Source organism: Lathyrus oleraceus, chromosome 3 (assembly GCF_024323335.1).
Source record: "Lathyrus oleraceus cultivar Zhongwan6 chromosome 3, CAAS_Psat_ZW6_1.0, whole genome shotgun sequence".
Classification (NCBI taxonomy): Eukaryota; Viridiplantae; Streptophyta; class Magnoliopsida; order Fabales; family Fabaceae; genus Lathyrus; species Lathyrus oleraceus.
Window position 1 is genome coordinate 278,239,452 of NC_066581.1, and position 72,089 is coordinate 278,311,540.

The window sequence follows — 72,089 nt, forward strand, 5'->3', positions numbered from 1 at the left end:
CCACAGAGTGCGTTGGTGGTTTCTTCCCCAGCGAAATCCCCGAGTGGATCGGGTTCAGAGGAGGTTATCCCTAGTGAGGGTGGTCCTTTTCCCAGCAGCAGGGCTATTCCCCAGCAGGGTGGAGGTTGGAGTGTTGTCGAGTTCCTCAGCAGAGTGCCTCGGGCTCCCTAGAAGAGTCCCTTGAGGGGGATACTTTTTTATGCATTCATCATGTAGATAAGCATAGCATGTTGCATACTTAATTGCGTAGCATTTCCATGATTATGGAGCATTACGCTAAAAGATCATCATGCATAAGCATTGCAAGCATAAGCTAGTCTCAAGCCGTGGTTACCGTTTGAGAGGTGGTTTCGCCAAATGGTGAAGATGTTACTCTGAGGAGTTTGGCATCATGATTTTGAATCAACAGTATTCCCCAGTAGTGCGATATTGGAGGAAGAATTTCTGTCAGGCGGAGATGGAATGATAATCCAAGAAGTTTCGGGGTCCAAAAAGGGAAGAAAGAGAATAATCCCCAGCTGAGTGCAAATTGTTCGTTTGCTAGGATTGAATAGAGGATGGCATGCTCACGGCTTGTTACCCCCGGCATGGGTCGTTGGCACGCGTGCCGCCTCATTTATCATTGTTCCTTATCTTTGCCGATGCTGACAGGCATGACAAGTTTTTCGGGTATTCAGACCGATGTGGCATTCAGGCCAGTTTCCGATTTTCAGATCGAAGAAGTTTCTGACGTTCAGGTCAAAGAACTTGTGGCATTCAGGCCAGTTTTCCGGTGTTCAGACCGAAGCGGTATTCAGACCAGTCTCCGATTCTCAGATCGAAGAAGCTTCCGAAGTTCAGATCGATGCAGCTTGCGGTGTTCAGACCGAAGTGGTATTCAGGCCAGTTTCCGATTCTCAAATCGAAGAAGCTTCCGAAGTTCAGATCGATGCAGCTTGCGGTGTTCAGACCGAAGTGGTATTCAGACCAGTTTCCGATTCTCAGATTGAAGAAGCTTCCGAAGTTCAGATCGATTCAGCTTGCGGCATTCAGGCCAATCTCTCAGTGATCAGACCGATATTAATACTCTCATATTCCGATGCTCAGTACTCAGAATGATGAGCGGCGTTCAGGCCATGGTTATCCCTGTGTTACCATTTATTTTGGTATACAGGCCAAATTTCTATTCGGTATTCAGGCCGACTTTCTCCGTACCAGACGGATTTTTCTTTTAAGATCATTTCTTCGCCGATTCTGACAGGCATTGTTAATTATTTCCCATCGGAGTGCAAATTGTTCGTCTGTTCTTGGTATTCAATCCCTCTTCGCCTTGATCATCTGAAAGCCGAGGCTATTCATATCGACAGGTTCACAATGGATTCAATAGGGGCAGCTGTAACACCTTAAAATTTGCCCTCCTCTCTTGGGACTAGCTTAGCATATTGCATCTCATTTTTAGGACATTAGGCATTACATCTTTGCATATCATGTGAAATAAGCAAGTCATCCTCCTAGGTCTTTCTCAGAAGATAGAGAGGTTAAAAGATTCAAGCCTGAGGGTCTCATAAATTGATCACTAATCATCTGAGGTTTGTGCTTCAATTAGGGATTATTGGTTCCTCAAGGAGGATGAGTGTTATCTTATTTTCCAGAGTATATCACCATCATCATGGTTTTATCATCACCAAGAGGTTCATTGTGCCGGATCATGTGCCTTGGGATTAGGGTTTTGACCTCTAGTCAACCCTAATCAGTTGCATTCTAATAGGCAGGGTTTCTCAAGGAGATGAGGTCTTTCTTGAGAAGGAGATCATCATATGGTTATTATGTGGAGCTTGTGTAAGCTAGGGTTTTATTTTTGAGCCATTTCATCAAGTGGTTGAGGCTCAAAATCATCTGTGCATGATCAAGTCAACTGTATGTCAACTGCCAAGTCAACTGTGGATTTGGAGGTGGGAAGTGGTCAGAGATACCTCATTCATGTTCAAACAAGTCTCATTTGACATGTCAAACATCTACCTTGAAGATTTTGAAGCCAGATCAAGACTTTCCAAAAATAGCAAGTGACCTGTAATTTGAAAGTTTCCAAAAATGGAAAGGTTTTGGACCAACTTCAACTCAAGATTACATCATCAAGAAAGCTTCAAATGAAATTTTGTCCAACATTAAAGTTGAAGATCCTTCTCTCCCATTTCCAAAAAGTCCAAGGTCATGGATTTATCATGTGTGGTTGAGGAGATATGGTCCAATCATGACAAAGTGTGGTTCAAACTTCAAATGGGCATAACTTTCAAACCAAAACTCCAAATTGAGTGGTTCTTTTTGCACTTTGATCCTTGTAACATATATTTTCCAAGCATATCACTACATGGCATGAAATCTCATTGCATGATCATTGGTGCATTCATGAAGATTTTTGGGAAAAATTTCATAAACTCATTTTGATTGAACATATGCATACCAAACCAATTTAAACGTGTGCATGGAATCATTTAAGGCATTTTGGGCCAGAACATGCACTGTTCACGTGCATGGGGGTGCATGGAGTAGAAAATGCATTTTTGCACAAACACCACAAAACTCACTAATCACACTTGCATTTGGCTTAAGTTGTTGTTAAACATGATTAGCATGGAGTATATATGCTTAATCATAACTGTTTTGATCACAATTAACATTTCAGATCTAGATTCAACAAAATTCTCCAATTTCTCTCACTTTTTTTCCAAAATTCTTCAAACCTAAACACTTTTCATTGATCATTTCATCATCATGGAGCATAATTGAGCACATTTGGACGTGTAAGCAAGAGAAATCGTGGCTGTTTGAGCTAGGTGTAAAGAGTGAAGCATCCATGGCAGTTGGAGATTCAGTTGAATTCATGTGAATTTGAGCCTCACATTCATCATCATTCATCTCAAGAAGCATATTGGAAGAGATTTAAGGACTTGCCAAGCCTTGTATTACGCGATTCCGGTTGCTGTTCATCAAGAGGTTACTTTTTCGACCTCTTTAATTCACAAATTCATTATGCCTATTGTGTAGTTCATTGAATGGTGATGAATCTGAGCTTTAAATCGAGTGAAATGATGCTATAAACACAAAGTTACATGCAATTGAAGTTTTGATGATGATTCTTGATTCCTTCGATCCATGCGTGTTTGATTGTTTTTGCATGAAATATTGTTGGATTCTTGATGTATGATGCGTGGCGAGTTGATTGATATGCTTGATTTTCATTTCTGGAACTTTTGGAAAAAATCTGGAAAAGTTGGATGAAGATCTTCGTGATCTTCATCGTGTTCTTCAAGAGATTCATAGCATTTTCCAGGTTACCTACGGATTTTGCCATGAGTTCATGCGTATTACCTGCGGATTTTCAAATCCATGCACATCGTGCGTTTTAGGGTTTTATGGTTAAACGATGTCGTTATGAGGAAAGCGCGCGTTTGGCATTTTAAATGTAGCCTCGGTTCGAATCCGAGCGAAGCTTGTTTTTCAAACTGCATTGCATTTTCCTTTCCCTCCCTCATTTTCATGCCTTGGCTCCAAAATCATCTTTCAAATATTTCTCAACTTCTAAAATTCACTATAAATTGAAAATTCATCCAAATGACCTCCAATTTTTTGCATTATGTTTCTCATGTTGTCTACTTTTTTGTGATTATCAAAATGCAAGTTGTGCTTGGTTGGATACTTTTTTGATGCTAGAATGTTTGAGTACATGTCCATATTTGACCTTGCCTTGGTTATCATGTTGTGAAATGCTGGTCTTTGATCCAATGAATGTGAAATTTTGCATGCTATAACTAGACATATTGCTTGACATTTTGGTGTTGATTTGGTATTTTTATCACTTGTCATTTCTGTTTTATGAATGTGCTAAGTTGGTGTGACAATTTGTGTCACACCTTGTGATGTTCAACTTGAATGATGTGTTTACCATGCCAAATGATCTCCAATTGCCCTGATTTTTTGTGTGATGCATGTTATAGATGTTGTGATTGCTCATGAATTTTGTTGGAATTATTTGAATCATTTCTGATTTAATTGAGATTTTTCATTCTGGTTGGTCACATTTGAGCTTTAAAATTACCTTGAACTTCAATTGATCATGAAATGCTTTTGGTTAATGATATTGATATGAGACCTTTTGGAATGTTTCAAGACGTGAATGAAGATGATTCATGTTAAATTTCATGTTCTGTTTTGAATGTTTGACCCTCTTTTGACCCTAGGCTTTGACCTAGTGGTTTGGACTCACTGTTTGGATTGTGGATTTCAGGTTAAGATGCACATTGCCATGATTGGAGTGGATCATTCATTTGAGTTGATTAATTGATTGAGGATGACTAAAATTATGTTGTTTTGTAGGTTGATGTTAGCTCATTTGAGTTTGCCTTGTAGCTTGCATATTGTGAACATTGTCTGTCTGTTTGCTATTGCCTATTGATTGTTTGTCTGTACAGTTGAACTAATTAGTTTAGATTTTTCACAGGTACCTAAGTTGCTTTGAGTTCTTTTGAACTTGTTTTGATTTGCTTGGTTGCTTAACCACTGAGGTATAATTTCTCTGACTTCATGTAGTCTGGAAGATCTGTCCTGTTATGTGGGCAGGCACCTGTCTGAAGCCCTCCTTAAGAGGCAATGCTTGTGAATGTTTAAATTTGTGCCAAGCAGGTAAAGACCTCTTAAGAGGCAATTGGATGATAAAAGGGATGTGCAATCCATCCCCTGCTATTCAGTTGTGTCATTCACCTTGCTCACACCATTGTGTTGATGCATTGTGGATAATAACCCAAGATCATGTTGTGTCAGTCATGTGGAGAAGAGTTCCTACATTCTGAACTCCCACACTTTCATTTGTCTGAAGCTCTCCCAGGCCAGGGATAAGAGCTGTGAGGTCTTACCCTCACTTCTCATTTCATCTGCTTCACCCTAACTCTCAATGTTAGGGTTAAGAGCTAACCACACCCGATGCCAGTTGGCTTGTGTCTCACAGCCTAACCTTGTATGAGCCCAATTGTGTGCATATAGTGTGTGTGCTTGCTTTGTGTGCTTGTATGTATTTGCTTGTGCTGTTTAGGATAGCTTGCTTCCTGTGCAAATTAGATAGAAACCTTAACATAGGGATCGTATGCATGACAACTTCTAGGCTCGAGTCGTAGTCTCCCTAGTAGTTTGTGTCTCCCTTTGTATCTGGTTAGGATAGAAGTTCTTTCCCTGCGTAGGGGAACTACGTCGCCCTGATCCTCATACCAGATGAGGTACATAGGCAGGAGATGAGCTGATCTCTCCGGGCGCCTTTTTTCTTTTTCAACCCCTTTGTGTGTGTCGGAGTCCGACGTAAGTCCAGCGATTGGCAGTTGGTTTCCTGTGTGTGTTTGTTTGTGCGGAGTCTGACGTAAGTCCAGCGATTGGCAGTTGGTTTCCTGTGTGTGTTTGTTGGTTCGGAGTCTGATGTAAGTCCAGCGATTGGCATTCAGTTTCCAGTTTTGCCTGTTTGTGTGGAGTCTGACGTAAGTCCAGCGATTGGCAGTCGGTTTCCTGTGTGGTTTTGTTTGGCGTGCGTTAGCCGAGCTACGAGTGCTCTGATTCTTCTCCGGTCAGAGAAGATACGTATGCATAGGATGCGACATCCTAGCGAGCACGTTTCCCCTTGTCCCGAACTACGTCGACTCTGATGTCTGTGCCTGACAGACTACGTAGGCCCAGGATGCGATATCCTGCCGAGTTAGTTTCTTTTGTCTTTCTGCGTTTCCTTCCAGCCTTGTGCAGTTTGTGAGCAGTTTTTAGCAACCTTATCCTTTCTTTCTGAGCGTGGATCCCGTCGGGTACGACGGATGCGTAGGGGTGCTAATACCTTCCATTCGTATAACCGACTCCCGATCCCATCTTTCTCTGGTCGCGAGACCATGTCTTTTCCAGGTTTACTTCGAGCGTTTCCTTTCCCTCTTTTGGGATAAATAACGCACGGTGGCGGCTCTGTTTGTTTGTTTTTCCCGCCGGTTGTTTTTCGCGGATGTGACAGGAGGGTCAGATGGTTCAGTATCTGTGAAAATGTTGTAGTAGGGGGGTAATTCTGGAGAAGAAGATGAAGAGGGTGAAGTGGTTTCGTTCAACATTTCTGCTTCTGAAACGGGTAAGGTGGTGGTGGCAAGGTTGAATTTTTGAGATGGTTGGTTTGATGGTCTGGTGGTTGAGGGAGGAGTTTCTGAATTGGTGTATATGGGTGTTGTTTGAGGGATAGAGGAAGCAATATGCTGAAGTTGTACCGAAGGAGCGAGAGAAACAGACTTACCAGAAGATCCAATCAGAGGTACTGGAGGTCTTGATCCAGAGGATTCTCCCAGCTTTGCTTTCTTCGCCTGCTTTGCCTTCTCAGATGGTCCTCGTGGTCGCTTCATGAAGTTGGGAGGTTGTTCTGGCAGCTGGCTTAAGTTGAAGTCTGAGATATCTACTCCTTGTTTTCGCAGATCATCTAAGTAATACAAGATTACCTCTGGACGGTTGATCTTTGAGATCAGATAGAGTCTATTTGGGATCTTCCTCTGATCTTTGAGAGCTTCCCAGGAGGTGTCCAGAGTGGGTTTGGCACTTACTTGATCCAGAATCCCCATGCTCTTTAGATTGCGGGTGTTTAGAGCTCTTCTAGTGCCGATCATCACGTCTTCCATGAGTCTGAAAGTAATCAGATGATCTACGAGACCACTTTCAATAAGAACGTAAGAGATGAGTCTTCCCAAGGGAATGTAGTTTCTGGACTTCATGTTATTTCTGGTATCTCTCACAGAGTCTCTGAGGTACTTGAAGAGGAGTGCAGGGAGGCAGAGCTTCAGACCCTTGTGGATGCAGTACAAAATGCACTTCTGGTCTGTGTTGATGTAGTCTGAGGAGTTTGAAGTTGGGCGATGATGTATGGTGCCCAAGATGATCTTCAGCCAGACCCAGAGGTTCTGATGTAGTTCCTTGTTCTTGGAGTGATTGCCTTCAGCGTTCTGTTTGAAGATAGTTGGATTAATCTCATGGGACAAATATTTTGCCCTAGGATTAATGTTGTAAATCCTTCTTCCTCCATCTTTCTCCATGCCTAGAAGAGCAGCAATGGACTTCTCAGTGATCACCATCTTAACTCCCAGAACATAGGAGACGATGTAGTGATCGTCAGCGTTAGCGAATCTCCAGAATTCCTTCACTAGGTTTGTGTAAACTGGACCATACAGACGTTGGAAGTAGTTTCCCCAACCTTGATTCTTCAGTTCTTCAGTGAGGTCAATACCATTTCTTTGCATGTTTTCAAAGTCCACCAGTGATTCACACAACACTTCCAGTTTCTCAAAAGGTGTTGCAAGGTTGATATGAGGCTCACGATCAAGAATGTGAGGTTCTTTGTAGATGGGGGTGGAGATGGCACCGGTAACTGTTGGGTTCAGGTTGCTTGAACTTGGAGCTTGTTCGTTGGAATCCATCTGTTGAGAGAAGTTATACACTGATTGTTGTTGGGAATCCATGAATATTGTTGATGAGCTCAGTTAAAGGTGAAGAACTTGAATGCACGCTGCATGAATGCCTTGAGGGAGAAAAGAACTTGCAGAGGGTTAAGAGTGCTTGTGAGAGTGAAAAGTGTGCAATGTGTGAAAAGAAGTGTTTAAATACCCAAATTAGGGCGCATGCAAAACGACACACAAAACAGAGTTTAGCACAAAAACCAAGTATGCACGTCAGAGGGAAAATGATTACAGCTCATAAATGATGTCTAATCCCAACAGTCAGTACACTGCTCGAGGAGATCTCAAGAGATTGTTCCTTGATTACTGCTAAACAGATGTCTAGAAGTTCCAAGGTCAGACGCAAGGTGCTCCACGTGTTTGCTCTATCTGGTCTTCAGGAATACCAAAGGGTCGGTTCCTGGAGATTACTAACTCAGATGACTTCTAACTTGGTAGGAGTATCGGAGTCAGATGCAGAATCCACTTTGTTTACATCAGAATCTTATTTTGCTTACTCAGAGGCACATTTTATTCAGGACAGTTTTGAATGTTCAGATTCTTTAAGATGAAGAGGAATCTATCTTCAGCTAGTGGTTTGGTAAAGATGTCAGCCCATTGATGGTCTGTATCAATGAATTTCAATATTACTACCCCTTTATGAACATAGTCTCTAATGAAATGATGTTTTATTTCTATGTGCTTAGCTCTGGAGTTCAAAATAGGATTCTTGCTTAAGCAAATGGCAGCAGTATTGTCACAGAAGATAAGAATGTTACTCTCAAAGATTTGAAGATCCTCTAATTGATTCTTCATCCAGAGCATCTGGGTAGTGCACAGTGATGCTGAAATATATTCCGCTTCTGCAGTAGACAACGGTATGGTTGATTGTGTTTTGCTGGCCCAGGATATCAGATTCTTTCCCAAGAGCTGACAATTTCCAGATGTACTTTTTCGTTCCATTCTGTCTCCTGCGTAATCTGCATCATAAAAACCATATAGTCTATACTCTGATGTTTTCTCATACACCAGGCCCAGGTTAGGAGTTCCTTTCAGATATCTGAGAATTCTCTTAACTGCTGTTAAGTGAGATTCTCTAGGATCTGATTGGAATCTGGCACAGAGACAAACACTAAATAGAATATCAGGACGTGTAGCAGTTAGATAGAGAAGAGAGCCTATCATACCACAATAGAGCTTCTGACAAACCTTTTGACTAACTTCTTCTTTTTCAAGAATGCAAGTTGGATGCATGGGTGTCTTAGCTGGTTTGCATTCAGCCATTTCAAATTTCTTCAGAATGTCTTTTATGTATTTACTTTGATGAACGTAGGTGACTTCCGAAGCTTGATTAATCTGAATTCCTAGAAAGAACTTTAGTTCTTGCATTAAGCTCATTTCGAATTCTGCCTGCATTAGCTCAGAGAATTCTTAACATACAGAGGCGTTAGCTGAACCAAAAATGATATCATCAACGTATATCTGGCAAATCATGAGATCATTATTAATGTTTTTACAGAAGAGTGTAGAGTCAACTTTCCCTCTGATAAAATCATGTTCCAGAAGAAAATTACTTAATCTTTCATACCAAGCTCTGGGAGCTTGTTTTAGTCCATATAAAGATTTCTTAAGTTTAAAAACATGTTCTGGACAATTTGAATTTTCAAAACCTGGGGGTTGGTTGACATACACTTCTTCTAATATATAACCATTAAGGAATGCACTCTTGACATCCATTTGATACAGTTTGATAGAATGATTTATAGCGAATGAGACAAGTAGGCGAATAGATTCTGACCTGGCGACTGGGGAAAAGGTTTCATTGTAGTCAATCCCTTCTTGTTGACTGTAACCTTGAGCCACCAGCCGAGCTTTGTTTCTGACAACTTCTCCTTTCTCATTCAGCTTGTTTCTGAACACCCATCTGGTTCCGATAATGTGAGTGCCTTTAGGTTTAGGAACAAGATCCCAGACTTCGTTCTTTGTGAATTGATCTAGCTCTTCTTGCATGGCTAGAACCCATTCTCTATCTTGAAGTGCCTCATCACAGGAAGTAGGCTCGATCAGAGATACTAGTCCCAGAGGAGTTTCTTCAGGTGCCTTGTAGGTAGACCTAGTTCGGATAGGTTCATCCTTGTTTCCCAGAATCAACTCTTCAGATATGTTGAGGAAACTTTTAGCTTTCTTTGGGATTACAGGGGATTTAGTTCCTTCTGAGGTTTGAGAGGCAGTTGCTTCAGGAGCTTTGATCTTCTCGTCAGAACCTGCAAAAGTAATCTCCAGATCTGCAAGTTTCTCAACTAGCTTTGACTTTTCAGGGTCAAGCTTATCATCAAATCTGACATGAATTGATTCTTCCACAATTTTGGTTTCTGTATTATATACTCTGTAGCCTTTAGAGCGTTCTGAGTATCCTAACATAATACCTTTTTGTGCTTTAGAATCAAACTTGTTCAGATGTTCTTTAGTATTTAGAATAAAACAGGAACATCCAAAAGGATGAAAATAAGAAATGTTGGGTTTTCTTCCTTTACACATCTCATAGAGAGTCTTCTCCAGAATAGGTCTTATGGAGATTCTATTCTGAATATAACACGCTGTATTTACAGCTTCAGTCCAAAAGTGCTTAGCCACGTTTGTTTCATTGGTCATGGTTATGGCCATCTCTTGGAGTGTCATATTCTTCCTCTCTACAACTCCATTTTGTTGTGGAGTTCTAGGGCAGGAGAAATCATGGGATATTCCATTAGAATCAAATAATTCCTCAAAAAAATTATTTTCAAATTCCCCACCATGATCACTTCTGACTCTGATGATTTTAGAGTCAAATTCGTTTTGCACTTTGGAACAGAAGCTAGTGAATACAGAGTGAGACTCACTCTTGTGCTTTAAGAATTTTACCCATGTCCATATTTCTTTCCATTGACTAGTCCATATTTCTTTCCATTGACTGATGTTGTTTTCACAAGACCAAATAAATCAATGTGAAGAAGTTCCAGAGGCTTAGAGGTAGAAACAATATTTTTCTTTTTAAAAGATGATTTTGAAAATTTTCCTTTCTGACATGCTTCACATAGAGCATCTGAAGAAAACTTCAGCTTAGGTAGACCTCGGACTAACTCGAGTTTATTTAGCTGAGATAATTTTCTCAAGCTAATGTGGCCTAAGCGTCTATGCCATACCCATTGCTCTTCATGAATAGACATCAAACATTTTACATTTTGTTCTTTTAAATCCGAAAGATTTATTTTATAAATATTGTTTTTCCTCTTGCCAATGAATAGGACAGATCCATTGTTTTGATTTATGGCTTTACATGTTTTTTGATTGAAGATTACATCATACCCGTTATCACTTAATTGACTTATTGATAACAAATTATGCATTAATCCTTCTACATAGAGAACATCAGATATAGAGGGAAGAGTACCATTACCAATAGTTCTGGAGCCTCTGATCCTTCCTTTCTGATCTCCTCTGAAGCCTACGAATTCAGCGTCTTTAAGTTCCAGTTTTTGGAACATATACTTTCTTCCCGTCATGTGTCGCGAGCATCCAGAGTCCAGGTACCATGAGTGGTGTTTTAACTTTGTTGCATAAGATATCTGCAACATAAACAATATTATCCTTTGGTACCCAGAATCTTTTGGGTCCTTTGTGATTAGTTTTCCCAGAGTTTCTTAACACTTTGGGTTTTCTAGCATTATTAAATTGTTGTGCTTGTGTGTGTGTATAGTGATAGGAAAATGGAGATTTAGGTTAGTCATTAGTAGAAGTTTTATCTTCACTAGGATCATACCCAATTCCTCTTCTATTTTTCTGACTGACCCCATAGATCATGGAAGCCATTCTGCTCCTCTCTATCCCATTTTTCAGAAACTTTTGAAAAGATTTTTCATATTCATAAATTATTGTGTTTGAAGTTTGTGGAGCTTGAGATAACGCTTCTTCAAGTTTTGAGCAATTTTTCTTTGTTGAATCTCTTTCTAATATCAAGGTTTTGTTTTCATCTTTTAGTTCTAGAATTGTTATCTCAAGTTTGCCACATTCTTCTAGTGTTTCTTTAAGAACACCTTTTATAGCTTTAAATTTTTGTTTGAGTTTCTGATATGAGTTTAGAGTTTCAGATAGGCATGATTCTAGGTCAGATCGAGAAAGTTCAGAAAATACCTCTTCAGATTCAGATTCTTCGTCTGAAGTATTTCTGGAGGTGGTAGCCATGAGTGCCACATTTGCATGTTCATCAGAGTCTGATTCTGATGAGTCAGATTCACTGTCGTCCCAGGTAGCCATCAGTCCCTTTTTGGTTCTGAAGGAATTTTTCTTGAAGTTCTCTTTTCTAGAACTGTCTTTCTTCAGCTTGGGACACTCGTTTCTGTAATGACTTGTTTCCTTACACTCATAACACGTAACATCTTTGTTAGATTTACCTTTTGAGGTTGATTCTGATCGATCTCCTTTGGATCTTGGCTTTCTGAAGTTATTATTCCTTTTTCTCCAGAGTTGTTTTACTCTTCTGGTCAGAAGGGATAATTCTTCCTCATCGTCAGAATCTTCCTTTTCAGAGTCATCAATGTCTTCTGCTTCGGCCTGGAAGGCTTTGTTTCTGTCAGACTTGCGCCTTTCAGATCTGGACTTTAGTGCTACAGACTTGATCTTCTTTTGAGGCTCGTCTTCCTCCAGTTCTATCTCATGACTTCTGAGTGAACTGACAAGTTCTTCAAGGTTGATATTGTTCAAATCCTTTGATAGCTTTAAGGTTGTGACCATGGGTCTCCACTTCTTTGGCAAGCTTCTGACTATCTTTTTGACATGGTCTGTAGTTGTGTATCCTTTATCTAGCACTTTGAGACCTGCAATTAGAGTTTGAAATCTAGAAAACATTACCTCTACAGCTTCATCATCCTCCATTTTGAAGGCTTCATATTTCTGGATTAGAGCCAGAGCCTTTGTTTCTTTGACCTGAGAGTTTCCTTCATGAGTCATCCTCAGGGAGTCGAGTATTTCTTTAGTTATTTCCCTGTTGGTGATTTTTTCATACTCATTATAGGATATGGCATTGAGAAGTATCATTCTGGCTTTGTGATGATTCTTGAATTCGCGCTTCTGATCATCTGTCATTTTGCTTCTGGGAATGGCAACTCCAGCATCTGTTACAGGTGGTATGTATCCAACTGTGACAATGTCCCAGAGATCAGCGTCGTAGCCCAGAAAGAAACTTTCAATTCTATCTTTCCAGTAATCGAATTTCTCTCCATCAAAGACTGGAGGCTTAGCGTTGTAACTATCTCTTTCATTTGTGTTGGCCATAGTTTTTTCTCGTTCTGGATCTCTATACACTGTTAAGTGTTTGATTAGAAAATCAATAACAGAGCCAAAGCTCTGATACCAACTGAAGGTGAGAAAAATAAGAAAGGGGGGTTTGAATTGTTTTAGAAAATAAAAGCTTTTTCAGAAATAAGAACACACAGAATTTTATACTGGTTCGCTTAGATAACAAAGCTACTCCAATCCACCCGACCAAGGTGATTTCGCCTTCAAAAAAGACTTAATCCACTAATCTTGAAAGATTAATACAACCAAACAACTAAGAGAATGATCTCTTAGTCCTCTCAAGTATACAGACTACGCAGAGTCACTTGAGGAACAAAAACAATTTAGCAAAATAAATTTGTAATATAAAGTGCTTCTAAGAGTAAGCAAGTATTACAGCAAAAAGTTTGAGCAAGAGTTTTCACGTATGAGCAGCAGCTCGTGAAAAAGTTGAGAGAAAATATGAATGACTTTTTCTGTGCGTTGTTGTTGTGTCTCTCAAAGAGGTAGGTTGTCCTTTATATAGTAGTGAGAAGGACCGTTGGAGTGATGACAAAATATTGGTCTTTGATGAGCATTCAATGTCATTACTTCTGTGTTTCTTGCCATAACCATTTTGCCTCCCTGAATAACTTCTTTCTAAAAATACTTCCTTTCCATATTGAGAATTTCTTTTCGTTACTCTTTCTAGATTTGGTGAATCTTCATCAGAGTCTTTATGTCGGAGTCATGAGTCAAAAGGAGATTATGTTGAAGTTTCATCAGAGCTTCTCAGAGTACTAGTCTTCTAGATCATCAGAACTAAGACCAGTGGATGTTTAGAGCTTCTGGTTCTTTTTACTGTCTTGCTTTGCTCAGATTCAGAACTTCTTGGGTGCACTTCTTCCTCAGATGCGTCTGATCTACTAGTACTTTGTATCTGATAAAATGATCAGAGTCCTTTATTGTTGTTCAGAGTCCTACACACTTAGAAAAATTTCGTTAGGGTGCCATTTTTGGTTTCATCCTTTGTTATCATCAAAATCCTGGAATTCTATTGTAGAACAAATTTTGTTCTTACAATAGCGGCATGGTCGGTATAGATGATAATTTTTGCCCCTACTAGGTAGGAACGAAATTTTTCCAAAGCAAACACGACGGCTAGAAGTTCCTTTTCATTGGTGGTGTAGTTCATTTGGGCTGGATCTAGTGTTCTACTTGCATAGTAAATAGAATGAAGCTTCTTATCCTTTCTTTGTCCTAGTACTGCGCCTACTGCGTAGTCACTCGCATCACACATGATTTCGAAAGGTAATCTCCAATCAGGTGGTTGAATTATGGGTGCGGTGATTAAAGATGTTTTTAGTTGGTTGAACGCTGTTAAACATTTTTCATCAAATATAAACTCAGCGTCTTTCATTAATAATCCTGTAAGTGGCTTGGTAATTTTCGAGAAATCTTTGATAAAACGTCGGTAGAAACCGGCATGTCCTAAAAAGCTTCGTATTTCTCGAACGGTTTTCGGAGGTTGAAGGTTCTCTATGATTTCGATCTTAGCTTTGTCTACTTCAATTCCTCTGTCAGATACCACGTGACCTAACACGATTCCTTGTTGAACCATGAAATGGCATTTCTCCCAGTTTAAAACGAGGTTTACCTTTACACATCTTTCGAGTACCATTTCAAGGTTTGATAGACATCCTTCAAAACTCTGCCCACAAACAGAAAAATCATCCATAAAGACTTCCATGATGTCGTCTATAAAATCGGCGAAGATTGCCATCATGCATCTTTGAAATGTTGCGGGAGCATTGCATAATCCAAATGGCATTCGTCGGTAGGAGAATGTACCATAAGGGCATGTGAAGGTAGTCTTTTCTTGGTCGTCGGGATGGATTGGGATTTGAAAGAATCCTGAATAACCGTCTAGATAGCAGAAGTGAGAATGCTTAGCCAATCGTTCAAGCATTTGGTCAATGAAGGGTAGAGGGAAATGATCTTTCCGAGTGGCTTTGTTTAGTTTTCTATAGTCGATGCACATTCTACTTCCGGTCACAACTCTCTATGCTATAGATTCTCCCTTTTTATTCTTAACGACTGTAACACCCCCTTTTTTGGGTACTACATGAACGGGGCTAACCCATTGACTATCGGAGATCGGGTATATGATTCCAGCGTCTAGAAGTTTCTTTACTTCATCCTTGACTACCGTACTTAGGATTGGGTTGATCCTTCTCTGGTGTTCTCTAGAGGTTTTACAATCTTCCTCTAGCATAATGTGATGCATACAGATAGAAGGACTTATTCCTTTTAGATCGGCGATGTTATATCCTAACGCAGTTTGATATTTTCTTAGGACATCTAGTAACTTCTCAGTTTCCATCTGTCCCAAGTCAACGTTGACTATTACTGGTCTTTTCAGTTCAGTGTCTAGGAATTCGTATCTTATGTTCTTTGGTAGTGCTTTTAACTCCAAGTCAGGTTTCTTTGGGCATGGCATGTGGTTGGGTGTAAGTGCTAAGCATTCTCTTAGACTTTTGTTTTGGTATGGTTCATGCCAATTATCGTCTTCAAAGATTGGAGGGATTTGGATTTTCATTATATCAGAGTATGTGGTTTCTTGCATCTCCATCTCTCTCACGCACTCGTCTATGACATCAAGTAGATAACAGGTGTCGTCTATAGCTGGCGCTTGTAAGAATTGGGTCAAGATGAATTCAACCTTTTCCTCTCCAACTTTGAATGTCAGCTTAGCTCTCTTTACGTCTATTATGGCTCCGGCGGTAGCCAAGAATGGCCTTCCTAGTATGATAGGTGTACTGGCATCTTCTTTGATGTCCATGATTATGAAGTCTGTAGGAATATAGAATTGTCCTACACGTACGGGGACATTCTCTAGTATACCGACAGGATATTTGATTGAGTGGTCAGCTAATTGAACAGACATCTTGGTCGGTCTTAATTCTCCCATATTAAGCCTTTTACAGATGGTTAAGGGCATTACACTAATGCTGGCTCCTAGATCGCATAGAGCTTTGTCTATGACGAATTTTCCAATGACACAAGGTATGGAAAAACTACCTGGGTCTTTTAGTTTAGGAGGCATGTTATTTTGGATTATTGCGCTACACTCTGCAGTAAGTGTAACTGTTTCGTTATCCTCAATCTTTTTCTTATTGGATAGGATTTCCTTAAGAAATTTGGCATAGGAGGGCATTTGTGTGATGGCTTCTGTAAAGGGTATCGTAATGTTTAGTTGCTTTAGAAGTTCAACAAATTTCCTAAATTGACTCGCAGTTTTAGAACTTTTGAATCTTTGGGGATACGGAATGGGTGGTTTATAAGGAGGTGGAGGCACATAAGGTTTTTCTTTCTCTTCGGCCTCTCGGGTATTATCTTCTGTTTCCTTTAGTTCATTCACCTTCTCGATTGAGGTTTTGTCTGGTTTTTGGTACATGGCAGGGTTTTGAAGTCTTGGACCTATGGGTCCGTCTATTTCTTTTCCACTCCTCAGTATAACGGTATTTGCATGTCCTTTTGGATTCGGTTGCGGCTGTCCAGGGAATGTTCCAACTGGAGCGGTTGTAGATGCTTGATGTTGAGCCACTTGTGAAATCTGTGTTTCAAGCATTTTATTGTGGGTGGCTAAGGCGTCTACTTTGCTCGCTAGTTGTTTAAGTTGCTCGCTAGTATGTATGTTTTAGTTCAAGAAGTCTTTGTTCGTCTGAGCTTGGGTAGCTATGAAGCTTTCCATCATTAATTCGAGATTTTACTTCCTAGGCATGTTAGGAGCATTATTAGCTGGCTTTTGATATCCAGGCGGAACAGCTAGTGCTTGGCCAGGTGCATATAGGGCGTTGTTATTCTTATACGAGAAATTAGGATGGTTTTTCCAACCTGGGTTGTAGGTATTCGAATAAGGATTTCCTTATGTGTAATTCACTTGATCGGTTGGGACTCCTACTAATATTTGACATTCTTGTGCAGTGTGTCCAGGGTTTCCACATAACTCACAGTTTGGAGTTACAGGAAACATGATGGTTGTGGGTGGTATGGTCAAGTTATCTAATTTTTGAACAAGGGCATCTACCTTTGCATGAACATGGTCAAGGCTACTGATTTCGTACATTCCACCCTTTGTCTGGGACTTTTCCACTGGAGCTCTTTCACCTCCCCATTGGCAATGGTTCTGGGCCATGTTTTCAATGAGTTGATAGGCTTCGTTGTATGGCTTGTCCATAAGTGCACCGCCCGTGGCAGCGTCTATTGCCAGTCTTGTGTTATATAGAAGCCCATTGTAAAATGTGTGAATGATCACCCAGTCTTCGAGACCGTGATGTGGACATATCCTCATCATGTCCTTGTATCTCTCTCACGCTTTGTAGAGAGATTCCACATCTTTTTGCCTGAATTCGTTGACTTGAGCTCTCAACATAGCAGTTTTGCTTGGCGGAAAATATCGGGATAAGAAAACGTTCTTCAATTCTTCCCATGTTGTAACGGAGTTGGATGGTAAGGATTGCAACCAAGCCCAAGCTCTGTCCCTTAGTGAGAAAGGAAAGAGGCGCAATCTTATCGCATCTTGAGATACACCTTTCGCCTTTACAGTGTCTGCGTACTGCACAAACTTGGTCAAGTGTTCATTAGGATCGTCCGTAGGATTTCCAGCAAATTGATGTTGTTGGACGAATGATAATAGTGAAGATTTCAGCTCGAAATCGTTTCGATTGATAGCGGGGGCAACAATGTTGTTGTGAGGTTCTTGTTGGGACGGGGTAGCGTAGAATTTAAGAGGACGATTATGTGGTCCTTCTTCAGCCATGGTTGGTTTTTCTTCTGGTTTAGGAGGAGAGAAGATATCGGGAATATCGTACTTTTGTTGATATTCGTGTATTCGGCGTCTTACGTATAAGAAACGCTCTAATTCTGGGACTGGTGATGCTAAGTTATCGCCTTGTGAGCGAGTACTTGGCATACAATCGGGGGAAATAAGGGAGAGTAAATTAGTTTTTATTTTTACCTTAGTTTATACCGTGCAACGAAAGAATCGCACTATTCGACTAAAACAAATCCCCGGTAACGGCGCCAAAAACTTGATGCTTGTTGTGACTATATATAAAATATAGTCTATCGGGTACTTGACTGCAAGTGCACAGTCCAGTCGCTTTAGTTTTAAAAGATATCGATCCCACAGGGACCTATGGTCAAACTAGTGTTACTAACGTCACTATGTTTAGCTAAGGGAATGATTAGTAGAAGTTCGGGGGCAGAATAGTAAATCTAAGGGAAATTTAGTTTTAAGAAAGAATTGATGGAAGGAATCAGTATGCAACGCATTATTTGTCAGGGATTCGATAAGTCATAGGGAATAGTTTAAATGCCAAATATCTCTCAGTAGAAAATATTTATTTAAAAAGCTTTATCTCACACTCTCGTGATTGTTGATTCGGCCTATAGCTTTAAGTCAAAATGTACGCTCTCGCTGCCCATTTGAAGTTAAAATTACTTTTTGAAAATAAATAAGTTCTAATTGCTTTTAAAGTGCTCTCGCTGTTTTTAAACTCAATGCCTAATTTTTACTATCCAGCTCGAGCCTCACGCTCTTGCAATTGTTGGTTCTCACCTTAGTTAATTTCCCACTCTCGTGGCAAAACCGTATTAAATAGCTTCTCACGCTTTTGTGATAAAGTTAATTAAACTTAAATTAAAAACCTCGGCCTAAAAGATTGTTTGAGAAAAAGAGTTTCCACCGATTATTATTAAATCACATCTAATTAAATTGTTACATACCGATACCGGTAATTTAGCCGGACATGTTAAATAAAGCAAACACAGAGCATGAATAGATTAACATTGCGGCACACATAATTATAATAATAATTGGGCAATAATAATAATAATTTAATAAAAACCTGGCAATTGAAGTAACAGAGTATAGCGAATCTCTGAGTACTTGAGCAGTCCTCCATAAGTCGGTAGGTTCTGCTTCTTCAATACAAATTGCTTACTAAAATTAAATAAAGTGCAGTAGTTCCCCAGTGTAGGAAACTACTACTATGGCTAACTGGAAGACGGAAATGAAAAGGGAAAAAGGAAATTCTAAAAAGAATGGCAAATGAACTAAGGCAACGGAAACAAAGTTACTGAAAAGAAAATAACTAAAAAGCTAGAATGCTGTAAAATTTAATTGCAGAGCGTAAGTGTAGATGTCCCAATTTTTCCAACTTTGGTCCTTTATATAATGCCTTGGTAGGTCTTGGCGGTTGAGAAAATTAAGGAAGACTCGTTGAATGAGGAATCTCCGGGGGAGTCAAGCGGTTGAAGAGAATTTAGGCACGTTTTGGTGCCTCTGGTTGACTGTTTCTCAGCGTAAAACTTGGTCGTGTGACGTTCATCATGGGCCTGTGACGGTCGTCACGGGCTGGGTCATGACGGTCGTCATGAAGCTTGTGACGGTCGTCACATCAACAAATTCTGCATTCTGGTTTTCTGCTTTTTCCTGTGCTTTCTCATCTGTTTCTTCTTCTTTTTCTTCCTTTTCTTCATTTTGCTCATTAATGCTTGGAGATTTAAATACTTGCAAAAACAACTCGAATACTTGCGGAATAATCGGGATATTAATTAAAATGGTATGATCTTTGAGTGTAAATCAAGGTAAATATCTGATGTATTTTCGCGTTATCAGCAAACAGATCTAGTGGCTAAACATTTCTAAACCATGAACGAGTTTAGGTTTTAGTAAGCATCAACTTCTTCGTCTCAAATGACTCGTTGAAGTCTATTTAGAATTAAAACAAAATAGAAAAAAGAATGAATAAAAATAAAGGAAATGAAAAGAGAATGTGAGTGGGTTAATGGGCCTGGCACGGCGTGAGGTGTGAATAGCAGGTGCTGGAAGCCCACGACCCAAGTGATATTCAGCATGTGACCAAAATAAAAATGTTCATTTAAATTAAACCTATGTAACAAATATCAACCGGTCCACTTTCCACTTAAACACTAAAAGACAAAACAATGGTTGGACGGTTGTGATCATGAGCTGGACGCGCGATCGGGCAGCTTACAGAGCGCCATGCATTATGTTCTCATGCAGCATGAAAAAAAGCCTAAAAGCCATGCATAAAACGCGAAAATGCGGACAAATTTCCTCCAACTTCCAACCAGAATATCTCATGCTATGGTGCTCCAAATGAGATGATGTAAAAAGCAAAGTTTAAGTTTGAAACGAGTAAAACACAATGGTATCTTGTTTTATGAAAAATAGTGACTTTAACATAGAGAAAAGTGAACAGCAAGGGAGACTCATGCACACGGATTTAATAAAAAATAATGTCACAAACTCCAATTTAATGAACATGCTTCATGTTGAGGGCTTTACAAACAATCATGGCATGGTATTAACATGGCAAATAAGCATGGAACAAGTCATGACATAAATGAAAAATAACATGAAATATGGATGGTAAGCATGAAAGAATAGTAATGAACAATGGTAAACATTATGATAAACATGGATATATGGTCATAAAAATGGAGAAGTGAAGGTACCTAGTGGATGCAAGGTCCACTGCCCCTTGAAGATGGAGGAAAATGGAAAATGAGGTGCTTTGCAAACTTGTGAAATGGAACTGGAATGAGATGGATTTCTTGCTCCTTGCCTTGCTTGCTCTAAACTTTTGCAGCCACCACTCTTCAAGTTAGGTTTTTTTGATGTTTAAATATGTAGGGTTAAAGTGTCTTAAATGGGCTTGAGGTATTTGGTTTGGATTCATGAGCATAATATGCAAAAATGAGGTGTGAAAAGAAATGGCTAAATGTGGTAAAACTTAAGTGAGTGAGCATAAAAGTGTATGACCAAATGAGGAAAAGCATGTGGGTTGGTTTGTGCAGCATGGCATGGAAATAAGTCCAACAGGGTGACTTTGAAGCTATATATCTTGATGAATACACAATCAAATGGCAAGGCAATGCAAACAGTAGGAAGAGGGCATGGAACTTAACATTTTTCATGTTAAACACAAGTTAAAATTATGAGTGGAAAGAGGTGAAAAATGGCCATAAAGTTCAGGTTCCATAGCTGCAAAATGGTTGGGTCAGTTTGACCTAAATGCTGTCAAAAAATTCAGTCTATGATACCAACTTTAGATGAGTGTATCTTTCAAACCAATGATCCAAATGGGATGATTCCAAAAGGATGTGAAAGAGGACATAGCAAGGTACAACTGTCATGAAGAAAGTATTTTCAAAAGATGCCTTGAAGTGCAAGAAATCTGGCCCATAAGTCTTGACAAATTTTGCAAATTTTGGACTTAGAAAATTTTCTAAGTGTCTTAAAATAATGTCTCACTTTGACCAAACATAACTTTCTCAATTCTAATCCAAATGAAACAAACTTTATATCTCTATAAATCTTGGAACAAGAGGAACAACTTTCATGTTGGAGAAATTTTCAAATGGAGCTTGCATCTTGATGGAAAATGGGCTTAAAGTGGGTGCAAAAACCATAAAAACTTGCCTTAAATGGAAAGTCAACTATTTCCAAATTTAGTAACTTTTCCAACTCCTGATTAAATGATGAATCCATGATCCAACCTTGATCAAATTTCACATGTAGGCTCCCTTAGACATAAATTTTGAGATTCCACTTTCAAAATGTTAGGAGTTGACTTTTCTGGCCCCACATTTGACTTTTCCCAAACTATCTGATTCCTGATTCCATTGATCAATTGAAGCACCTCTGGCTCAAATAAAGAGCTGATTTTTTGTATGTAGACCCTTGTGGACATATGGAGGGCCATGGAAAAGAGTTTCACCCAAGGAATCAGAAATAAATCGATTTTATACCAAACCCTAGTTTTAGGGCAAAAATGATCAGAAATTGATTGCACTGATTGCCAATGGATATTTGTGAGATAATTGTGGATCTTCTTAGGCCAAGATGCCTCTCTAATAATGACATGAATGAGCCCCTTCACTTCCAACCAAACCTTGCCTGTTGCAGATAGCCATGAAACCCTGATTTCTGATTAAATGCAGATGCACACTCTGAGAGCTCTGAATCTTCCACTGATGAACTGAGAACCATAATAAGACACTTGGACCCCCTTGAAGCCCTTGAGACTTGTATACTTGGGAGATGAAGTCCAATTCTCAACCTTGATTTGTGTGGGCTCCTTCTGTTAAGGAGTGATCATCAAACCCTGATTTCCAAGTCACTAATGCAGTATGCAATGAGTATGACCTAGTATGATGCTAATGCAATGTGAAACATAATCCCAAGCTTCCATGAAAAAGTGAGGTAAATTTTGGGGTATTACAACAGTAACTTACACACTTAACCGTGTTCCATCCAAAAAGGTTGAGAAGATACCATATGAGACATGGAGTGGTAACAAACCACATATGTCTTACATGAAGATTTGGGGTTGCGAAGTTTATGTGAGACGACAAATTTCAACTATGCTTGAGCCCAAATCTGACAAATGCTTATTTATGGGGTATCCTAAATAAACAAGAGGGTATTACTTCTACAATCCTTCTGAGGGCAAAGTGTTTGTCGCTCGAACTGGAGTTTTCCTAGAAAAGGATTTTATTTCCAAAGGAATCAGTGGGAGGAAAGTAGAGCTTGAAGAAATTCAAGAATCACAAAGCATTGATACACCTATGGAGGAATTAGAGCAGGAAACACAAGTAGTTGTGGAAGAGCAACCTACTCAAGTAGAACAAGATCAGCGTAGGTCAAGTAGGATACGTCACTTACCTGAGAGATATGGATATCTCATAACTGATCAAGGTGATGTATTACTCATGGATCAACATGAGCATATGACCTACCAAGAGGCCATAACTGGTCCTGAGTCTGAGAAGTGGCTAGAAGCCATGAAATCTGAAATGGATTCCATGTACACAAACCAAGTTTGGACCTTGGTAGAGCCTCCTATAGGAGTTAACCCTATAAGATGCAAGTGGGTCTTCAAAAAGAAGACTGACATGGATGGTAAGGTTCATACCTATAAGGCAAGACTGGTTGCAAAAGGATATAAACAAATTCATGGGGTTGACTATGATGAAACTTTTTCACCAGTTGCAATGCTTAAATATGTTCGGATTTTACTTGCTATCGCTACATATCATGATTATGAAATATGGCAGATGGATGTCAAAATTGCTTTCCTTAATGGGAATCTTCTTGAGGATGTGTACATGACACAACCTGAAGGATTTGACATACCAGAAGAAGTTCAAAAGATATGTAAGTTACAAAGATCAATCTATGGATTGAAGAAAGCTTCCAAAAGCTGGAATCTTCGTTTTGATGAAATAGTAAAAAAATATGGATTCATCAAGAATGAAGATGAACCTTGTGTCTACAAGAAGGTTAGTGGGAGCATGATCGTCTTCACGGTATTATATGTAGATGACATATTACTTATTGAAAACGATGTCCCTACCCTACAACAAGTAAAGTCTTGGTTGGGGAAATGTTTTTCTATGAAGGACCTGGGTGAAGCAGCCTATATATTAGGAATCAGGATCTTTATAGATAGATCAAAAGTGGTGGATGAAATATAGAAGTTTAAATATGAAATGGTCAAATAAAATTCGTATGGAATGTGAAAAAATTTCTTCAAAGAATTTAAAAAAAAAAAGTGAACTCAAAAGATGAAAAGATAAAGTAGGATAAATAAATGATATTTAAATAATTTTTTAACGGCTAGGGATATCCGTAAATACAACAATTATTAAATTTAGGGTAATGTTAACTTGTGCCCTTGGGTACAAGTTAAGAGATAATATAGAAACAAATTCTTGAAAATTATGTATTGAATTTATTAGAAACTTATAATTAATAATCTTATTTATTTTTTCAATATAAATTTTCTATTTGTGGGTTTCTTAACATGTGTCATTGGGACACAAGTTAGCATTACCCTTAAATTTATATATGTATCTATTATAAAATTTTATCTGCAGATATGAATTTTTTTGTCATCCCTATCTCTAACTCTATTTCTTTAATTTTTTATCATTTATTTTCTTTCCTCTTCAGCTCCCTCTTCTTTCTTCCCTGATGTTTTATCTCAGCTTATGCTTAATCTTTTTGACTAACATAAATTGATTTCAAACTAAAAAGATTTTAAATTTAATCTCGATCTCAAAATATCAATGTGCACCTCCGTCTTATGTTTAGAGTCCCTTTCTCAACAATCTTTACCAAAATAAACAGATTTTTGTTGGAAATTCAACATAAATGAAATACTTACTTTCTCTATGTATATTTTTAATTTTTCTCGAACTAAACAATAAACATTGGGAATATCCATTCATTGTAGTTGACAATATCATTAGTTCTATCTTAATTCTTAAAAGATGAAGTCCTAATCGTAAAATTGGCGGCCATTTTCATCAATCCAAAATCACAATATCACTTGGTTTCATAAAATGGTGGTGATTGTTGCGAAGCACCCGAATCATTAGTAATAATTTGAATGTTTGTTCTGTCTAGGACTTTGTTGCCATATTTAAACAAATATGTTACTCCCTCCGTTCCTTTTTAAGTGTCATTTTTTGACTTTTTACACATACCAAAAAAACTAATCATTATTGTTACTTTTCAAACAATAATTCTTCTTTTACTTATAATACCCTTAATTATTTATTACATTCACTTTACTTTTTCTCTCTCTGCAATCATTATCTAGGGGTAATTTTGACAAAATTGCAATTACTATTACCTTGAACTTTGCAAGTGACAATTAAAAAGAAACAATTTTTTTTTATAAGAAAGTGACACTTATAAGGAACGGACGGAGTATATGTTGTGGCATTTGACTTGTTACAATAGTCACTATTTATAGGTCCTTGATGCCTCATCAAAAGATAGGGATTGTAAGATACAACACTCATATTATCCAAGTGAATTCCTTTCTCTGATGATACGCACTCTTAATCATTTCTCTTATAAGATGGATATCCATATTAGTCTATGAAAGTGGATTTGCTGATTTTTTTTGGGGAAATTCGGAACCTTTCTATCTATTCACGCAATTAGATTTCAAATCAGCAACTCCAGGTGTAACAAAATCATGTATTTCACTCTGATTTGAGTTACATGTGACTGTAAGGAACAAATATCATGGACAACAATGTCGATTCCAAAATCAGTGTGTACATGTTATCAAGCATCACACAACCTTCTGACCAGTTTTTATAAATTAGGCATCATTGATAGAACTCTGAATTTCCACAAAGTGAAATAAATGCACCACAAAACAAAACAAATAAGCACATTTGATAGCCAACTAGGAAACTCAAAACCTAATGTGGTTTCAAACGCATCATGCTCAATTTTGGAAGATAAAAGTAAGCCCAAAAACTGCCAAATAAGTTACTAGAACAATGCATTTGTTTTAATCAAATAAATACTAACCATTTAAGAACCCTAAAGATTCAGATAAATGTAAAATCAACATTCATTAGAATAAATTCCACTTAACTGCTTTTGAGGCAGAGAGGATCAGTTACCAGCATCAAATCAATGATTGCTTCTCTGAGTCTGAGTCATTGCTTCTTAGACCTGCTCAATGCCACATGGGAGTGAAAGCAGAGACTCTGTATACACCGCCATTTCGAATGTTTTTGAGTCTATGCTCTTAGGACCAGAGTGATGCTCCAGCAGCTTTCCTTTGTCATTAAACTTGATCAATCCACCTTCATCATCTTTTCCAATTATATCACCACAATTTGTAAAGCATACTATGGATAAAGAACCGTGCAAAGCAGGATCAACAGAAAACTCAAGAATCTTAGTCCAAGATGAATGCACTGCATATTTTTTCATCACCCATATCTTAATTGTATGCATCTCCACAATCGATGCACTGATAAGTCCGCCAAATACCAGCAAATCATGGTTACTAGAATCATCTTTAGAATCAAAACCATATGGCAGGGCTATCTTTGACATTTTGCTTTCCTTTAAATCAAAGGCAATAATAACCTCAATAATATCGTCCGTTAAGGTTTCGTCGTAATTATGAACCATCCAATGAATAGAGTCATTCAAGAGTAACCCGGTATTAGAATGATATCGAAAGTAAATAATCAAATAAGCCTCAAGCTCAATATGTTTCCACTTATTAGGTCTCAATGAGAAAATCTCAAAGCAAATGGAACAAGGTACCCTATAATCGAAAGCACGAGAATCACAGGAACCCAAAACTATCGAGTAATCATCAGTTGAACGGTCGTATGCAAAACCATACAGATAAGTGTTAATATAGGAATCGGGGAGATTGGTTATAGGAGAGGTGGGTATTTTAGTGTGGACACGGGTGGATGGATTCCATAGATAGAAGTTTGTGTAAGCGTCCAAAAATATAAAGCCTCTGCAGGAACCTACAATATCAGGACATGATCCACCGGGCAGAAAATCATAGCTTAGCGAAGCATATGAAGATTCATCGTTAAGAGATGCATTAAAATCAATGGATAGGGTTTCAGAATTATTTCCTAAGCAGACAAGTTTATTTGTGGGTGAGGCGGCAAGTTGAAAGTGTGAAGTTGCAAAATTGGGATTAGAGATGAGAGAGAGCCATGATTTACAGACGCACTTGCATCGTAGTAGAGTCTTCACCGTCAATCTCAACAGAATTTCAATGATCAGTTCCTCGGGAAGATGAACGCTCTTCTTCGACATCTTCAAGAGGAAACTGCATTCGAGTAATAGTGGAATAGCAGAATCGGAAAATTGGAAGAAGATGCAAAGAAATCATTCCTTAAATAATAAACCCTAGTTAGTAGTTAGTATTTCTTTCATAAAATTTGTTTTTTTATGTTTTTTAAATTTTAAAAGAAAAAATATTTTAAAACCTCATAAAATTTGTTTACGGACAATTATGAGAGATTTTAGAAATTTGAATAATTTTTTTGATGAGTTATTTATTTTATGAACAATTACGATTTATAGAGATATGATTCATAATTATTTTATTTTATCCCCGTTTTTATATAACACATCATACTTTGGAATTGTTTTTAGTCGAGATATTATTTGTGGTGATTATAGAAGTCAAACTTAAAGTAATTTTTTAAAATAAATATTTTTTTTATATAAAATAGTTTTATAATTAGTGAAAATAAAAAAGTGAGTTAAAAGAAAATAAAATTAGTGAAAATAAAACTATTCTTTTTATGAAATTGGTTTTGAAATTGATTTTTTTAAGAAAATAAAAAATTGGTTTTAAAGAAATTGATTTAAAACTATTTATTTTTAACTAATTTTTTTTTTTGAAAAACCGGTTTAAAATCGAACCGATCCACTTATAAACCGATTTCAAAAAAATAAATTGGTTTTATGAAAATGGTTTTAAGAACCAAACCGAACCATATATATGGTTCAATTTGATTTGGTTCATGATCCATGCACACCCCTACTGTCAACACAAACAATCCCAAGTTTGTTTATTATTTTTTCTTATTTAAAGTGACACTAATTAATGTATTAGTGAGACTAGTTAAATAAATTAATAAGTAATTTAACAAGCTATTTTATTTAAGGTAAAAGAGATTAAGTACTATGCATTGTCAGTGTAAAAAGATTTATATTATCGATTGATCACTATCATCCGTTTGCATTATTTTATAGACTTTTAAAATAAAAGTCAAACTTATTTTAATATCCAACATATAGGATTAACTGATGGTATAAAATTCTTTTATTTCCCTTTTTTTCTCCTAAATCAAAAAATACCTAAAATCTCAGATTTCTTAAGGATGGCAAAATGGGCCGCCAACCCCGCCTCGCCTTAAGTCCGTCAAAAAATGAACGAGACGGGTAAAACCGTAAAGGGAAATCGAACTTAAAAATTTAGTCAGTCCCATCAAGGCGGTGAATTAGGGGGCGTCTGTTTACCGTTGAATTTAGTAAAGAAGCGCTAGTCTTTCAAAAATACAAAATAGTTTGGTTACTCACATGATCGACTAGATTGATCCTAGGACATGTGCTCTTGTTAATCTAAATTTTATAAAGGATGAACATTTCGACAATATTCAAAAATTTTAAAAGTAAAAAGGCAGCAATATAAAGAAATAGTATAAAGAAGGCTTTGAATTAAACTGGTAATAAAAATAAATGACCTTGACAATGTAAATGAATTTATATAAAAAATATAACAACATGGGGATCACATGTACATTCTCAGTAACTCGTTTCTCAACACACACAAATACTTAGAGTGATTTTGATATTTTTATACACGATGGAACACTCTGAATCCTAAGCACTAAGACTCTTATTTATACTAATTCAAAATAATCGTAACAAACAGTCTATTCTCCAAAAGATGACACGTTTTCGTCTGCATGCACTTCATCATCCAAAACTTTCCACATGTTTTTCTTAAAGAATCAGATAAGGCCAAAAAATTGTTGCGAGCCTTATTTGAATTTACGCCTTGTCAAAGACAACCCCAATCGAAATGCTTATGTCGAATTGCAGTCTGAATCCAATTTGTTTCTAAGTCCCAAACCAGCATTTCCCTCTACACAAGGGGTTCCTTCGACCCAAAACCCCTTATGTTGAAAGAATCAACTTCATGTATTCTTTTCAGAATATTTTCTCTTGGTCTTTATAGTTTATCTCAAACATTTTCTCAGCGTCGAATTTTCAGCTAACAAATTGTCCCCCAAAAATGTCATTTTCGACTTAATGAAGAAAAAAACATTTTTTGAGAACGATTCGACGCAACAACATATTTTACTGCTATGACGTCATGGTTATTATGACCACTTTCTCAAAATGTCTCATTAGGACATGCAAACAATCCATTTTAATTATCACACTCATATTTCCTAGGAGATCGTGGGCCACACCAACTGCTACCATCCACTCAATCTCCCTTCAATCGAACACATGTCCGATGATTACCATCAACCATTAATGCTCATAATGAAATGTTTCTTCTTCAACTCCACTATAAATAATCCCTTTTAGCTTCTTTTCCATTTCTTCATCTTTTCTAAATTTCTCATACTCCTAAGTAAGAAAAACTCTTCATCTTTCTCAATTTCAAAACCCATATTTTCTTCAAAACATCTTCATCAATGGTGACAACAGCAAAAAGCTCAAAAGATTCCAAGAAACAATCAGTTCTTTCTCTAGTCCACAAGATCCTTGCCCCAACGGTAGTTGAAAACCAACAGTATATCCCAAAATCTCCTCTTGAAGAGGAAAAATGTCGTATTTACCAGTCTTAGGTACTGATCCCAATTTCTATCTTCGGTAAAAAAACATGCAAGCTTAGGCCCTTTTCCAGATATGAGTATTAATCCTGCAAAACTGAAAGAATTTTTTCTAGCATACCAATGTAATAAACCCATAACTAGTAAGAAGAGAATTAGGGTTAATACTGAGGTCATAGAGAAACCAACCACATCTTCGACTGAGCTTACAGAAAGCCCCATAAACCTAGACTATATCAATAACTTTAGGGTATTTCACTATTGTCCTTTGTTCAAAGATCCCAAAGACTACTTGGCTTGGCTAGCTAAAGTAGAGAAAAAGAAATCCCAAGTTTGGAAGAATATGGGGATCTTCGACATGATTCAACTGTCGAAGGTTGGTCCTGGATATAGCCAAGCCATGTTAATAACTTCCTTATATTTTTGGGATAGTACTTACAACACTTTTCACCTTCCTTGTGGGATGATGACCTCTACACTCTTTAATTTACCCATAATCACCGGTCTTGAAGGAAACCTATGACCCCAATTTCATGGATGAAGACACCATTGGCTTCGATGGTAGTCGAGCCACTTTCACTAACTACATCACAGACAATCATAAGAAAGATATTGAGGAAGTATCCAATGTAGAATACATTGCATTTCTTGCACTCTGGCTATCCAGGTGTGTTTTTTGTTCAAAATCTCTCCAAGTGGCAAAGAAATACTTGCCCATGGCGAACCAGTTACATGTTGGGCACGAGCTTTGCCTTAGTCAAATGATCCTAGATTATCTTTATGAATCCTTAGGGGAAGGTGTCGACACCCTCAAAAGATTCCAACCTGGGTCGAATCTGCTACTTTCTGGGGCCTACTGGTTACTTCAATTGTGGCTCAATGCCACTTTCGAAGCATCACTGCCGAATCACAGCCATATTAATGAAGATGTTGTCGAAATTAAAAACAGGAGGGTCGAAGGAACACGCCTCACCCAACTGACTCCAAATGACGAATGGTTTAGCCTGCAGAGACTTTCACTAGGTATGTGATGATGTACGCCAAGCATTACCACTTCACTTCTTCCATGGCCCCCTTCGCCAATAGGACTCATGGTCCATAATGGTTTACTAGAAAATTTCCTCCTCCTTCGAAGGATCAGGAGGCAGAATCTCTGGCTATATGGGATGCATTCCTGACACCCAACCTGATTCCTTTAAGACTCAGACCGTCGAAGAACCAATTCATTCTTCTCAGTTATCAACCAAGTATGGTTTCTCGATAGTTTGGTCTTAATCAAATCTTACCCATACCACTTTTCGCCAAGAAAAGTGATGTCATCCTCTACAACATGGTCCACTCTGAAGCTGAATGTATGGAAGAAATGGAGAAATACTCTGGCATTGGACAATTCACTCCGGTCTGCATTAATCCATCATTCTTTTATACTCAAGAATAAGATAACTGGTGGAAGAACTATTACTCCACAAAGATGTTTGATGTGACATCTTTTACTCAATATCTAATAAATGTGTTTTCTTCTGTACAGGAAATGACCAAGAAAGGTATGTCGACTCACATCAAGGAAATCCAAGCATTCCAAAAATACTTTGAAACTTCCTATAGACCTGATGATCTTAGTCGAACCATCCGCGAAACAACGGTTACTTTGAAAGAAAAATTTATGAAAAAACTCCCTAATTTAAAAATGCCTCCATATGAGCAAGGACAGAGAGACTCAGAGGCCCTAGTAGATAAAATACAGTTTTTTTTTTGTGGGTGGGGGTGGCGGTGAAGGATAGCTCACGGCGGAGAATAGCCATGTATGATGGATTTTTAGGCTATTTAAGGGACCAACTCACATGAGGTGAAAGGCCTTGTTAGTGGCTGGCGCTGCATGGTTGCAGGCAGGTGGTTATCTTTATGGTGTTTAGACTACAAGGAGTGTGGAGCTCTCTGAGTAGTAGTAAATGTGTATGACTTGAAGATCTATCTTTATCCCCTTGAGAGATAGTGTATTTATAGGAGTTCCCCTAGACGTGGTCTTAATCGTTTCCCCTTTAATAGGGAGGATATTGACCGTCTATATTTCTAGAGTCAGTAAGTAATTTCTCTATTTGAATCCTATGTTGGGCGGACCATATGGGCGGCTCCTTTGAATTCCTCCAGTACGACCCAATTGTTAGGCGAGGGCGCTATAACCCAGGATTTTACGAAATATGACACCATATTAGTCTATTTTCTATTCTTATAAATTATTCTTAGTATAATTCTATTTAGTGAGTCTATTCTATAAATTCATAAATTAGCTTCTAACTTGTTACCTATCTGCTATTTTTTTGGCCAAGCACTCTTAGTGCCACTACTTTCATATTTCATTAGTGTAACCTTATTGCAACAGTTGAAGCTGCTTATATGCGCCTATATAGTTTAAGTCAAGAGAATCAGTTTTTTGCAAATGAAAGTTATAAATACTTCGACATACCCTTTCTTGGACCCTGTCGAGGTAGGAACTTTTTAAAGCCAAATTCCCTTTTCTTAAAGTGCGTTAAAACCAAGTGTAGTATTGGGAAACATATTGATTTTCTTCTTCCATTTATTAATAGTATGCAGAGATTTGGGAATTAGATGCAAAAGATCCTTTTATTTAATACTAGATTTAGAACACATGTGTTTATGCATATGATTTGGTATGAATTTTATATGCTATTGCTCTATCTATCATTGGGATACCTTTATTATTCGGGTAAAACTAAAATTTAACAAATAAGATATTAAATAATCCATAACCAAATTTATAACATAATATTCATTATATCGACAAAAAAATCAACCCTAATAATCATGTTATTGCAATATCTCTCATTTATACACTCAGTATAACATTTTTTTAAGTAGTGGAAAAAAGAATTTTTTTAGCAGTTGAGTGATAAGAAGACCATGGAATTCAATATTTTTTATTTCCATACAATTCCTTAAGGATTTTTTTGTTTCCCAATGCAAATCCTTTTATAGACTTCTTCAATTGCAGGGTTGTCTCCAAAATTGGGTATCGGGTCTTTTGGTTATCCAATGGTTAGGCCCAAGGAATAAGTCATATTCCATTTGTTTGCTAATACTGGTGCTAAAATTAATATACAACACATGCAAGAGATAACATGTCTCAGGGAAGGTGTGCTCTGTTGAGTGTCTGTAGTAGCACTCAAGACAACTTTTTTTCCAGATTTTAGTTCTCAAGTGTTTATCTTTATCTCTTAAACTTTACATCACATCCATAATTGACTTCCTAAAAAATATGGCATGCCAGCCCTAATGTTGAGATTCAAACCTTCTACTAATATCTTCTGACTCAAAGACTGCTGAGCGGTGGCCATATATTTCTGGTGTGACATAACTTGTCTCCAAAGTTATTTCTGCATACACATAAACACATAAAAACTACAAAAGAGAGTACCTAGTATGATCACTACTATTTAATAAAAAAACATAAAAACATAAATAAATAAAAATCTGAATAAACACAAATTTTCCAACTAATTCAAGTATTAAAGGCTTAAGTATCTCATAAATAATGAGTAAGCTAGTCATTTTCTTCTCAGAGTTTTCCCTGAGCCAAGACATCACTCCTTCTAATATCCCATAAGGACAAAATGGTGGCACTCTTATGCATTTGATAAGAGGTCTCTTCCATCATCTCTCGACAAACATTCTCCAAAAAATGGCCATGTAGGAATAATCAGATTCTAGGGTAGTCGTCTGAAGGTATTTACTTGACATTGGGCTAAAACTGGAGAAAAAGGTGAATACTTGAAAGAAGAGTGAGAATAATTATTCCCCCAAGAGCTATCATATCCAAATTATGCATGTCTTATCTTAATTTCTTTCTAGGTGACACATCTTCAATAAGACATTAGTTTTTTTCTAGTTCGTTGTTACATGAATATTTACTGAGATTTCTAAAGGAATACTTCTCAATAATATTATCCACATATTTTCCTTGGAGATAGGGTTTCCTCTTCTGATCTTCTTGATTCCCAAAATCAGGTTATGGACCTCCAAGACCTTTATTTCTAGCTTAATTATTTTCTGAAGATCCACCCACAGTTGTGGGTTAATATTGCACCATAACATTTCCCCGCTCTAGGTCTTAGGGCTCCTTAGAATCTATTGCTAGCATAATTTGTGTGGCCATAAATTCATGTTGCGTCTCTAATACAATAGATGGGATGGGTGTACCCATTCCCCCTTCTTTAGAAAAGACATTATATCAGGAAATCTATAGTGTTTACAAAATGAAACAAGTCATATTAGCTATAAGAAAAACAAGTTGACAGAGGAAATGTTAATTAACGAAAATTCACAAAAAGAACCATTCCTCATAAAAAAAATGACTCCATTATCAGTCTTGAAAAGGTTCCAAAACCTATTTTAACAAGAGAAATTATAATTATTTGGTCCTAGATTTTTATTGCCATCACATTGAGTAATCTCCAGTTAATAGCACCAAGAAGGAAAAGAGAAAGAAATTGTGTTTTCAAAGATATATAATAAAACCCAACTCTAGCCAAAAATAACTTGTCAGTATGCGGTCTTGAAAAAAGGTTTGTAAAGTAACTCACCATCTCTTAAAAAATCTCAACAGTACCTGCCACCCCATTATTTCTAACACAAATAACCAAACAAGCATTCCTCCTTTTCATACTCTTGACACACACACATGAAAGAATTATGTTTTTAACAATCATAATTATTCGGCACTTATTATATTTGTAGACGACTTCTAATCAAAGATCTCAATTATTCATAAGATCTTGCAAGTATTTAATGAGCAAGATTTCTTTTTTACAATGTATAAAGGTCTTGTAGCGTATCAAATCATTTATCAATCAAATGGGGTCAATCAATATATTTCTTCTTTACTTAACTACTTCTTATTTTTTTTAAATATTATTATTGATTACACTAACAAGTAGTTTTATGTACTAGTTTATTTGGAGACATTATTTTGGTCTCAAAGATTAAACGCCTTAAACGACTATATCATGTTGGAGGAAATTAAACTAAAACAAGAATGCATGATTTGATATAGATCTATTGCAACACCGTACCTCTAAAAATAGACTCACGTGAAAAATCATTTTTTTCAATTTTCCAACGCAACCAACCCACACACACCCATATCCTAACATAACACACTTACACTAACTTCGTCAACCTCTTTAACACCCAAATCTAATATATATGTAAAACACCAAACAACAATAACACCAATTTAACCTCCATTTTTCACAATAAATTACACAAATCGCTATAAAAGTTATTAATTAGAAATTATTTACAGATTAATTATCATTTATGGGTTTAAGTAAGATATTAATATAGAAAATAAAAGTGAAAATAATTGTCACATGACATTCATATCAGTATTTTTTGTCACGCTAACATTGTCACGTGTATGCCACATCATCAGAAAAATCGATGAAACATGTCACTTTAGCTTCTGTTAACCGTCCTCAAGAGAAATGATAAAAAATGTGGATGAAAAATATTAAAAGAAATTTTTTTTGAAGTAATTTAAAAAAAAAACTAAAATTAAAATTAAATGTTATGCCTATTTTTTTTATAAAATCCTCAATTTCATGATATTGATTTTATATTATGTGGCACATTAGTTTTGTAGGAATCTATTAGTTTTATGTGTTAGGATCTTAACAAAACAGTTTTTACTATGCTTTGTTGTCGTACTTGTTGACTCAATCTCATTCTCATATAAACAAAACTTGAAATGGTATCTATCCAAAAGATTCCAACTTAGAAGCTGACACAAACATAGTTCTACTTATCTCTTTCTCAATTGGATGTTACTTTTGTAACACTAATTTTGTGTGTTGTCTAATATTTCTATGGCTTCTCATCTTTCTCTTCTTCGTGCTCCTCCTTTTTCAATTCCCACTAAAAACTTTCATTCCAAATATACTACCATAAAACCACTTAAACCCACCATCAATTTTCCTCCTTCTTCTTCTTTCTTTCATTGTTCTTCAATAGCATCACAAAGAGGATCTTGTTCATCACTGATTGCATGTTCCTCTTTAAATGGTAGAGGGCCAAATGATTCAGTGGATGATGGTGTTAAGAGCGTGGAACAACTTGTAGAAGAGAAACAACGTGCTGAACTGTCTGCTAGAATTGCCTCAGGAGAATTCACTGTAAAACAGGAATCTGGGTATGGATCAAAAACCTTAAAGTTTTCAAATTTTCATTCTTTTCTTGATTTATTGTCTTAATTCAATGAAGGGTTGGTGATTAATATCATCATTATTTATAGTATATGATTTGATTTGGGACAGTTCAGGAGTGATTTTTGTTTGCTTTTTTGTTGTGGGTTTGATATAGTTTACCTTCTATATTGAAGAAGAGCTTGTCAAATTTGGGAGTGTCCAATGAGATTTTGGAATTTTTATTTGGCCTGTATCCTAAAATTCCTGAGGCAAAAGGGTCGATTAAAGCCATTCGAAGTGAGGCTTTCTTTATTCCCTTGTATGAACTTTTCATCACATATGGTGGGATTTTCAGGCTTAATTTTGGTCCAAAGGTTAGTTAACTCTTTTTTCCAGCTGAATTTTAGTTCATTTTCTCTTTGAAAAAATGTCTTATATGAGGATTAAGATCCTATTATGTTGAAAAAACTGGAGGTAATAATGTGCAACGTCTAGACCATTGCAATATAAAGAGGGGAGGATTTTGAGATTCGAAACTTGAGAAAACACGAGAGAAAAAATGGAGAGGATTTGTTCCCCATACCCTTATATGGGATAGTTGGCAAAGGTTTGACTCACATGCTTGACCTTCTATCCATGACAATTGCATAACTTAGGTTTGTTAGAATCAAAGGGTCCCTCATTATGTAATCACCTATGAAACACTAGACATGACAGTGACACTAACATGTGGCACCAATAATAATATGAGAAAGTAGAAGTAGTTGAGTGTGATCATATAGCCTTGAACGTTACTATGTCGATAATAAAAGGTGCCTTAAATGGGATAACTAACTTTCTTTATTGGTTATCTTGCAGTCCTTTCTAATAGTATCGGATCCGGCTATTGCAAAACACATATTGAAAGACAATGCAAAGGCTTATTCTAAGGTAATCAAATCAACAGTCAACAATGATTGACACTGTACAGTTGGTTTTCTATTTTAACGCCTTTTCTTTACATTGTTACTTCTCCACGTACAGGGTATCTTGGCTGAGATTCTTGATTTTGTAATGGGGAAAGGGCTTATCCCAGCTGACGGGGAAATATGGCGAGTTAGACGGCGTGCTATAGTTCCAGCATTGCATCTGAAGGTTTTCTAATGTTCTTAGACTGATTTACCCATAGTTACTTATAGCACCGTTAGAATTCCATTTATGACATTTGGATCTATTCATTTCACGGTGTTGAGAGATGCTTGCAACTACTTCACTATTTTTTCTTAAATCACTTTTAAAACTTCTCTATCTTGTTCTTGATTTTTGCTTCTTGATTGTGATTTTAGTTTGTAGCAGCTATGATTGGCCTTTTCGGACAAGCTACAGATAGGCTTTGCCAGAAGCTAGATACTGCTGCATCCGATGGAGAAGATGTTGAGATGGAGTCACTTTTCTCTCGATTGACGTTGGACGTCATTGGCAAAGCAGTGTTCAATTACGATTTTGATAGTTTATCAAATGATACTGGTATAATTGAGGTAAACATTTTGGAATATTCCCTTTCCCATGCATATGTCGGTACTAGTATGTAGGTATAGAGATATTGAGGCAATTTCTCCCGGCTCGACTTTTGTTTTCGACATTAATAGAAATTTCTGGATCTGCCGCTTCTTACCTTTCTATCCTTTTTTGTCGTTGTTCTGGTTTACAATTTATTTTGCTCATTCCGAGTGAAGTTACTATGTACAAGTTTCAAATTGTTGCACTTTACCTAATTAGTCAGGCTGTGTATACCGTACTGAGAGAAGCAGAAGATCGAAGTGTTTCTCCGATTCCCATCTGGGATATCCCAATATGGAAAGACATATCCCCACGTCAAAGGAAGGTTGCCGCATCTCTCAAGCTTGTCAATGATACACTTAACAACCTCATCGCAATATGCAAGGTAATTTTGTCATTTCATCAACCTCATCTCAAAATAGATTCAAGTAAGATATGTATGTAATATGCAATTATCATTTACAGAGAATGGTGGATGAAGAAGAGCTCCAGTTTCATGAAGAGTACATGAACGAACAAGATCCAAGTATTCTTCACTTCTTGTTGGCGTCCGGAGATGATGTATGTTAGCTACTTCTCAAATTATTTTAGTTAATAGAGAAACTTGATGTAAGTGCGAACTATGAAAGTAACGACTCCTTGTAGGTTTCAAGTAAGCAACTTCGCGACGACTTAATGACAATGCTCATTGCGGGACATGAAACATCGGCTGCTGTTTTAACTTGGACCTTTTATCTTCTTTCAAAGGTAATAAATATGTGGCTAAGGTTAAATCAACATTAATGTGTTTGCTTGTTTGTATCTATATCTATACACACGCGTGCTTGCGTGTGCGTGTCGTGTAATAGAACATTGGTTGTTTCTTCATATGAAGCTAGACCGAAAAAATGCAGACTTATTTCTCTGTTGTCAAATATGAAAGTGAAGAATTAATTTCTAATGCAGTGATGGCTAAAACAATAATATTTTTTCTTTTTTATATTGGCTGCAGGAGCCTAGTGTCGTGTCGAAGCTCCAAGAAGAGGTTTAATGAGATCCTTAGCTGTCACATTAGTATCAAAGTGTCGTATTAGATTTATCGATCGCAAGAATAGGATAATATATACATTTTCACAGGTTGACTCGGTACTTGGTGACCGGTTTCCAACTATTGAAGACATGAAGAAACTCAAATATACAACTCGAGTGATTAACGAGGTATAAAGATGACGTATCTTCCATCATGTGTTAACTTGATTAATTTATAGCAAGCAAGAGATGAACTTTTCTTTATATACACAATTTTCAGTCGTTGAGGCTTTATCCACAACCACCCGTGTTGATTCGTCGCTCTCTTGAAAATGACGTTCTTGGAGAATATCCTATAAAAAGGTAATTCCAAATATGATGAGTCTTTATTTCTTAAATATGATGACTTAATCTCATTTTTTTTTATCGTGTATTCCGCCAAATCGCACAATTATTTGCAGAGGAGAAGATATTTTTATATCTGTCTGGAACCTACATCGCAGTCCAACCTTGTGGGACGGTGCTGATAAATTTGAACCGGAAAGATGGCCGTTAGATGGACCTAACCCTAACGAGACGAATCAAAATTTCAAGTATATTACCTCTATCTTATCAACTTGCATGGTTCACAATAAACATGCAAGTAATTAATATGTTATTCTTTCTTTTAGATATCTTCCATTTGGTGGAGGTCCACGAAAATGTATAGGAGACATGTTTGCTTCATACGAGGTACGCCGTTATACTCGAGACTTGTTGAGGGCAAATACTTTACACATACACATACTAACGATAATTTTTGTCCGAATGCTTTTATGATACTTATTGTGAAGACTATAGTAGCTCTTGCAATGCTTGTTCGACGGTTCAACTTTCAAATGGCGGTTGGAGCTCCACCAGTAAGTTTGTTACTTTGTCGCGATATTTTAGTAATACTCGGTTTTGGTCCCTATTGAGTCAACTCATTGTCTGTTTATAGGTTGTGATGACTACTGGAGCCACAATTCATACAACACAAGGATTGAATATGACTGTAACGCGCAGAATAAAACCTCCTATTGTGCCCTCGTTACAGATGTCGACATTGGAAGTGGATTCGTCCGCGAACATTTCAGATCAAGAGGAAATAGGTCAGAAAGGTCAAGTTTTTCAGGCTCAAAAGTCATGATTTATGGAAATGGATCCATACAACATAAAATGAATTGATTATTTGTTAGTTCCTTTTTTGAAAGGAAGAGAGAGCAAAACTTCAAATCCTTCACAATTCTTAGTAAATAGAGTACAATTCACAGATCATTTCTTATTGAAAAAGCTTCTAAAGAAATATAGTATTAAAGTCAATATAGATTATCATCTATGTAGAATTAGCAATACTATGAATGTGGATCAAAGTTACAAGTTTTATTCTATTTGCATTTATTGTTATTTTGTGTATATCTTATGTTACCAAAATGAAGGATCAATTGAGGCTTACAATTACATGAACTAACTTTTATTGTTAAAATGAATTATCAACAAATAAAGCGGTTTAAGATGTTGAATAAGGTAATCGGTTTCTCTTATTTCATGTGTTACGTAACAATTTCCTTTGTGTTTTCCTATACAACTAGTACAGAACTCCTTTGTTGCATGCTTTTATTTTTATTTTTTATTTTTTTTAAGTCTGAGAATTATGTTAGGGACAACACTATTGCAATCAATCAAAATGATAAAAGTAGTCTAGTAAAAGAGATGTCGCAGTTAGAACCCACCCGCGTCCGTCAATTAAGACGCCTTAACGAGATAAGTTGCATAAATTTTATTTTAACTAGATTTAGACCCCCGTACCGTATGGTTGTTAATTAATTTTTATTTGTTTTATATTGAATTTTAATTGTGTTAAAAAAATTATTTAATAAATATGAGCAACAAATTTATATTATAATAATTTATTATAAATTATAATTGAGACAATAATAGAAATTAATCATAAATAAAAAAATGTATGTTTGTAAATTGAGAGTAACATACAAGATTTTATTTTGTAAATTTAAATAATTTTAAAAGATATCATTAAAGGTTTATTTTTTATTTTGATTTTAATGTATTTTTATTATATTTTTTTTCTTTTTTAGATATTTAATTATAAATTATTAATGGTATATATTCATTTTTAGTCTTAAATAAAAAATAAATTTTATTTTTAATTATTATCGAATACACCATTCAGATAGCTTTACAAATTTATATGTATGACGTCAAATTTAATTATATGTGAGAAATTGAGAATTTTTTATTATTTGTTTTCAATTTATTAAGAAATATATAAATTTAATAAAGAGCGTTATATTCTCTATTATATTTCTAAATCAATTGAGAGTAATTTAATCATGAGAAATTGTGGAATATATATACTTTAACATGGAAAGTATTTTTCAAGAATTTCTTTTGTTGATATCATTTTAAGAAAATAAAATATATTTTAAAATGTATGATCTGAGCATCTCTTTTACTTTTGAAAATTTGAAAAATACATTTAGTTTGAATAATTATAAAGGGTTGAACCCCAAACTATTTATCATTATGCCATAAAAATATATACGTATTTTATCATATTTAAATTTTTGCAATATAATTTTAAAATTTAAATATAAAAAAAAGTAAATACATATGTTTTAAAAAATATTTTTGGCTATTTAATTTATATATTTAATCAATTTTTATTTTTAAAATTTAATATAATTTTATTTATATAATTTATATGTTAAATATATATATATTTTTAAAATATATTAAATATAATTTTATTTTATCTCTTTTTTTATTAATTTTAATTTTATCTCTTTTTTCTACACTTATCTCTTTTTTATCTTCTAATATAATAAAATTTATCTCATTTTTTAATTATATTTTAATTTATTTAATTTTTTATTTTAAAATGAAATGAAATAAAATAAAGTATTTAAATATTAGTATTCTTTATCATAAAATATATGATGAAGAAGTAGTATATCATTTGCTTTTTAAAAATTGAAAGATTCTAAAAAAAAGATTTAATCAAAAAAAGATTGAAATAAAAAAGAGAGAGCTACAAAAAAAAAGAAGGGGGCTGAACCAAACTCTCTCAGGGAATACAAAAACGCATCTTAGGAAAATCAAGATTTTCTCAAATAACATGAGGAAGAATAATAGAAGGAGCAACATTCCACAACACCGGGACATAAATGTCCAAACCAATAGAAGTTAACAAATACGCACATTGATTTCCCTTCCGGTAAATATGAGTAATGAAGAAGGACATAGACCTAAGAAACACTTTGCAATTCAACCAATGATTTCTCAAATGTCAAGTCACTAAAGAAGAGTTCAGAGCAAGTAAAGAGATAGTCAAGTCTGTCTCCAACCAAAACTTGTTCCAACCTCTAGAATGAGTGATCTTGATACCATGCATAATGCCACAAATCTCAGAACGTAAAGAAGAAAATTAGTCAATATCATCAACAAAACCCAAGAGAAAGTCACCCTGGTAGTCCCTAAAAAACCCACCACAAGCAACATTGGGAGGAAAAAAGAATCCGTCCAAATTGCACTTAATCTAACCCCTAGAAGGTGGTTGCCACAACGTCTCTGAAATTCTAGGAGCTTTTAGATGAGTGATTTTCAAGTTGAATTTTTTGATGATGGTGAAATCCCTTATGGGGGAGTTCGAAGTTTTTTTTCGATAGAGCGACAATGCTCCTCACTTCAGCCATAATAAAGTTGGAAGTTATGTCCCAATTGTGAATTTTACCCTCGAAACTGCAGGCATTCCTGACCGACCAAGTGTAGTTCAAAATGGAAATGATAGAAACCTGAACCTCCATTCTGCATTGAAGATTCCAGACTCTATCACAAATTTCCAACGCCTGGCTTAACGAGTCCACAATCTCGTCCAGCTCAAAAGTAGAAGAAAACCAATTCCATAATTTAATTGCAAAACTACAAGATAAAAAGAGATGGGAAGAGGATTCAAGTCCTTGTTACACAAACTGCACATAGAGGCCAAATGACACCCCCTAACAATAATATTTCATTCGTTGGAACCATGTCATGGAAAAGTCACCAAACAATAAAAGCCTTTGCAGGAAGAATGTCAATGTTTCAAGTCTGCTTAGCCTAGGTGTAAGACCCCAATTTTGACCCTAAGATCCCTCATGCTATCTCATCATATGCATTGGCATTGGGATCACATCTTGGCATCCTCTTTACCCCTCATGCATTGGGTTTGAATTGGGAGAGATCACCAAGCATCATTTGATTATATCATACTTTGTATTCTATCATCTTTACTAACCTAAATACCAAAAATATGTCTTTGTATGCACTAACTCTTTTGTAGGTAGGGCATGTGCTCACCTTTGATTCACCAAGCTCACACCTAGGGTTTAAGACCCTCATTTCAAGGAGCTCAATCAATATTTGGTTCACATTAGATCTAAGTATCATATATGGATCCCCATGAGCTTCACATGTTATTTTGGTCAAGAAATCATCAAGAGTTTGGAATTGATTTGCCTTGGAAATCCTAGTTCATCTGGGTATCTTGTGTAACTTCTTCAACAAGCTTCTTCAAAAATTGATCAAATAATTCAAGGTATACTTAAAATTTCATTATCTTATGCATATATGATCTTCCATGGGTCCCAAAAGTCAAGAGAATTGCAAGTTAGCAAGTTGGTCGATGGTGGTTGACCATAGAAATTAATCTGATCAAAACTGGGTTCCCTAGACCTTATCTCCTACAATTTTTGTCATATGAAAATGATCCCAAGATCAAAGTTACTCTAAATGACATTCCAAACAACTTTCATGTTGAGGTCTAGAGCTAGTTTTTCTTGTAAAGTCATTTTTTATGGTGAAAGATTATAGGTTATTTTGTCTAAACCCTAATTTGGAGGTCAACTTCCCAAGGTCATAACTTGCTCAATTTTTATGATATGAAATATTTACAGGTTTCAAAATAAAATTCAAGATTTCTACTTCAACTTTGATGTTTTGAGGAAGAGCTAATTCAACTTTTATGTGCATGTGATATGAGGATACATTATAGGTCATTTTGGACCAATGCCATTGAACAAGTGATTTTCCTCAACTTAAAAAATGCATAACTCCTTCATATTAAATCCAAATAAGGTCAAATTTGTGACCATTTTGAAGGACGTTGATATAGCTATAACTTTGATGAAGGAACCTTTCTCATTTGAAGCTCACACAAAAAGTTAGCCAAGGTGGAATAAGTGAACATATGGCTTGACACTTAGAAACTTTTTTGACATGTTTGATTTTCCCAACATCCACCTAAAAATTTATCATGATCCAAGCTTCAAATGTAAAAGTGTCCAACAAGAAAAATGTTCCTCTTGATCTAACCTTTCCAAAAAGTCTAATTTTATCAATTTTGGATAAGATTTGAATGTGCTGCACATGGCTTGAATATTGGATCATCATTTGGAAAGATTGAACTTGAAACTTCCATGCACCTTTTCCTTGCATTCCAACATGATCTCAGCATTGCTTGTACTCAATTATGGATCAGAGGAAGTGATTTCATGGGCCTGTACACGCCCATGCACCCATGCATTACACATTGTTATTTTTGGATTCCATTTCAAGTGTGCAAATATCAATCCATTTGGCTATAAATAGAGGCTCTATGCATCAGAATTGGGGACCCTGCGCGCCAGCTTTGCTTCTAAACCTTCAAACCCTTTCATTTCAGAGGATAATCTTGATAATTTCCATTGGAAATTGAGTTTGAATCTCACTGTTTTGAGATTCAAATCTCCAAGGATCCTGAACATTTTGATCATTCAATTCTACTCCTCCAAGTGTCCTGAGTAAGATCAAGCACAAGCAAGAGCAAGATCAACCGAATTCAGACCTACATTGAAGGTATTTTCCAGAAATTTTCATCTCTTCGATTCTCACTTAATTCTCCATAATTCTCTGTGATCCTTGGTTGTCTGAAGTCCTACAAATGTAGGCAACAAGATTGAGTTGCTTTGAGGTCAAACCAAAGCAACTCAGATTGTGCACCTCAAATTTCAACTCCTTGTATCTCTCAATATATTTGGAGTTAGGATAAATTAAGGCCAGATTCGAGCTCAGAGGTATTTTTACTTTAAACTCATGTCCTTATTTTTAATTTTGGTGATGGTTGTGACTGAACCAGTCCGATGAAGCTCATCGGAGAAGGAGACCGGAGCTTTGGCTCCGGTGGTGAGTTGGCAATCATTAGAGCCACATGATCCATTTGAATTGATCTAATCTCGCACGTTGGTTTGGATTACCACTTGTGTTATGCATTGACTCGTGACTATGGTGGAAAGAGCGCTAGCAGCCACTTGATCTGCCACTTCAATTAATGAGAGAGATCAAGTGATCCATGTTTTTTCTATTTTCTGATTTTTCTTTTATTTAGTTTATTTTCATTAATTCATATTAATTTTAATATTGATCCAAAAAATATGAGAGTTTCACCAATTTTTTAAAAATAAATTCCTCTTTCATTTTCTGAATTAAAATTATTTTTTGGATCATTATTAATATTTTTCATGATTTAATTGATTTTGTGAACATTTTTAATTGTTTAAAAATAGTTTTAAGTTTCCAAGACTTATGAAATTTTTTCTCCAAGGTCCTTTTACCTTGTTTGACCTATGATAAATCTCATGGCCATTTATTTGGTGTTTTGATGAGGTTTTAGGATTTTGACAAACCATAATTTAATTTAATGCATTATTTAATTGATTTTAATTGTTTAAATGCAAAATAAATTATGCTGAGCATTTCATATTGACTTGTTGAGTTTGACTTATGTTGTTGGACCTTAGGTTGATTTGACTTTGTTGAGTTAAAATCATTGGATTTAGGGGATGGATGAAATGTACATTTCATTTCCCAAAATGAACGAATGATTTTAATTTGATAAAAGTCCCCCTTTGACCAATTTGTGTTGATTTCATTTCCCCTTCCTCTTCATCTCAATCCCATTCTATTCTCATTCATTTCATGGACCTATGATATCTCCATATCCTAAGGCTAGTTGATTGTAAAATCAACATGAGTGTTGATGAGATTAGGTCCACCCTTTTTTCATATTCTTTTAAGTGTGGTATGTTTTAAGAGCATGGTTCATAATACCATGTCTCTAACATGCATTAACACTAAAATTTCTATTGCCCGACCTCAAATAGTTATGACTTCTACATAAGTCCAATTATGATTGCTTAACATAGCGTTAAATTATTGACACAAAAGGCATAGCATTCTAGTAAGTGAGATTGTAAGTCTCCCCTCTTTCATGGTATTGTGTGGAAACTTGGCCTTTTTTCCTTCCTTTAGAAGATGTCTTAGTTCAAGGATCCATGCTTGTGACAAGTGGGTTGAGTGTTCTCCAAAGAATGACTTAAATAAAACAAAAGAAAAAGCAATACTAACTTCTAATCAACTAACAACTAACATTTAATTTCAAGCCATTTACTTTTATGCACTTTAATTTTGAGCCTTTATCCATTTGCCATTATTCATACCATTTAACTTGTTTACTTTAATGTCATTTTCACTTTGCTCATTTGAGCCATATATTATGATTATATTGTGTTTGTATATACTTGTTTGTGTTTGTGGTCTTTTGACCTTAATGTACATAATAACAACAAAACCCCTAAAAGACATTTTGTGTGGATTGTTGGTTTGCTTAGAGACTTTGGACTTAGAATTAGGCAATATTCCCTATGCAAAAGGACTTGGCCAATGCCAACTTTCATGGAACCAAGTGCTTGTGATTTGAACTTCATCTAAAGAAAGTATTGTGATCCCATTTGAGTTCATCTGCTACATGGTCTTTTGGAGTTGTTACTTTGAACCTGGGCCTAGTGCTTATCTTTAAGTTCATCTGATGCATGGGAAATTATGAAGAAGATCATGAAGTTGCTAAGCTTGGATGTGGCTATCTTTATTTGATGCCTTGCTCTTCATATTACTATTTGTGTATTGATATTGCTTGATTCTAAAGTCCAAGAAATATTTGGGTTTCTATATGACATTCTTGTCTATTGGATTGCAGCCCATTGGTCGAGATCTTTTCAACTCTTAACTTTTAAATTTTTGCTTAGGATTAGTCTCTCCATCTCCTCCCCACTTATTTAATTTCAAATCTCTACCCCCTTTTAAAATCTTCTTTGTTTGTGTTTTTCTAAACTTAGACCTATTGCAAACTAGAAACTTTGGCCTTATGCCATTGCATTTTTAAACTCATTTTTCTTAATCAAACTTGTAAATGGACTTAACTATACTTGACTTAAACTTTCAAAAGGCAAAAAGAACTAACACTCATTCAAACTCTTTTAGGCCTCTTGTGCCTTTGTTAAACTTAAATTTTTGTTAAAAGCAATGCACTTATTTTGAAATTATTACCACGAACTACGAGGTTTTGATCCCTCATTTTATGTTGGTACGTAGGCACAAGTCCGAAGGTCTTGTCAAACACAAAAAAATATAATTAATGAATTCTTTTCTCATCCCTCCACTCTATTTATTTCAAACATCATTTTATACAAAAACACATATGCACACAAGAAAGGGCTCCCTAGGAGTACCTAGAACACTTTGGGTGCCTAACACCTTCCCTCTGTGTAACCAACCCCCTTACCTGTAATCTCTGGAATTTTATTAGTTTTGATTTGAAAACTTCTTATCTTTTGGGTTTTGTTCGTACTTTTCCCTTTTCCCTTAGAAACAATAAAAGTGCGGTGGCGACTCTAGTTTAATTGACGTATAGCTTATCCATAACTTGATGGTCATGAGTTTACCACTACAATAGGGAATCAGAATGAAAGAACCAGCTTTGAAATTATACACATCTTTCAAATTAAGTGGCCTGATGCTGTTGTGAAACCAGACCCTAGAATCCTCAATTTAATCCATGGGAATAACGATTTTGCTGGAACAAATGGCTAAGTCAGGAATCAAATTTAAAAATCCATAAGAAATGACCATTACCCATCCACCAGAAAGTTGGCAACAGAATTAGAAAGGTTCACCTGATTAGAAATATCAATACTATTAACCAAGGCAAACCACACCACCGATCTAACCAAAAAATTATGCTCATACCATTACCAATTAGCGAATAAGAGTTTTGAGCGATCACATCTAAATCTCTCTTAATACTACACTAAATAGATGATTGGAAGTGATACTTACAAGGCACCCCGTTCCACAAACCTCTCACCTTAAGCAAAAAGGCCCAATCCTCATGAGAGTTAAGAATATCCTAGCAGAATTTAAGATTCGAGGCTTCATTAAGAGTAATCAAGGATCTCAAACCAAGCCCGCCCTAAGAAAAAGGTCTGCAAACTTTCTTCCAAGCGACTGTCACTAACTTAGGCTTATCAATATTTCCCGACCAAGTGAAATTCTTTATGCTTCTATCCATATTCTTGAGAAGAGAGACCAGATAAGAGTAAACAGAGAAAAATCTTCCACGATATGACCAGAAGCAAGAGCGTTCTATCAAAAAACTTGATTACGACTATAATAAAATTTTGTTCCCCTGCAGAAAATCATTATGTCGTCTGCGAAGAGACAGTGAGAAGACCCATCTACCTCTAAGACTAGGAATAAGCTGTAGCAAATTCTGAGAAACTAAATTTGAAATACTCCTACTAAGAACATCTTCCCCAATCGAAGATAGGGGGTCCCCTGCCTCACGCCCATACCGTAATCAAAGAACCCACAAAGATTACCATTCACCAAAATGGACACCTTGGTTGACTTCAGAGTCGTCAAGATCCAATTAGTAAACTTGCAGCTGAACTTATAGGACTTGAGCACCTGCAACAAAAAAACCTAGTCAAGAATATCAAAAGCTTTTGAAATGTCAACTTTCAAAGCTAAATTTCCACCAAAGGATTTCTTTTTTAACAAATTGATTTCCTCATAAGTCAGACCAATGCAATCCCTGATATTTCTCCCTTTAACAAAACCCCTTTACTCCTTGGGAATAAGTGTCGGCATTACATCCGCTAACCTGTCAACAAGGATCTTAGAAATAATTTGAAATTTGAAGTTAGCAAAGGCACATGTCTAAACATATCTATAAAGCCAACATTCTTATCTTTGGGTAAAAGAATAATAATATTAGAATTAAAATTAGGCAAAGTCCAAGAAGAAAGGAAAAATTGAGTTACAATATTATTTTAGAGATACTAAGTAAAAGATAATCAAGTTATTTTTTTTTATAATTAAGAAATTATTTTAAGACAAATATGAATAGTATTGTATAAAGTTTATGAAAATAATATATGAGCAAATTAGTTGTATGTTGAAAAAAGATTAGTTGAGTTTCAATAAAAAAACTAATTACATTTGTCTTATAATGTATTTTATTAAAAAAAAAATTATTGTGAGGATTCGAACCCAAATCAATGTGATATTTTTTAAAATAAACAAAGTTAAGAATCAAATATCAGATTATTGTATTTTTGCATTTGTTAGGATTCGAATCCAGGACCTTTTGTAGAGAGTAACAATATGTTTTGACCTTTTGAAAATTGAAAATGGATTTTGAGACATGCCACATGGCAAAATAAATAATGTGGCACAAAAAAAGTTGAAGTGTTGTAAAATAGTTTGATGCATTTGATTTAATAGATATAAATAGATGTGTTTTATATAATTTTTTAGTACAAGGAATAATAATCCTTTCAGAATATTCTTAGCACACGAGAATTCTTCTCATGACGCTAACAAAAATCTAAACTACAACTGCATCCAACGGTTCTCTGCAATTCGCTTCTAACAAATATCGAGTTTGTTATTTCCTCTCTACTATAAATAGAGAAGACGCCAAATTTAAGGAACGCGTTTCAAATTCAATTTCACTTCTTTCTTCTTTCTCACATACTGATTTGAACGTTGGTATGTTAATCTTGCAGGTCAGCCCCTTTTTGTTGTGTCTGAAGCTTCAATCCATAATCACCACCTCTTTTTCATCTAATTATGATTCCTTAACATAACAGTGACATTGTCTATGGGAGTTGAATTCTGATTTATACGATTTTCACGATTTAACGATCGTTCTTCGATTCGTAAATTTATAACCTCCTTGGGTTACTGAATCAATAATGTTTAGAATCGAACACGAAGATATTACATTTGATCCAGACAAGCATCATCTCAATTTATATTCCACTAAATTCCATATCTCTAGTTCTTACGACTTAAAGTGATGGTTTATTCCAAAGCCACTCGATTTTCCGCCACGCGCGCGAATCGGTCTTTGCTGCTCTAGCAACAATCAATCAACCGCCTCTACCTCTTCCGCAAAGCATTGCAAATCTAGGAACGTCGATTCCATTGCATCCAGATTTGGTTCAAGCTTCTTAGATAGTCAAATATGTTCAACCAACTCCAATCGAACCTCTTGTTCCACCTCCAGACTTGCAACCAGAAGCATTGTGTGGCCTCCAAGTGTTACAAGCGACCCTCAGTTTGCAAGGTGCAAACAAAATATTGAATAATATGCACAACCTCATTCGAAAAAAAAATTCACACACATTCTAAGAAAGGCTCCAATTCCTCTAAGAGATCCTCCATAACACTCATCTTTGCGGAAACACTGTCCAAGAGGTTGCGTCAAAAAGGACTCATATTATTGTCCCGGAGCTAACTGGGGCGAAGAAATAAGAAACTCCTAAGTCGAGATATCAACATAAGAGCAAGAAGTGACAAACTCCTCCCAAAATCCTTGAGGGAGACCGAGGCAACAAGACTTTTTCCTTGACTCAAGCAAAAGACTAATCGAGAATGGTGCAGCCAAAGCATCCACTGTCTGTCGGTATTTTGGAAAGTAAGATACCAAAATTCATGGAGAAACCACCAAAATTGGGCGAATATGATGGAAAGGGAGACCCCGACAAGCATTTTCAACTCATCAATGAGCAACTGAACTACTTCAATGCTGACGAAGCATATAAATGTAAGATGTTTGCCTTGACCCTAGTCAGACCAGCCCGTCTATGGTTCAATGGTCTACCTGACATGAGCATTAAGTCATGAACTGATTTTTATGAATGGTTTTATGTGCACTTTAGTTCCTAGAAGCGACAACCAGTAACTGAAGCCTATTTGAGCAGAATCATCTAAGGTAAAAAAAGAAAGCTTACGGTCTTACATCAATCGGTTCATGTAAGTTGCTTTTGAGGTTGAAGGGGCTATAAAGGGCCTTTAATTTTGGATAATTGAGAATGGCCTTCTAAGGGATCATCCCTTCAGGTTGAAGATAGGGAGGAAGAAAGTGAATGGCCTTCTGAGAGATGCTGACCATGGTTGAGTCTTACATGGTCTTAGAGGATAAGTTGAATACGCGCTTCAAATATCCCACTTCGGTCAAAGCCAACTCTAGTCGCCCATACAAGAAGAAGTCCCACCAATGTCAAGACGAATGTGATTAAGGCATGCAAAGGCAATATGACAAGTACATCCCTCTGACTATTTCTCGGAAGAAGATCTACCAAGACTGCGCCAACACCGAATTTCATAAGGGAGGAGTCTGATATCCTGGCCCCGTCAGAGAAACATTTCACACTAATAATTCGAAGTTCTTCCACTTTCACAAGGGTCACAACCATAACATCGATGATTGCATCCAGTTGAAGGATACCATTAAGGGTTTGATTAAGAGGGGTTGGCTGGCCGAATACATCCAAGGGGGAAAGAGAGATAGGGAGGAATCACCTAAAGGTAAATCCCCCTCGGAGACGGAAGATGTTGAAATCAATGGTGAAAGCAAGGAGGCCATCAAAGGAAAGCTCATGTACATCGCTGCCATTACTAGAGGAGCACCCTTGGAAAATCCCCCTCAAAGGGAACTATGAATAAAAAGATTGTCGAGATTTTGACCATTCACAAAAAGGATACAAGTACGTCAACAAAGATTCATGGTCGACCTATGTTGGTATTTTGGGGCTTAGAAAAGGTCGGAGGTGTCCTCAATGTAATCTTACCTTGATAATCACAGCAACAATCATGTAGCTTTATGTATCCCGAGTCCTTATTAATGGTGGCAACACTTGTGATATTATATACTCGGAGTTGTTAGAGAAGATGGGCCTTGATAGGGACAACTTATGGTCGTATGAAGGCTCTAACCTCCAGGCATTCAATGGAACAACCACCCATCCTTGGGATTATGTGAAGCTGATGGTTTCCGTAGGCGAGAATTCATAATGCCTCGTTGTTCATCGTAGAAGTGTCTATAACTATATCCTAGGAAGACCTTTTGTTGTTACATTGGATGTTATAGCCTCTTCGGTGCACCTCAAGCTCAAATATCACAATCTTCAGGGAGAACCGGCCACTATCAACGCTGACCTCAAAGGTGCTAGAAGAATTTATCAAGCCTTCTAGAAATATCAAGGAGAATGTGTTTCCATGTAGATAAATATAGCTTCCTTTACTGGACAAATCAATAGGATGAGCATTCGTTCTCCAAGAAGTGGCTAGGTCGACCAAGATGAGCAAGAAAAAGAAGTGGCAGATAGCCCGACTCGTTATGTTTTCTTTGTCCCATTTATATTAAATGTTATGATTGTATAACCTTCATCCATATGTACATGAATATTTTTTTAATATTTGAAATATGTTATTTTCTACAATATTCGTTTCTTTGTGGTTATGCATAGCAACTACGAACCCGGAGTATGATCGATGTGATAAAGGCCTGGTGCAAACGAAATCAGGGGTGTTGACGAAGACACTTTATACATCCGAGCAGAACAATCAATTATCCATATTACAAAGCAAACATAAAAAAATTAGGGGTGTTGCCGGAGACGCTTTACATGTCCGACTACAACAATCAGTTCCACACCAAAAGTTAGGGGGTGTTTCCAGACATGCTTTTCACATCCAGCTACAACAATCAATTCCTCACTAAAAGTCAGGGGGTGCTTCCGGAGATGTTTTGCACATTCGACTATTTCTCCATCAAAAGTCATGGGTGCTTCTAGAGACGCTTTGCACGCCCGACTAAAGCAATTAATTCCCCACAGGAAATAACGATCCACCTTCATGGCAGCTAGCCACTCTAGAAGCCCTGGTGGGTTGGCCACATGTCTACCCCTGACATGGTTTTCATCTGGCAAGGGGAAGGGGAACCGACCTTTGGCCAGGAACGACCCTAGTAACGTCCAATTAACTTTGAGGGAAGACCTCGTATGGTTGCACAAGATCCAGGGCTTTTCACCAAAGATCCTATAAATATGCCTTAAACAAGTAAAAAAGTATTGCATTCCAAAAGAGACAACATATACACATATTTGTTCCCATTCAGGGTACTCCACATGAATTACATAAAAAAGGAAGCGGGTGACATGGTTACTTCCATAGAGAAATGATATCTTCATCCTTGAGTATCTAATTTGCATGTATTTTCTCCATCAAGATAACCAGAGGGTGATGAAAATGCTCCATTTCCCTTCTTTTTAGGGTCACGTCTGGTCGAATTCTTCTTAGCTTTTATTTAACAGGCATACATTCTTCTCTGAGTGGCATCTTGTGCACTACGATGTTCGCATCCAACTCAGACATATATTGATATGATCAGGCAAATACGTTCACATACTCATGGAGGAGTTCTATCAGATTTTTATTCTCATCATCTTGTAGAGAGATGCCTATCTTGACTTCCTTTTATTCGTCCTCAGTCCCAAGGTTGATAGTCTCAACGACTTCCTAGTGCGGCTGAATGATCTTTGATTCCTACTTGAGCAATCTGGCTAACTCTTCAGCGAGTTCACAATCTTCCTCACCCTATTCTTTGACTTGGTTAATTGGTTGATCAAATTCATAAGGGACCATAGCAACATTGTTATCAATGGTATCAAGAGTGGTTCTGCATGCTACGATTTATGCAGTTTTTAGAAAGTGAACATGCACAAAATTTTGCCATTTATTTTTGAAATAAAATACAAAAGGAAAGGAACTCAATTGAACGCAAATTTGTTATTTTATTAATGATATAAAAAACTTTAACACAATGGGGCCCTACAAGTGTTCCATTATGCCTTGGGCAGAGCATAAGGTTTTGACAAAAACAGTAAACTACTTTTTAATTTGAAAGACTTAAGGATTCTCGACAGCCTTCCAGTTGTTTAGATCTTTTCTATGTGCTCCTTGGCATACCCATTCTGATGTTGCCTTGTTATAAGCTATATTGTCAATCATTTCCACGTGGCCTCCGAAGATATGGCCAACACTTGTTAAGGTTTCTTGTACAGGGAGAATCTGCTCCTTATTAACATGAACATCCCTCTAATCCAAAGATGGTTGATATCCCAGCCCGAACCGATCTTTCTTTTAAGGGAGATCTATGACCTTTATCCAGTCTTTTGCATTTCCAGCTTCCACAATGGCTTTGGCTCATTTCCAAGAGGCCATTGATAATTCAGACTTGGGTTGCTCCTTCGCTAGCTGGAATGCCATAACACTTGCCACATCCAAATATTAGAACGGTGTCTCAATTGTTTCACCGTCAACATTTATGTATTAGAAATAAGATAAGTGGATGACCAGGATGTCTTCTTCCCCTCCTATCACAATCATTTTGTCTATGGTGATGAACTTAAGTTTCTGATGCAATGCAGATGTGATTGCCCCTGCAACATGGATCTAGGGTCTCCCAAGTAAGCAACTATATCTTGGATGGGTATCCATCACTTGGAAGGTGATGGAGAAAGTAGTTAGACAAATCTTTATTGGAAGGTCCACCTCTCCGATCACAACTCGTCTAGATCCATAAAAAGCTTTCACAATTAAAGCACTCAGCTTCATTGCAACTCCATTCAAGGACATCTTCAACATAATGGATTTTGGTATAACATTTAGGGAAGATCTTATGCCTACAAATACTCTTGATAATATTATGTCTACACATTTCATAGAAATATGCAGAGCTCTGTTATGGGCCCTCCCCTCTGAAGGTAGTTTGTCATTGTTGGAGCCCAGATAGCTTTCAACAATGATGTTGGCCACTACACCATCAAATTGATCCACCATGATATCTTTAGTAACATGGGTTGCACCCAAGACCTTCATCAACGGCTCCCTGTGAACTTCTAAACTAAGCATCGAGGATAACATTGAAATCTTTGAAGGAGTTTAATTCAATTGATCGACCATTTTGAAGTCACTTTTTTTAATAATTTGGATGAACTCCCCAACTTCCTTTTGTGAGGAAGCAACTTTGGAGTAGAAGATTCTTCATGAGATTCAACATTATGGGCAGGATTCTGTGTTGGTAGCATATTCCTTCCCTTTAGCCTTAGCCAAATGTTCAACACTTCTTGGAGAAAACACCCGATCACTACGAGTCATTCCTCAGGGACCAACAATAGTTGTCACATTAGGCTCATTGATTACCAAATGTTGGTTTTCTTGTCCCGTTTTGCAGATCATGGGTTCATACCTCCAAGGTACGACTTGCATGCTCTCGTATGGGAATAAAGCAGGGATTTGAGTCACCAAAGGACTGAATGGTATATGTACTTCAGGTGTTGGATAAGAGATATCCATCATAATAATTTCATCCTCTTCTTTGATTGGGCTCCCAATCTGAATTATAGCCTAGTCAATCAAATATTGTATACAATTTTTCAAGCTTGCACAACTTCCTGGATTAGAGACACAATCCTTGCAATCATCATGGTTTGCTGGGACCAAACTATGCTTTAATAGGTGTTCTCGTATAACAGAGATAGGGTTCTGGGTCTCCTTCACCCTCTCAATCAATTTCTGATTAATAGCATCCTCAACAACACTAGAAGATGGCCCCATATTCGTCGGCATGGGATTTGTCTTCACATTTGAGCATGTGGGGGTGAATATGACTGCTTTGGAATTAGTCAAACCCTGAACCCTATATTTGAATGCCTTACAATTGTCTATGGTGTTCCCTGCTTCACCCATGTGGTAATCACATCGGGCATTAACATCATAGCTTGGTGGGCAATGGGCATAAGTCGAACTTAATTCTTTCAGCATTACCAGTCCATCTTTAAGCAGATATGGAAAGATCTCGGCGATAATGGATCAAATTTCCACTCAGGCTTTCTAGGTTTATCTTTTCGTTGTTGTTGAGCATTTTGTTGGTACTGTTGATGTGGTTGATAAGACGGTTGGTGATGCGGCTGTTGTTGTGGAGTTTGCTATTGATATTGGTTGGACGCAACAACTGTAATATGATGAAAGGGTACCAGAATAGGATGTTGATCTCTATTCTTCCTCGACCCCATTATGGAATTAGTTTATTCTTATTTCTTTTTGGGAAAGCTGGAGTAAGGCTTCTTTTCCGCGCTCGAGGCACTGGTAATACTTTATAACTTGCTATTCTTTATGCGGCTCTCTATTCTTTCTATGGAAGTTACGATGTCAGAGAAATTCGGTAAAGAACTCCCAACCATCTTCTCGAGGTATTGGACTTACAAAGTCCCCATGAGCATATTTATCAACTCCTTATCAAGGAGTGGGGTTTGAACTCTGGTAGCAAGTTCCCTCCAACGTTGAGTGTATTCCTTGAAGGGCTCGTTACTCCATTGTGCCATGTCTTGCAGTTGAGTCTGGTTCGGCGCCAAGTCAGTATTGTACTGACAATGTTTGAAGAAGGCTTCAACAAGATCCCTCCATGACTAAACGTGGTTGCGTTCAAGGTGCATATACCATTCCAACGATGCCCCACTAAGGCTATCTTGGAAGTAATTAATGAGGAGCTTGTCATTATCAATGTATTAAATTCATCTTGCGACAATAGGATCTTAAGTGAGTGCGAGGATAACTAACCCCTTTGTACTTGTCAAAGTCAGAGACTTTCAACTTCTGAGGTATGATCAATCCCGAAACCAGGAACATGTCCACAACATCTGAGCTTAGAGTGGAGTGGACTTCCATTACCTTAAATTTCTCTTTGAGGGTGCATAGCCTTTCAACAGTAGGATCAGGAAGAGTACCAACACCAGACATCATTTGGGAAGGCATGAAGTAATCATATCGTGGATCCTTCTTATCATACATGGATCCTTGCATTATGGAGGAAACATAGTGATCTTGGGCAACCAAGTTGGCCACATGTATTCTGACCGGAGAAGGTGTAGCAACCTCTATTGATGAGTATACCCTTGAGGTAATCCAAACTCAGGGTTATTCACTTCTAGGATATGAAGTGAAAAAGAGCCTAATTGGGAGGTGATGTTTCTTGCATCAACCGCTATCTGATGATTAACTTGCTTCCTATCCATGAACAATATGGCTTCCATAAAATGGTCCATCTTTCCTTACATTACGTCTATTTCTTCCCTCATGGAAGCTTGATTATCTTCCACTATGTCCATAGTTCTTTTGTAATTGATGTGCGTCTTGTAACGATGTCAAGAAGTCAGTGTCAGTTCTGGGTATGAGGGAGACATGTATGAGTTTTTTGTTTTGTTTTGGAATGGAATGCATGAAGATGTGAATTAATGCTAATGCATGCAAATGTTTAGGTTTTGATTTATTTTATTCGCAAGAAATCGTTAAGTTCATTAGTTCTTAGGCATTCAAGAGCGTAAGATAAAGAAAGAAAGATAACAAATGCAAGTAATCACATCCATTCATTTATCTGTAAACAAGTTATAATATATAGAAGTATAAATAAAGAATATTCTAGCCACTAACGGCACTTCGGACTTCCATAAGTCGTGCTAACTCCTCTTGGAGATCTTTCACCATATGCCTATAGAAGATGATGAAATCAAAGATGATCGAAGGAGTATTCTTCGGTGTCATCACCTTAAAAGCATACCTCAATCTCAAAGGAAAAGTGTGCAACAAAAGGTTAGCAAGCTCAAGTACTTGCTCATACTTCACAAACCATTTGTCAGATTCCAGACGTGCATGGTAAGTGTTTGCTCGATCTCTTTGTGACAAGTTTTCTATCTTTTTGACTTTCAGGATCCATTGATTCTTTACAGCTTCTCTAGAATCTCTCAAGCACTGGTTGGTAGATCTGAGGTTGTCCACCTCTTCTAAGGATTGTTGGATACTAGCAAGAGGATGTCCGAAAGTCCTCTCAATATCCTCTCAGACCCGAGTCTCATGAGAAGCATAATTCTGAGCTTCTTGGAGTAATCTTGTGAGATCTTTAATTCTTGTTTTGAGGCCTTCTCTCATTGCACTTCATTCTTCCAATGTCATATCCCACATAATATTCCATTCAACATTCTTTTTATGGGCATATTGGATCTCTTTGTTTCTGTGATCAAGCTCAAGGTTCGCCCCATTCAAGCAATGATGAACCTTTTTACTCTTTTCCTTTTCCTTTGTAGTAGTTTCCTGGCTCTCATCATGCTCTTTCTCCTTCTGGCCGAGGTTGAATCTAACCTCATTGCTTTCTGAAGTGACTTTGTCAAGTCTTAAATTCAACTCTTCACTCTCCTTCTGAAGCCTATATATGGTGGCCTTGATTTCTTCCTCTTCTTGGATAGTAATATGCATTGGTTAAGGAATTTGGGGTGGATTATGGACTTCACAGCTGAATGGTAACTTGATTTATTGTACCTTTTCCTTCACCCACTTGTAGTAGGGTTCCTTGTCCATATAGTTTCTTTTTCCTAGATATACCTTATCCTTACGGTTGATCCTCCCTTATGATCTTATAACTCTTAGCATGGTTGGGTCTTCTGCTCTCATGTCATGTAAGATAAAGTTTTCTAACAAACGGTATTTAAGGGGACCTTCCATTGGGTACCCTAACTATATCAATGATAGGATTAGGTTGTAGTTGATGCAACCTCCTGACCCAATGAGAGGAACATTTGGGAACTCTCTGTAAGACCCTAATTTTGGCCCTAAGATCCCTCATGGCATCATAACATTGCATTTGCATAGCCTCAAGGATCATAAGCATCTTGGCTCCTTACCTTTGGATGGGATCCCTTGTGAGTGGTTTGAGATCACCAAGCATGCTTGAATTGTATATTATTGCTTTTCTCATTTTATCAACTAACCAAAAGCACAAAAATATGTCACTAACATTTCTTGTTTGTAGCTTGAGCAGTCACAAGTTCAAAAGCTTCTAGTAGATCCTTTGTGCAATGATATGGTCAAGAGAAGATGAAAGCAAGTAGGGTAATGGTTCCCAAAGCTCTCATCCATCAAATATGCCTCCCAAGCATCTCAATTCATCATTTTGATCAAAGCAAGTCAAGGGGTTTGAGTTTTGTTTCCCAAGGAAACCTTAATTCATCTGATCATCAACAATGCCTTGCTCATGAAGCAACCTCAACCCATGGTCAAATACAATCAAGGGAAGTTATCTAATTCATCATTTCATGCATATTTGAACTTATTTGAGTGCCCTCAATCATCAATTCATCAAGATATGAGTTGTGGACATGAGAAGTTGATCAGTCAATTCATCTGACTATTTTGAAATGCACTGAGACCTAACTTTTTATATGTTGGTCAAATGGAGATGACCCCATGAGAAACAATGTTCTTAAGGACAATATAAACAACTTTCATGTTCATAAAAACTTGATTTGAAGCTTGGAAGGTCATCATCCATTCCAAGACATTATAGGTCATTTTGACTGAAACCCTAATTTTGGGTCAACTTCCCAAGAACACAACTCATTCATTTTTCATGATTTAGAGGTGAGACTTAATGCATTGGAAATCTTATTGTGTCTAATTCAAATCTTATGTTTAGCAAAATTTCAAAATCTCAAAATAAATACATGTGATAATGCAAAACATTATAGGTCACTTTGGGCCAAATGCATTGAAATGTGAAAAGGTCCAACTTCAAGTGCCCATAACTTCTTCATTAAAAATCCAAATGATGCAAACTTTAAGTCCAAATTGATTGTATTGAAAAGATCTACAAATTTCATGTTGAAGATTTTATCATTTGGAACTTTCATCATTGAAACAGAAGGGCTTAAACATTGGCCAAATTTGGAAACTTCACATATGCATGTTTTGCACCCTACACTTCAAGCTCAAATTTTACTAATTTCCAAGGCCCAATTGGAGTTTTGATCAACATAGCATTTGTTCCTTATGCAACAAGATTTCTAACCATTACTCATAAGGTTGCATTTGGAGTTTAGAAGCGTCATTTTCGAAGACATGAAGAATTAAGTGCATTTTGTGAAAGCTATTCCAATTTCCATGCATGAGCTGATTACATCAAATGTACACGTCCATTTGCCTTTCACATGAACTCAGCAAGTTGTTTCAGCCTTCATTGGGCCTTCCACATGCTCACACAGGCCCATGCAATTCAAAATCCATTTGCCATGCACACGAGTTAGCTCATGCATTCAGCTCTCTCCATCTATAAATAACATGCCTTGCCTTCACAATTCTTCAACCTAATGGCGCCTAAATCCCTGCTGAATTGAATCCCCACCCATACCAAAGGAACAAACTTCATTTTTCTCCAAAATTTTAGATCTGAAATTCAATTGCATTTGGTTGAATTTTAAGATCTAAAGTTCATAGACCTTCTTCATTTGATCCATTGAAGCTTCTGTTTGCAAAAGGAACCAAAGAGAGTGACTCAATTCTTCACAATCCAAAGGTTTTGCTCCACTGAAATTTGCTTCGAATCTCATCATACATTGCTCCATTTGCCTTGATCTTGTGTTGTCTGAAGTCCTCTTTATAGAGGCATCATTATTGTGTGCTTAATTGTTGAAATCGAGCAAGTTCGGTTGAACACCACCAAACTTCCATCTCTGATTTCTCTCCTAATAGGAATCTAGAGTGGAATTGAGTGGCATAGGAATGATGTACATCACTTCACCTTTCGAATGGTTCCTGGATCGTGCATTTTAGTTAACATTTGAATCTCTGTATTTTTGAACTCTCACCGGAGCTTCCCGGAGAAGACGGTGACGCTGGCCACCGTCTGTTTGCCAGATCCAATCTGAGTCGTGCGATGCATTCTCCAGATTTAATCTCCACGCTTCATTGTTATGACTTTTCTTTAATATCCATGTGACTCATTGACTGGAGTGTTTGATGCGCGCGCATGTCACAGCCGTTTGATGATCCAGCTCAATTAATGAGCTTAGATCCAACGCGTGTGGATTTTCCATATTTTCTTATTTCTGATTTTATTTTCTTTTATTTCTTTTAATTCCATTTTATTTCTAAAACTCATATCTCTTTTATTATTGGTCCAAAAATTATGGGACCAATTGCATTATTTCTCTTTTAATTTCTAGTTTCTAAAAATGATTTTTAATATTTTTTATTTTATCATTTACTATTTTTTAGTAATTTTCTCTTTTCTGGTTATTTTTAATTCATTTTAAATAGTTTTTGATATTCAAAAAATACAAAAATATTTTCTCAACCTCTTTGAATGATGATAGATCTATGAAAAATATTCTCATCAATTTATTAATTGATTTGAGATTTATTTGAGATTTTAGTTCAATTAGGTTATTTTTATTCATTTTTAATTGATTAAAAGTAGTTTCTGACTTTTAAAAATGCTGAAATTTTTTGTCAAACTTTGTTTGACCTTGTTGAACTTGGGATAATTCACTTGGATTTTTCAAAGTTGATTTGAAGTGAGTTTGAAGTTTGACCTTCCTTTAATATTTTAATTCAAGTTTTATTTTAAATATTAAAAATGCCAAAAATATTTTGTCTATTTCTTGACTTCCAATCTTCATCTTGCTTCTGTTTTCTATTGTTTGACCTTGATCTTCCCTATCTTTGGTCAACATTTATTGATTGGTACATTCCGTTTCATTTCATGCACTTTATTTCTTCATCCATTATCCATCTCCTTCTTCTTCTTCTTTTCTTTTTTGATCAATGAGTTAAAGGTTGGTGGTTAGCATTGATTAGGGAGGTTTAATCTTCCTTGATTCAAATCTAATTCATCTTGATCAAATGATCAAGTGAATGGTTTTGCATTAAGGATAGATTGCTTTCTAAATCATGCAAAGGACTTAAACCAATACAAGATCATTTCTCATTTTTCTTTTTGGCATGGCAAGTTGTTGGAGTTTGATTCACTAATTAAGACCTCTAACTTGTGTTGTTGCCTACATTATTATTGACCGGCCTCAGATAGTTGTGACTTCTACATAAGTCCAATTACGATTGCTTAACATAACGCTAAATTTGCCTTATGGCACACTAACTACTAACATTAACCATTAACCATTAACATTTACTTTTTGCTCTTTACATTTATGCAATTTACTATTCTTGTACATATTATTCATTTGCTTTTCCCCTTTGCTCATTTGAGCACATGTTTATGTTAATGCAATTTGCCTTTTGCTCACTTGAGCACATAATTGTGTATATATTATTGTGCTTGTATTTTGTTTTGATTGTTGTGGACCAAATGCAAAGAAATGGACAAATGGACTTAGTTTCTAGGACTTTCTCTATGCAAATAGGAGTAAAAGGACCTTAAATGGTGAAGATGGATTAGAAGGACCAAACCTCTAAACTCACTCTTGTCCATTCTTGATTTGTTTCATAAAACTTTTGATGTGTGTGCTCTTGTGCTAGGGATTCCTATGAGAGCTCAAATTGAAGAACCATTGCCATATTCATCCAAAGTGAAAGATATAAGATACATTGAGGATCTCCTAAGAAGCTTGTTTGATTGTGTTGATTGCTTGAGCTCACTATTATTTTGATTGCATATTCCAAAGGATGGGAGCTACTTGGATCATCAATATGATCTCAAGAGAGGAACTCCATTTGTGGTCTTGTTTCTTATCCCTTATCTCTTGTATGATTAGGACTTTAGCCATTCTTCTTCTTCCCCCCACTCTAACCCAAGCCAAAACTTTTATGCAAATATTTAACACTTGTTTTCAAACATTAGAAACCTAAGCCTCATGCTTTTGATTTTCAAACTTTCTTTTCATAACACTTATTTTGAATTGAATCTTTAAATCAACTTTGACCATACTTTGTAAATACTTTTTATTGGTAAACACCACTCATTCAAATGTCTTTTTGTGGTTTCAACGGCCACCTTCTTAATCAAAACTTTTCATAACCTTTAGCTATTAGATTTGAGTTATCCTTGAGGTAGATGTAATACTCACCTATATCCTTAGTGATGGACAATAAGTCTTCCATGCTTATTATAGGGTTAACCCCTCACTAGCATGTTAAAGCTATCCTCACATGGTGGATTTGTGGTTTTAGGTTGAGTTTTATCCCTTGGATAACAAAAGATCTTAAGGCTTTTGGACCAATCAATTCACCAACTCATTTTGAGATTTTTACCCCGAACTACGAGGTTTTGATCCTAATCTTTTTTTAAGATGGTATGTAGGCAATGGGTTTATCCATCCAAACACAAAAATATAAATAACTTGTATATTCTCTTCTCATCTCTTCAATCATGTTTGCACAAATAAATTTTCACAAAATACCAACCTTACAACAAAATGTGAAAGGGCTCCCTAGGAGTACCTAGGATGTTTTTGGTGCTTAAAACCTTCCCATTGCATAACCAATCCCCTTACCCCGATCTCTGACATTTTTACTAGTTTTTGATTCGATAAAACTTTTAGGTTTTTGTTCGCTTTCTAACCATTCCTTTGGATAAATAGAAGTGCGGTGGCGACTCGACTTGTATGGTTTACCTTGGATTTAGTCAATATCTCTAATGGTAACGAATACCCCGCTACACTCTCCTTAGCTTGAGATGATACTCTCTACCTCTCATTCCCACTTGAACTAAACAACAGAATCTGCAGAGAGAGGTGCTAACTTCTAAGGCCATCTGAGATCTTCTGCCATGAAGGGACCATCTATGGGAAAGCGTGACATAAGCCAAGTGTGAAGCAAATGAGCATAACACATAACCATGTCTTTCTTGCTTGATATGATGATAATATTAAACATCGTCAAGAAGAGCTGGAACTAGATTTTTGGCTAAGCAAATTTTGATGATAGGGAGGTCTATGAAGTCATCAATATCCAGGAACAAGACTATTGCATAAATCAGTAGGGCCAAGACAACGTTGCATGATTTCTAATTTTGTTCCCTTTCTAAGGCCCAAGCTTTGGCTTCTAAATACTTTTTAGCAAACCCATGTGCCACTCCTTTGACTTTAAGGCACTCTACTATATCTCTCACTAGAAGACTCGGAGTTGTTGCAATCATCTATGGTGAAGGGGTCACTCCCAAATTAGTGAAAGGGTTATGATCTTTCATGTATCTACCTACAATCCCTTCAAACTCCTCAATTGTTGGAGCCAACTAGAAGTCTTGAAAGGTAAAGCAACAGAGAGATGGGTCATAAAACTGAGCTAGGGAGACAAGATCCCATACGTTCACCTTCACTGCTAATAAGTTCAAAATCTCCCCATAGCTTCTAACAAATGCCTCTTCACCAATGGTATTGAGTTTGGAACTTAGGGTTATTATGTTGTCAACTCTTGGTACTCTTAACTTGAGAGGGATGCTGCTTCTTCTTTCTGAACCCATTATGAATATGAATGCTTACAACTTTAGTACTTAAATTCCTGGAAAATAAAAGCACATGCTGAATTTTATGAATGTAATGAAATGAATCCAAGGAAGATGTAATGCAGTCAGATAAATATATGGATCTAGGTAATTTCAATGAGTCCAGGTACTAATTTTAGGACATATCTCATTACTTTTCACACAACGGTCAAGGTGACTCTATGGTTTGAAAGGTTCCCAAAGTCATATGTATTTTTTAGAATATTTACCCTTTAGAAAAAATTACTTGCTAGCTGACAATACCCTTAGTATGACCTCTTCTGGGTGTGGTTCTCTTGTTACCACAATAAGACAAGTACGTCCGGCAGGCCAACACTATGCAACAATGGTGTCTCGGGTTCTACAAAGGTTCTTAAAGTCATGGACCCCACAAGAAAATATTATCGCCATCGGAAAATTACTTGTTGGACAATCATATCCTCAATAGGATTTTCTCTAAGTTTGGTTTTCGTGTTATCCCAACAAGACAAGTATGTCTGGCAGGCCAACACTACGCAACCACGTCATATCTTAATGTTTTTCTCGAGACTCGGGTGGAGAGTTTATCTCATAGAGTGAATCAAGCAATTACAAAATCCTTCGTAGTATCACAAGAACCAACGACAAATGGCAATAATAACACAAAGGATATAAATCAAAGAAAGCGGAATAAAAATAAACAATGATAATATTCATCATAAATTAAACTAAATTAGGCTTGACTCTTTCTTACAAGAACAATATCCCCAATAGAGTCGCCAGCTGTCGCATCTTGAAAAAATACTACCTATGAGCATTCGTGCACTCGTAGAATGATTTAAAAGAGCCTCAACCAAACTTTATTTGTTCCAAAGAAGGAAAGGTAAAATATTGATAAAATCTTTAAAAGAGAAAGAATATGGTTGTCGCAACCAAATTTGGGTTCGAGAGTCGATTACGCAAGTGAAAGGTATTAGCACCTCTCACGTCCATTGTACTAAATGGGAACCATTTAGTTAAATTTATAATTAAAATGTTAGCTTATGTCATTTGTTTTCTTCGAGTGACTAAAAGTTCAAAAGGAAAATAAAATGGGTCGCAAAAAGGTTTTTATTATGGTGATTGATAAGATTGCGGGTCTTAATCATACGTATCCTCAGGTACAATTAGGAATTCAAGCTATGTAGTTCTTTGTAGAAAACTACGTATTGGTTGGTTTATTTTATTGAACAAATATTTAGATCATACTCTAGCAGTTAAACGTTGCTTGTGCCCGCGATTGGAGGCTTAAAACATTTCTTTGTACCACGATAGAATGAACTAAACAATGTTCTTTTTGAAAAGGTTTTCGATCCCTCGGGGGAGAGAAAATAGGTTTGATGTGTTAGGGTGTTTTTGAGTGATTGAAGAATATTCGAACGGTAAGATAGTTACGGATATCACACGAATATTCGAGGTTATGAGGGACAAGTACGTTCAACCCAACATTTTTCAATCGAATTATTTATGAAATTTGTGTGGCGAATTAAGTCATGTTTCTTTAACGGATTACATGTATTCGTGTGGGAGGCTAATTACGGCCATCAGACAATACTCGGGATTACGATGAACAAGTACGTTCAACCCAATCTTTTTCGTCCACGGAAGAATAAACTTGATCCGGGTATTCAATGTGTTTTGATGTGATTGGAGAACGTTCGAACAACAGGCTAATTACGGCTATCACACGAACATTCGAGATTACATGGGACAAGTACGTTCAATCCAATCTTTTTCAACCAGTTAACTATTGCGAAAAGCATTTCGAGATAATTAATTTTAAAAAGGAAATGATTCACGTTAATTCAAAGTTGATCGAAATACGAATTTAGAAAAAATCGCTTGACATTGAATAAGGGTTTGATATTATATTGAAAATATATCATTTTAATTTATTAAGATATTTATTATTATTATTATTTATTTAATTAATTAAAAAATAATAAATAAATAATAATAATCATAATAAAATCCAAAAGGAATGTGATAGAAAATGAAGGATGATACAATTAGCAAATTACATAATAGCCCAAGGCTCATGATATAAAATAAAAACAAACTAAACAAAAATTGTGACAAATGAAATGGGAGAGGTGTAGATAAAAGTCAACCCAAGAAGGCCCGTATGCCCTGGGTCCACAAAACAAACAAAAAACAACTGATTGTATTTAAAAAAATGATGATTTTTTAATGCATCCTATATTTTTCTTAAGCATACGTAAAAATTCAAAAAATCACCTAATTTTCGAAAATGTATCTTCAGACGCATTCTAATAGATATATTTCATTCGTTTTTAAGTCACACCTCAATTTTATGAATAAATTTATTCCAAAAATATATCTTTTTAAAATTTTGAAAATGTATTTCCAAAACCTAAAAAAACAGTAAAATGCAATTACATATATGACGACAATTAAACACAGAGACATGCATGACTTGCGTGTGTATGAAAACATGATTGTTTGCGTGTGTTATCTACTGGACTTTCATCACCAAGTTGCTACATTTCCAAATATGTTGTTATAATATTTAATATCTATGTTATTTTTCACCAAAAATTATGTGTTAAAAATCTGTTTAATACATTGTGATCTTGAAGAGGAAGTATATATGGAGCAACCACCTGGATTTCTTGTTTAGTGGGAGTCATCGAATATGGTGTGTAGGTTACACATGTCTCTTTATGGTCTTAAGCAATCTCCGAGCTTGGTTCGGCAGATTCGGCACTGTAGTACAACAGTTTGGTATGGTCCATAGTGAAGCTGGCCATTCTGTTTTCTATCGTCACTCAGCCCAATGGTGTATTTATCTTATTGTGTATGTAGATGATATTGTCATAACTGGTAGTGATCAGCAGGATATACTCTAGTTAAAGCAACATATCTCGAATCAATTTCAGACAAAAGATCTTGGTAAACTTCGTTATTTCTTGGGTATTGAGATAACCCAATCTAAAGAGGGTTTGGTGATTTCTCGGCGGAAATATGCTATGGATATTTCAGAAGAAACAAGTTTGTTGAATGATAAACCAGCTGATACTCCTATTGATCCAAGTGCCAAACTATTATCCAATCAGGGGGAGCCTCTATCTGACTCAGGAAGGTATAGAAGATTGGTTGGAAAGTTGAATTATCTCACAGTCACTCGTCCATACATTTCTTTTGCAGTTAATGTGGTAAGTCAGTTCTTAAACTCCCCTTGTCAGGAACACATGTATGTTGTTATCCGGATTCTGAGATACATCAAATGTGTTTCAGGAAAAGGTCTAGTGTATGAAAATAAAGGACAGGCTCAGATAGTTGGATACTCCGATGCTGATTAGGCATGATCACCCATTGATAGACGATCCACTTCTGGGTATTGTGTACTTGTTGGAGGAAACCTTATATCCTGGAAAAGTAAGAAATAAAACGTAGTTGCAAGATCACGCGTCGGAGCAGAGTATATGGCCATGGAAATGGCAACATGTGAACTTATTTGGTTAAAATAGTTGCTCAAAGAACTTAGAATTGAAGAAGCGAGACCAATGACACTTATTTGTGATAATCAAGCTGCATTGTACATTACTTTAAATTCAGTCTTCCATGAGAGGACCAAACACATTGAGATAGACTGTCACTTTGTCAGAGAGAAAATTGAACCAGGTGACATCGTCACAAACTTTGTCAACTCTAATGATCAATTGGCAGACGTGTTTACAAAATCCCTGCGAAGTCTCAGGACTAATTATATATGTAACAAGCTTGGTGCATTTGACTTATATGCTCAAGCTTGAAGGGGAGTGTTGATATTTGTAAATATAATATTAAGAATATTTGTATATCAAATAGTCTCACATTGACTATATCATATAATTAGTTGTAATCTCTCTATATATGATAAAGTCTACATAGTGCTTTTCAAAACACATGGTTTATTCAAATGTCTCTTAATCTCTTGTATTTCAACAGAATCAATCAAGAAAATAGAATAAATAGTAACCATGTTAGTTCAATAATACAGTTAGTTTGGTTACAAAAAGTAAATTTTAGACATAAACTACTCTCATTTTGATGATGTGTCATCTTTTTTAGGAAAGGACATCCAATAGATTTCAATTTTCTTATATTATAGGTGTAATACAAGCTTTGATAGTTTCCAATTTATGAATAAAAATTATTGTAATAAACACTCAATTTTTGACTTGTTTTTATTAGAAAAGCAATGCAAATTAAAACTTACCTCTTTTTGTTTTTATATTTGCCAAAAAAAATGGATGTAAACTCTAGATTTAGGAAACTCACTGTTTTTAACAAATATTCATGTAATCCATTAGAGATGTATGAACCAAGCTAAAGTGACTTCAGACCAATCATAAATAAAAAACCAAATGCTAATAAAAGCAATTATAACCCTCATAAGCCTTAAGCCACACACTCAAACATGGTCATGTGCAAAAACAAGGTCAAGAACTTAAGGACAAAACCATTCACTAGGTCAAAACAAAACCATGGCTATAGGCCAAATGACTAATTATGAATGCAAAATGTGAATGCAAATGAATGCAACTAACACGGTTTTAATAATGATAGAATGCAATATACAAAGACTAAGAAGAGTACTATTGCCTTCAATTTATCCTAATAAATGTTGGGAATATTGTCGGTAAATTGGATAATACTTGATTGTTCGGAAGTATTTCTAGAGAAGTTCGACAAAATCACCAGGACAATTTACATTTCACAATCTCATGTAGAACTAGACTGAAGAATTAACATGATTACATAGAGGACAAGGAGCTATTTAACTAGAAGACTTGTAGCAACCAAAGCATCCTCGTATAGACAAACTTTTATGTACTGGGGTTACTGGCTTAGACTCGGCCTTAGCATCAGGATCTTCGCGCGGATAATGTTTATAGAAGGCGTTAACTGCTCCCACCACCCCATCTTCGTTTTTCATGGAGTTGGCAAGTTCAACAGCCTGCTTTTTCACCTGCATAAAAGCATATAACAATATATGAAAAGGCATTAAAATAAGAATCGAGAAAAGTCCCTTAAGTTGTCAATGAACGCACAGCACTGATTGGCATACTTAATAGAATGTGATCACTGATATTTGATTTGTTCAATATTCTTATGTAAATCCTTATTTTTCAGTGGATAAATTATGCCAGATAAGCATAAGCTGTTTTCTATTGCTGCTTAGGTAAAGCATCTTAAACAAGGAAATTTATTGTACGTCCTAATGCTACATTCACAACACTAACATACGTGATCACAATTGAACATTACCTCTGGATTCATCATAAAGCATATGGCATCAACCAGCCTTTCCAATGTAAACTCCTTTACCGGGATGGGTGCGGGACCTACTCCTCTGGCGTGCACCCGCTCTCCCCAAAATGGCTGGTCCCCAAAGAATGGTACAATAGTGGTTGGGCACTACAATAAAAAGATAATAGAGATAACTCGTTAGAGTTACATATATAGTATAAACTATTTATAATATTTCAGACTGCACTAATTACTTCAGCTCTAAGACCGGCAGCAGTTGTTCCAGCGCCTCCGTGATGTACCTGAAACATTCGCAACTATCAACCGAGATTCATTTATCATTCAAAATTACTATACTTCCCACCAAGAAAAAATTAGTACGTACCACAGCAGTGCATCGTGGAAATAGCCAATCATGCGGACAGTTGTCCAGTAAGTACACAAATTTGGATTTGTTTAGTTCTGCCACTAAGAAAGAGAAATCACTACATGCTTCACAATCAGAGCAGAAAAATAATGTAATTACTGAGCCGTGCTCGAAGTAGAAATCAAGACTCACAATTCCCAAGACCACCCCACCCTTTGTTGATGATACCTCTCTGCCCTGTTTGTTTCAGAGCTTGAACTATAATTCTTGTCATTTTTTCGGGTTCCTGTAGAGGCTGTTTTAAAATTCAAAACAAAATTTAGAAAGTAAGTCTGTAAGGAGTTTAATAATAGCATAGGTGTATTTTGATAAACAAGATGATTAAGCTCAGAATTAGCATCTTATATAAATTTAGGTTTGTAGCCCCTGGTTCATATTGCTGGTCTGGTGAATGCCTATTGAATTGATCTTTTCCAGAACTGGAAAAGTTCTTCTTTTTGTTTCTAGAGTGACCCTTTACTAATGTTGTTTCTAAATGTAAATACATTTCTATACTGATGCAAATTTCATTCAAGATGGGTCTCTTATATTCGGTGGATTTTGGAAAAACTCATCTTTACGTTAAGGACACTTCCTCAAACACTTGAGAAAACTGATCTTTCAACTTTCCTTTATCACAGACAATTCTCCAACACAACTAATGATATCAAAATAAGTTGAGGAACAGAACATACCACTTTGAATCTGATATATATATATATATATATATATATATATATATATATATATATATATATATATATATATATATATATATATATATATATATATATATATATATATATATATATATATATATATATATATATATATACTATTGATTAATGATTATGGAAAATTATACATGGAAAAGTTATACACAGTGGATCCCTAGATTCATCAGTGTGATCAGGTGACCTAAACATGTAGTTATAGAAACTCACAAGGCTACCAAATCCAATATAGATAGGGCGGTCTCCTTCTTCAAGCCAATCTACTAGCGATTTTGGTGGTTCATAATTTGAAGCAAGGTCAAGGAAACAAAATCCAACAATGTCGATGTTAGGTCCCCAATCTGCAGATTGAGAAGTAAAACAGAATCAGACTATCTCAACATCGTTCATAAAGCATCTAGAGTGGGTGACCAACTAACGCCAGAGGAAGTGAGTTCATAAAGTTGAAAAAAATAAATACTATGATGTGACAGTAGGTAAAGTATAAACCCTATATTAGAATAACAACTTCTCAGAACTACAAATAGCACATCAAGAGGGAAACAGTGCAGACTATAATATATGACATTACACTAATCATACACATCAAACCTTTTGGTTTAGGGACCAAGTTGGGGCTCCAAATATAACCATAGGGCATATCAGGAGGGGAAGTGTAAGATCCACGTAGATAAGTAACAGCTCTTAACTTCAGCTTCTTCTTCCTAAACTCGTTTATCAAATCTCGTATTCCAAGCCAGATTAAAGCATCAACTATTTGATATGACAGCTGAAAGGCTCGAAACACAACAATAGAAAATATAACTTAGACATGCCATAAGGTAACTAATAAATTAGTTAATTTCAGATTAACCGAACAAACACTAGACTCACTCTGTATCCAATTGGCTGCCTAACACGGGAAAGAGGGTGAGGGAATTCATTAGTAGGCCTGAAATATAGTCAAACATCATTTTAATAAAAAGTACATGAAAATACCTCCAACAAATGAGCAAAAATGAGAACCATATTAAATTTAAGTGAATGAATGATTCACAAAAAATGAAAGAACTCAAGCTAGAGTTCTTAGAACTTGGTTTTAGCCTAACTCAATCCCATAAAACCAGTTTATAAGATGAGAGATTTCTCTTGCTTATAAATACATTTCTAGGTTATATCATATCCAATGTGAGCCTCTTAATAGAGACTCTCACGCTCAAGACTAGACATCTGAAGTGTGACCAATGAGACCCAACATATCTAGGACAAGCTTTGATAACATTCTAGGGTTTAGGTTAAACCCAACTCAACTCTACAAGACCACCAGCTTATAAGGTCATCTTTCAAATATGTTTTCAACCCATATCATTCTCAATGTGAGACTTTCAACAAAAATGCAACCCAACAAAAAAAATATAGATAATTAAATGCAGGATTAGCCCATGTCAGGAAATAAGACTTACGTCCACGGCATTGTGAAAAATATGTGCAGCGGAACATTTAGATACTCAGCAACATGAGTATGCCCTGCATAAGTTCATAACATTAAAATAACAATATTTTTAGTCATATTATTATACATAATAGCTGTAAAAAAATCTCTGATTATCAGTTAGTCTTGCAGTCATTTCTATCTGCAATGAACTTCCTTTCAAACTTCAACAAAACAAGTTCCCATACAAACTTAACTGAAAAGAAAAGGTATTTTGGAAAATGTATTTGATTTATTGATTACATTGGAAAAATTAAATTAAGTTAGTCACTATTCTTAAGATGCATGTTGTTAGTTATTTTTTCTTATAATTGAGACCGGAGAGTATAAACAGAAGCATAAAATACAAGGAGTAAGAACAAGACACTATTGATTATCACAAAAACACCTCTTCCATAGAAGGGTAGTGAAAATACAACCTCAACCCTAAATAGAGTGACTTCTCACTCTTCTACTTGTAAGACTAGGAAAATAAAATACACCTCAGCCCCTTCGTTAAAAAAAAACTATTACCAAAGACTCACACCTCTCACAAATCCTAACTAAGTATTAGGCTATACCCCTAATAGTAACCCTTTTCCTAATCGTAATGAATGATGCGACCTTAAAACCATAGTTCTTTTACATTTTTGCCAACAAATTTCCCTATAATATACCTGAAAATTGCATGCCTTGGACCGGGTCTACTCTTTTGAAGTTAATTATTCCAAACTCAATTAACATAGAACTCAAGGAATCTTGCTCTTTAAGAGCTCACATGAGCCTGATTTAGGAAACTAAAGCCTCGCACTGTAGATGGTCTTTCTTGTAAGGCCTCCATCAGTACCACAAGAAGCCAAACTACATGGGAAAAAGAAGAAGAAAATCCAACAATGTTTTTTATTTTTATTTCT

The 72,089-nt window shown here is 36.3% G+C and overlaps 4 protein-coding genes across 6 annotated transcripts in view; 1 reads left to right on the forward strand and 3 right to left on the reverse strand.

Annotated features, from left to right (window-relative positions):
• Positions 1-15,429: 15,429 nt before the first annotated feature.
• LOC127130839 (uncharacterized) lies at positions 15,430-16,107 on the reverse strand (the record flags this gene model as incomplete). Its single annotated transcript, XM_051059801.1, has 2 exons — positions 15,430-15,918; positions 15,964-16,107. Coding segments are annotated over 2 exons (633 nt in total), but the record flags the coding sequence as incomplete, so codon positions are not given.
• A 9,028-nt stretch (positions 16,108-25,135) lies between these two features.
• LOC127129156 (F-box protein CPR1-like) lies at positions 25,136-26,524 on the reverse strand. Its single transcript, XM_051058439.1, has one exon. It carries the CDS (start codon positions 26,455-26,457, stop codon positions 25,330-25,332), a length of 1,128 nt encoding a protein of 375 aa, XP_050914396.1. The 5' UTR covers positions 26,458-26,524; the 3' UTR covers positions 25,136-25,329.
• An 8,253-nt stretch (positions 26,525-34,777) lies between these two features.
• On the forward strand, positions 34,778-39,172 carry LOC127127008 (protein LUTEIN DEFICIENT 5, chloroplastic). The gene is made up of 15 exons (XM_051056083.1): positions 34,778-35,205; positions 35,376-35,574; positions 36,059-36,130; positions 36,224-36,334; positions 36,526-36,717; positions 36,963-37,124; positions 37,205-37,300; positions 37,385-37,486; positions 37,731-37,763; positions 37,856-37,936; positions 38,028-38,110; positions 38,209-38,340; positions 38,419-38,479; positions 38,581-38,646; positions 38,727-39,172. Exons 1-15 carry the CDS (start codon positions 34,883-34,885, stop codon positions 38,913-38,915), a joined length of 1,902 nt encoding a protein of 633 aa, XP_050912040.1. The 5' UTR covers positions 34,778-34,882; the 3' UTR covers positions 38,916-39,172.
• Positions 39,173-67,868: 28,696 nt separating this feature from the next.
• The window catches only part of LOC127127009 (sterol 3-beta-glucosyltransferase UGT80A2), a 7,803-nt gene continuing 3,582 nt past the window's right edge, over positions 67,869-72,089 (reverse strand). For all 3 annotated transcript variants that reach the window (XM_051056085.1, XM_051056084.1, XM_051056088.1), the window contains 9 exons: positions 71,168-71,231; positions 70,599-70,656; positions 70,317-70,494; positions 69,936-70,066; positions 69,145-69,247; positions 68,971-69,053; positions 68,840-68,887; positions 68,604-68,753; positions 67,869-68,304 (listed from right to left, as the gene is read on the reverse strand). In XM_051056085.1, coding sequence (XP_050912042.1) covers positions 68,113-68,304; positions 68,604-68,753; positions 68,840-68,887; positions 68,971-69,053; positions 69,145-69,247; positions 69,936-70,066; positions 70,317-70,494; positions 70,599-70,656; positions 71,168-71,231 — 1,007 coding nt within the window. In that variant the 3' untranslated portion in view covers positions 67,869-68,112. The remainder of the gene's footprint in view (positions 68,305-68,603; positions 68,754-68,839; positions 68,888-68,970; positions 69,054-69,144; positions 69,248-69,935; positions 70,067-70,316; positions 70,495-70,598; positions 70,657-71,167; positions 71,232-72,089) is intronic.

Coding starts and splice junctions, on each gene's coding strand:
- LOC127129156 (XM_051058439.1), bottom strand. CDS start 26,457: ATGTCGAAGAAGAGCGTTCATCTTCCCGAGGAACTGATCATTGAAATT.
- LOC127127008 (XM_051056083.1), top strand. CDS start 34,883: ATGGCTTCTCATCTTTCTCTTCTTCGTGCTCCTCCTTTTTCAATTCCC. Junction 37,937..38,027: donor CAACTCGAGTGATTAACGAG/GTATAAAGATGA, acceptor CACAATTTTCAG/TCGTTGAGGCTTTATCCACA. Junction 38,341..38,418: donor GAGACGAATCAAAATTTCAA/GTATATTACCTC, acceptor TCTTTCTTTTAG/ATATCTTCCATTTGGTGGAG.